The 72,089-nt window shown below is 38.7% G+C and overlaps 2 protein-coding genes across 2 annotated transcripts in view; both read left to right on the top strand.

Annotated features, from left to right (window-relative positions):
- DSG4 (desmoglein 4) overlaps positions 1 to 3,256 on the top strand; it is a 45,198-nt gene extending 41,942 nt beyond the window's left edge. Inside the window, exons 15-16 of the mRNA XM_008073391.1 lie at positions 516 to 715; positions 2,489 to 3,256. Of these exons, the coding sequence (XP_008071582.1) occupies positions 516 to 715; positions 2,489 to 3,256 (968 nt within the window). The remainder of the gene's footprint in view (positions 1 to 515; positions 716 to 2,488) is intronic.
- A 35,097-nt stretch (positions 3,257 to 38,353) lies between these two features.
- DSG3 (desmoglein 3) lies at positions 38,354 to 71,407 on the top strand. The gene is made up of 16 exons (XM_008073388.1): positions 38,354 to 38,503; positions 46,568 to 46,603; positions 47,123 to 47,254; positions 48,108 to 48,263; positions 49,015 to 49,159; positions 50,121 to 50,287; positions 50,962 to 51,090; positions 51,345 to 51,530; positions 54,737 to 55,008; positions 56,339 to 56,478; positions 57,552 to 57,779; positions 60,344 to 60,604; positions 65,761 to 65,894; positions 66,242 to 66,305; positions 67,960 to 68,243; positions 70,622 to 71,407. Exons 1-16 carry the CDS (start codon positions 38,456 to 38,458, stop codon positions 71,213 to 71,215), a joined length of 2,976 nt encoding a protein of 991 aa, XP_008071579.1. The 5' UTR covers positions 38,354 to 38,455; the 3' UTR covers positions 71,216 to 71,407.
- The last annotated feature ends 682 nt before the right edge of the window (positions 71,408 to 72,089 follow it).

The raw sequence follows: 72,089 nt of genomic DNA, 5'->3' as shown, positions 1-72,089 counted from the left end.
TAGAGAGGTGCCCCAATTCTGGAGGAGACATGAGCTTTCTCAGTGATGGTTCCTTAGTATCTCAAGCCTAACCATTTTTATGCTAAGACCTTTAGGAGGCTGATCATCCCTGTGAAAGCCAAGGTGAAGGAGGACTGTGAGCTTCGGTTTCTGCAGACACTTTGCTGGCCTTGTTCTAGAGGATTTCTCAAGTGGCTCAAGCCCCCTAGGAACTGGCATTTGCTCAGAGGCACAGCTGCTTTTGGCAAACTCTATACCTTTAAGCCCGGGACAAAGTTTATGCAAATGGAAAAAAGTCACATCTGATTGCTGACTCTCTCTATATCGTTAACTTTTATTTTGTCAACAAGCCTGAAGATTATGTGTATAATTCATACTGCTCCTTGCCCAACTTTCCAGAACCTACTCTTTGTGGGTGGTGGTGGTGGTACAGCAGATAGCGCCTGACAATGTTTTAGATGGATAAGAAATACAGGTACCAAAGGCACTATTGCAGGAACACCCTCTCTTTTCAGAAATCTACACCAACACCTATGCAGCAGGAGGCACAGTGGAAGGGGGCATATCAGGAGTGGAACTCAACACAGGGCTTGGGACAGCTGCTGGCCTTGTGGCTACAGGAGCCTCCAGGAAGAGGAGTTCAACTATGGGAACCCTGCGGGAATATGCTGACACCGGTGTCAACATGGCTTTCCTGGACAATTACTTCTTAGAGGTAGTACTCTTACAGTTACACACAAAATAGTCTTGAGACTGAATAATAATAATAACAATGGGAGCAGGCCTCTTCTGAAATATACTCCATTATTTTTAACCCTACCTCAACCCTGAATAAAAAATATCTCACTTCTCCTTAAAACACTTCAAGCCAATCTGCAGCAGTATTTCACATTTAGTTGTCATAAAACATCTGAATACTGTGAAAAAAGTCAACAGCCTTCATCATTCTCCTCTTCCTTTTGCCATGTTTCTGTCCTGTTTCCTTCTGATTTCTCGCTTTGTTTCTCGCTGGCAACAGTAAGGGAGGAGAATGCTCAAGACAAAAAAAAAAAAAATGAGCCTTTACGACCTCTCTTTTCCATGTCTTTCATGTTCTCCAGATGCCTCTAATAAGAGAAAATAAAAGACAAGATTAGGAAAAAAGGGTGTCAAAAGTCTGGAACACAGCATCACCACAACTTGTGCTAGATCAGGACCTAGAAGATAGATCTCTTGTTCCCATCATGGTATCTGTCTATGACAATCAAGGGAATATGTGTATACCTGCTGAATTAGCCAACACACACAATGTCAGTATGCTCCTATTCTCAGTCCAGTGCCTTCTCCTGTAAGTGTCCCTCTCTAAGAAAAGGGACCCAGCAATCGCCCTGCTGAGTATACATTCAAAACAGTGGAAATCAGTATATTACAGAGATATTTGCACACCCATGTTTACTGCAGCACTATTCACAAAAGCCAAGATATGAAATCAATCTAAGTGTTCATCAATGGATGAGTGGATGAAGAAAATGTGGTATATACACAATGGAATATTATTCAGCCATATAAAAGAATGAAACCTAGCCATCTGCAACAACATGGATGGACCAGGAGGACATTATGTTAAGTGAAATAAATCAGGCACAAAAAGAAAAATATCATATGTTCTTACTCGTATGTAAGAGCTTAAAGGGGAAAAAAAATGAACTCATAGAGACAGAGAGTAGAATACCAGAGGCTGGGAAAGGTGGTGAGGAGGGAATATAAAGTAGGGAAGGTTGATGGGTGCAAAAATATAGTTGGATAGAATGAATGAGATCTAGTACTTGGTGGCACAATAGGGTGATTATCGTTAGCAATAACTTATGATACATTTTAAAATAAATGAAACAGTGGAATTGGAATGGTCCTAACACAAAGAAATGATAAATACTTGAGGTGATGGATACCCCAAGTTCCCTGATTGATCATTACACATTGTATATCTGTATCAAATCACATGTGTCCCATACATATGAACAACTACTATGTACCCATAAAAAAAAGAAAAAGAATCATCTGTCTAGAAGTACTGAAAAAAAGACAAATAAACATACAAACAGAAATCATAGACATTGAGTTGGTCTGATAGGGTAGCAGAAAGAGTAAATAAATTTTCTTGTGAATTCCTATTTAGTAAGTTTACTTTGCTTAAAAGCAATTCATATTATCTCATATTCCAGTTAGTCTATTTTATTTCCCATATGACAATACATGAATTTCACCACTGTTCATCACAAAAAACTGCCAAAGATGGTCTTGCAACTGTAAAACTATATCTTAAGACTGGTGGTTACAAAAATATTCATAGAATGTGCGTACGCAGTGTTAATTATTTAAATGAGTGATTGACACCGCTGAGTTCATTCCAGAAAACCTTACATCGGAAGTCTCTGAAACATTGTTGTTATTCCTCCTTGATTACTTCACAGCGAAAGAGATCTCTAATTCTGTTTTTTCCTAATTGTAGAAAGCATATGCTTATGCAGATGAGGATGAAGGCCGCCCAGCCAACGACTGCTTGCTCATTTACGACCACGAGGGAGTAGGGTCTCCCGTGGGCTCTATTGGTTGTTGCAGTTGGATTGTAGATGATTTAGATGAAAGCTGCATGGAAACTTTAGATCCAAAATTTAGGACTCTTGCTGAAATCTGCTTAGACACAGAAATCGAACCATTTCCTTCACACCAGGCCTGCATACCAATCAGTACCGACCTCCCCTTGCTCGGACCCAATTACTTTGTGAATGAATCTTCAGGAATGACTCCCACAGAAGCTGAATTCCAAGAAGAGATGGCACTATCTGAACCCATGATGCCTGGAGATATCATAGTGACTGAGACTTACACCACCTCTGATCAATGCGTGCAACCCACTACTATTATTTTTGATCCTCAGCTTGCACCCAATGTTGTTGTAACGGAAACAGTAATGACACCTGTCTATGATATTCAAGGGAATCTTTGTGTGCCTGCTGAGTTAGCCAACACACACAATGTCATCTATGCTGAGAGAGTCCTGGCCAGTCCTGGTGTGCCTGACATGAGCAGTTCCAGCATGGCTGATGGTTGTATGGGACCTGTGATGAGTGGTAGTATTTTGGTAGGGCCAGAAATTCAAGTGATGCAAATGATGACTCCAGACATTCCCATAAGCCAAACCGGCGACTGCACATCCCCAGTGACATCGCGACACAGAGTAACACGATACAGTAACATACATTACTCACAACACTAAGTGCTTTGTGGTCAATATCCGATATGGTGACCTGACACTTGTAGTTACCAATATATCCACCAAAGACAGGTATTTGGAATTAGAAAAATTCATTTGAAAAAGTGAATGAAGTGTACTTTCTGAAATGTACTATATTTATCATTTTAACAGTCAACAAATATTTGAATATTCTAAGTTCAGTGTCACTCTTTGATTATATATTCTTGAGGATAAATATGGCTAAGCACTTTAGAAAAGCCATCTTTAATTCTTCCTGATTTTAAGTAATGGACCAAAAAACTTGAAGAAAATGTATTGCATCCTTTGATATTGTTTAATAAATAGCACACAACTCATAATTTGAATCCTACAGGTCTTGAGACTGATGGAATCAGTCTTATAAACCAAGATGCTCTTGTTCTTGGAAGTTACAAAAGAATTCTTGTCTACAACCATCAGCCATATCTTTCTTTTCTTTTCTTTTTTTTAAGTCTGAGTCTTACTCTATCACCCAGGCTGGAGTGTAGTGGCCCAATCACAGCTCACCACAGTCTCGACTTCCCAGGCTCAGGCATTCCTTCTGCCTCAGCCTCATGAGTAGCTGAGACTACAGACACACACCACCACACCCAGATAATTCTTTTGTTTTTTGTTGTTGTGGTTTTTGTTTTTTGTTTTTAGTCCAGGTCTCACTATATTGCCCAGGCTGGTCTTGAACTCCTAGGCTCAAGCAAACCTCTTGCCAGAGCCCTCCAAAGTGCTAGGATTACAGAAATGAGTCACTGCACTCAACCTTAGCCATATTTTTTTATAGAAAAAAATTTATACTAAACAATTTTAATTTAAGCTAATGAAATGAATGAAATGTACTTTCTGAAAGGAAATTGAAAAGGAAGATGGAGTATCTTTTGATAGATATCTGAAGTCATTTGTCTCTTCAAATGATTTTTTTAAAGATATGTACTATTAAGCAATAGTTGCTTAATATAATAAGAAAAGAGTTTGCCAATTAAATGTATCACTGGAAATGGTTCATCAAAAGTAAATATATATATAAATTTTATTGCACTTTATTGATGTATATTATTAACTATACTGAATTTAGAATAGCGAAGCATATATAGATAACAACCCTACATTAGAAACAGTTATTAGGGAAAGCGTTTGCGTTTTCCCTTCTTACAAAGAAATTTTCCTTACTCTTCCTCATTATGTCAGAAAAATATATGAAATATTGTTTAATCAATTTAATTGGCCTGAATCATAGAACTTTCATTTGACAACCAGATAGTCTCCAAAAGTAACTCTGTAATTACTTATATATTCAGCAATATTTACTTAGAAGCTTCTAGTTGTTGAGTGCTAGTCTGGGCTGTGTGAATATATAGGTGAAAAAAACAGATATTGTATCTGCCTTGTAATCCATTTCTTGACTTAAAATAAAACTTGGGATATGGCTTTAGGTTTTACCAAGAATAATTAACAAAATAGTCCATTACCAAGTTGTGTTTCCGTTTCTAACACTATTTGTATTGAATAAATGAAGTGGAAATACACACATAGATTGCTTACTTTTAGTAGGCACAAAGCCGGCTTGAAAAAAAACTTTAGCAAGTTAGTATGATTTAATACTGTAAAATATGTATAGAGCAATAACTATAATGTGACTGAGATAATGTAAATGAAATAAACTTATTTTCAGGGCTTAATCCTTTTGAAGTTTATAGTGCTTCTTGTTTATTTTTTTTCCTTTATGAATAAAGCTATCATAGAATTTGAGGAATCTCACATAATCTCTTGCCCAATTCTCTCATTTTATAGACAAAAAAATCTAGAAATAAGTTAAATGTTCACAACCAGCTAGTTGTGTTATAAAATCTTGAATCTGGCCGGGCTCGGTGACTCAACCTGTAATCCCAGCACTTTGGGAGGCTGAGGCGAGTGGATTTGCCTTAGCCCACAGGTTCGAGACCAGCCCAGGGAACTTGGCAAGACCTCGTCTCTACAATAAATCAAAAATTAGCCAGGTGTGGTAGCACATGCCTGTAGTTCTAGCTACTTAGAAGGCTGAGGTGGAAGGATTGCCAGAGCCCAGTAGGTTGATCCTGGGGTAGGTGTGTACATGCCACTGCACTCCAGCCTGGGCGAAGGAGTGAGACTCCAACTCAAAAAAATAAAATAAAATAAATTAAAAAAAAATAAAACCTTGAATCCATTGTTTGGATACCCTTGTCAGTCTGCTTTTCAATACTATACCTTCATTAGATATGAAGAGGACCCAATTTTGCCTATTGCATGATCTTTTCTATGTCCTAATTGGAATAAAAGTATGCCTCAAAAAAATTATGACATTTAAGTGAAGAATTGCTAAAACACTGTTATAGGACAAGATTATTTACATATTTTCCAATATTTTTCAAATTGTGTGTACTTCTGGGTGTTATAGCCATCTCTTACTTTATGCATCAAATATTCTGCTAAATTTTACTACTCTATAATTGATGAAATCCATGGGGTAACTAAGAATCATTGATTGGTTCCATGACTCAAGCAACAACCAGCCACATAGCATCTGAAATACACTCAGTTCTGAGGCAAATCCTGAAATGGACATTTCTGTCTGAAAGTTTGTGATCTATTAAGACAATAATTCTAAGACTCATGAAACATTAGTTGATGATTAAATGTAAAGTGCTAGTAGTGTTAAAACTGAAAACATCTGATATTTAAGAAATGAAGAATAAACAGCACTAGTAAATTAAAATTTTAAAAGGGAGTGAAACCACTTGTGAGAAGGGTAAGAAAATGTTCTTGTAAACTTTTTCTTTGATCTCTGTGTTGACACACAAAGACTTAAAGGTGCTTCCAACAGAGAATATCTACCCCTAGCAAATGCCTTCCTCCACACTGTCTGTGGAAACAAGATCAGAATTATTTTTCATTTCCTCTCAACATTAACTCTTCCACCATGACAAGATGGTGAGTTTCATTCATATGACTTGAGCTTCTGAAATAGTCATATTTTTAAAAAAATCATCTCAAGCAAAAATGGAAAACATAAGCCAGAATTCTTAAGTGAACTGTATAAGAGTTAAGATGTTGATTTGTCTAAGAAGTAAGGATGATAGTATGTTTATGTTAAAGTTTAAAAATGAACCCAGAAGCCCAGGAAATGAGATTTAACAAATAAATGTAATAGCATATAGTTGGAGTCATACTTGAGGGGTAGCAATATTAAATGAATAAATGGGTTATCTTGAGAAGGTTTTATCAGGTGAAGGGAAAGGGAAACATTAAGAACATAGCGAGGCCGGACACGGTGGTTCACACCTGTAATCCCAACACTTTGGGAGGCCAAGGCAAGAGTATTTCCTGAGCCCAGGAGTTCAAGACCAGCCTTGGTAACTTGGTGAGACTTCATCTCTACCATAAATAAAAAAATTAGCTGGATATGTTGGCTCGCGCTTGTAGTTCCAGCTACTCAGAAGGCTGTGGTGGAAGAATCACCTGAGCCCAGCAGGACGAGACTGCAGTAGCCATGAGGGTGTCACTGCACTCCAGTCTGGGCAACTCCAACTCAAACACACGCACACGCACATGCGCACGCACACACACACAGTGTTTGTTCAAGACAAAGGTCATTTTTTTTAAAGAAATTTCCTCTTTTGGACAAGATATTTCTGATTGTAATATACTAAATGCAATAATGTTTTATATATTTCTCCAATAAAAAATATGTGATAAGAAAAAGTTTCCTTTTCTCTTTGGTACATGTGGTATTTCACATGTAAACCCAGACACACACAGCCATAAAATAGAATGAAATCGGGTCCTTTGCAGCAACATGGATGGAGCTGGAGATTATCCTCCCAGAGACAGAAGACCAAGCACCACCACATGTTCTCACTCATATGTGGGAGCAAAGCAGTCACAAAGATGGAAATAATAGACACTGGGGACACCAATAAAGGGGGGAGGGGAGAGGGGGACTAGGGATCAGAAACTACCTACAGGACACCATGTTCACTCTCTGGGGAATGGGCCACCTGAGACCCAATCCCCACCACTACACAATATGTCTAAGTAGCAAATATGCATGTGAACCCCCCAAATCTAAAATTTTAAAAATAAAATGAAATAAAAAATAATAGCTCCAGGCCATATTACTAGGATATGACTCAACCTCCTTAAAATGCCAGCATGAGAAAACTCAAGACAGTCACAAGAATTTAATGTTTGTTCCAGTCAACACCTGAAGATACAGCCCTGTCTCCCTGTTTCTGTGGTCAGATGGGAGTCAGACTTCAATAAGCACCAGTTGGCAAACCCAGATGGGTTCTTCATGGACCAACCCTTCCTTCCCACTTTTTGTAATTTTTCATATCCCCAACTGTACTGAGCATCCCTCCCCACCGTCTCCTTCATTCCACCTTTAAAGCGCCCAGTTGCCAATGTACAAATAACAGTTGAATTCAGTTCATGCTCTTTTTCCTATTGCAATAGCTATTACTGACTAAAAACTGTCCTTACCAAAAAATAAATAAATAAAAGAAAGAAACATGCACACAGACACACGTTCAGAAAATATTTTCTCATCATGTTTCTAGGTAATTATCATCCTTATTCTGTGCACAATACAGGGGCATGAATTCATTTGTAGATTGAAATTCAGAACACATTTGGTTATTCATGGTAGAATGTATCAAGGGAGTCATTAATTTATTAGTAAATGTTCACTATAAAATAACAAATCAATTAAATAAACTCCAGGGATTGTTCTAGATATTGTAATTATAGAATTAAATATCATCTCTTGTCACTGGATTTAACTTCAACAAAATTATTACTATTGTTCTGCACCAGAAATACCAATTTCTGTGGATTTGAGGAAAGAATAATTTCAATCAGAAGAATTGAAGAAGGTCCCTTGAAGCTGGCGAAATCTGGGCTAGGCCAAGTAGAATTGTGTCTCACATAAATGACAAAGGAATAAAAGACAAAACACAGGATATATCAAAGACTAGTAAGTAGTCAAATTAAATTTGATTTTAAATTGTCTGAAGAAAAACAGGAATTATAAAATTATCATATAATCAAGCATTTTAAAATAATGCTTACCGTACTAATTACTCAAAATAGACTATCCTATTGAAATCTCAAAATAACACTATGAGGTATGATATGAGATATCCATGTAATAGATGAAGACACTAAAGAAATTATTTTTATGAGCTTAAGGGAGTAACAAAAATAAAATTAGAACCCAAGACTACCTAACTCCAACGATTATTCTCACTCACCAAATTCCATCGATTTAATGCTGGAAGGATATGCTAGTGATAGATGGTAGAGGATTTTAAATTCCATTAGGAGGTTGGATTTAACTTGGTAGTAACTGGAGAACTAAAGAAATTTTAAAAAAAATAAAGGAAAGAAAAAAGAAATTTTTTGTGCTGTGCAGTGGCCAAGTTGAATTTTGTGAGTTGACCCTGGAACAACTCTCAGGAATACTCATGGTAGTTGGTGTGCTGTAGATCACTGGGGCAGAGTCTAATGTTAGTTTCTGTGGCATCTAGAATCTTCTTTTTTTTTTTTAATTTTAATGTAAAGATGTGGGATACAATTCAGGGTTAGGTATACAAACATTGATCGTGCAGGTATCCCTGTTAATGAGGTATGCCCCTCCCTGCCCCAGCAGTTTCCCTCTACTGCCAATCCCCCCGCCCCCAACAGTTTCCCATTACTGCCAATCGCTTTCTTATAGCATTATAATTGTTCAGGGTCCTCTTATGAGTGAGAACATATGGAACTCTGTTCTTTGTTTCTGTGATAAATCACTGAGTATGATCGACTCCAAATCCATCCAGGTCGCTGCAAAGTCCATATATTTGTCTTTCTTTATGGCTGCATAATATTCCATTGTGTATATGTACCACATTTTTTTATCCAGTCCAACTTCAGCGGGCAACATGGTTGGTTCCATGTTTTTGCTCTATTCACAATAGGATCTTCTGATAAGCCAAGATTCCAAGTTTAGAAGATTCTTTAGATCACCGCTGAGGTGAGCAGGTCCATAGCAGGTTATCTAAAGAGACTGCAATTAATCATTCTAGGTGTTAGTCAAAGTATTTGCACACTGAATGCCCTTGCCCTTTTTATCACTTTAAGTGAGATGTATGGACTATTTGTAGTTCCTAGAACAGGGCATGCTTTCTCATACCCTTGTCACTCTGCCCCACCCTAGTTTCTTAATCTGGAACTCTCTCCACTCCCTTCATCTGTTTAGCTTTTCTTTACTCACTGACCTCAAGCATTGCCACGTCCGGAAAGCATTTCTTGATATCTCTTCCACCACCCTAACCTGCATGCCTAGCTGGCCTTCCTTCCTTATTCCCTCCAGAAATGAACACACTATTTTCCCTGTGACTGCTGGCCTGTGAACTCCTTGAGAACAAGGACGTTGTTGTTCTCCAGCCGTATATCCAGTGTGAGTAGAATGTTTAGTACGTAGCATGCTCTCGTTTATTTTAGAAGTGAAAAATAGTCTCACTATCCCAAGCACCTAAAAGCAAGTGTCTGCGGTTCAAAGGTGTGGCCTCTAGACAGCAACTTTTTGGATGATCTTTGAAAAACTTATGTAAATGCCATCCTTAACAAGAAGATACAAGTATGTAACTCATGATGACAATTACATTTCAGGAGAAATCGATCTTTTGTGGAAATAATACCAGAATAAAATTATGGGAAATAATCTTACGTGCTTTTTGAAAGAAATTGTGATATAGATGAATAAAAATAAATTCTAAAAATATTATAGAGAAAGTTAATCTGGGAAATGTGGTTCCTCAAAGGCCTTAAAGTGGGTGATGGTGACGCAAAATTGACAATTAGCAATTTAGCACAAAGAGATATCTAAAACAGCCAGTATTTAAAGCAGTGACAGAAGATTTACTTTTCCTAGAGTCCACCTAAACAAAAGTATTAGATGCCAAGAGTTTACAAATTTAGCATCAAGATTTTTGTCACTGAATTTTTTCTGTTATACTTTTCTGTAACTTGATTTTCTCACACTATCATGAACATCATTCTGTATCTTCTTTCCAAAAGCTGCATAATATCTATAAAATTGCACCACACATTTTTAGCCATTCTCTTATTAACAGAAAAATAGGCAGATTCCAATTTTGCTATTATAGACACTACTACAAAAAACATTTACATATATATTATTAGGCATAATATCTATGTACGTACATACACACACACAGAAGTTGAAGTATTTAGGGTAGACTCTTAAAAGGATAAGGCCATATCAAGAATACGTGCAAATAATTTTTACAGCTTTCCCAAATTTCCCTTTCAACAAGAATGTCAATTTACACTTCTGTCAACCGTTCTTGGCTTAATAATAATTGATATTATCAATTTTTAATGTTTAATAACCTAGTAAAGATTATGATTACTTGATACTACCCATCATTACCCATCATTGCACCCATCAGAATATGGCACTCAGTAAATATTAGCTGACTCAATGAAAGGAAAGATCATTAAATGAATACTACAAATTGCCATATATGCTCAAATACACTTCTAGTCTCTTTTCTATTATACTGACGAGTTATTAGGTAGGCTGATCATTCTGACCATTGTTGCAGCTGTACTGTACTGTTTTCAGTATGTTTTGATATCTGACAGGTACAATCCCCACCCACCACATTTAAAAAAAATTATTTGGGCACTTCTAATGCATTCAAGTCAAAAAAAAAAAATAGATTGGAAGAATATGATAAGAATTAACTAAAGTTAAACTGAATCTATAGATTAGTAACTTTGAGACCTTCAAAACTCCAGCATTAATCTGTATCTGCCTTTTCCAGTATGGTGTTTTACACAAGGCAAATACTTTAGAAGAATGTTAAAACTTTTGGAAATTTGCAAATCAATGAAAGAAGCTGCTGATGATAAGATTGCTTTCATTACAGCCACTCGTTGACTGATAGTTTTTATTTTCTTTCAAAATTATTTCTTACGTGTAAATTCATTAACAACAACAACAAGAATCTTAAACAGCAGCAGGCAAAGTAGAGTTCCCAATATTAAGAATAAGATAAAGGTTTTTTTACTTTTAATCATTATATATTTCCCAAAGCAATCATGAAAGCCAAATAAATGAACCGAAAACATTAGACTTACATGGAAAAATCCCATTTTCAGAAAGCCAACTTATTATCACTACATGTAGTATAATTTAAACTTTTATCCTGAATGTTAAAATATGCAAATGATTCCTGCAATATTTTAAACATAGACTAAATTTTACATAGAGACTAAACATTAAATACTGATAATGAAATTTAATTTGCTAAGAAAACTTTAAATTCTATTTTGACTTACAGGCAAAGTGGAGACCAAAGGGCAGCCCAAACTTTACCTGTATGATGTCCACTTGTATACCTAATACTGAATTGTCCCACATCTTTAAAATAAAATAATAATTTTTAAAAACTAAAACAAATTCTTTTTTAGCTTACTTGAAACAAAAGTAGACTGAAGAAACAGAACTTATACTGAGAAAGAATCCATGGTGGCAATTTGGCCAATGCTTTTATGGATTAAGAAAGCAAATAAAAGATTATGACATATCTTATCGTTTTAAAAAATAATAAGTCAAAAGGCAGTAAAACTATTCAAACAATTCTACAAATAAATTCTGTTTTCCAGATAACAATGGCTATTATCCTGAAGTCTTGGCAGGCAGGCAGGCAGAGTGTTCTAGCACAAAGTGTTTGTTCACGAATACATACGCAGGCTGAACCGTGCCTAGAAAGGTAACGCCAGGTGCCTGCCAATATATAAAATAGATAAAGCGAGTTGAATGAAAGGGGAACAAATGATGGAAGCCTACCTGTATTTATTGTTATTGGCATACAAGATGGACTCTAAGCATTGAAAAAGATTTTCTCCAAAAGAGGATCACACTGGCTAGAAATCCACAGAGCTAAGCTTCTCAGTGATTAGTAAGATGACTGAGCTAAAGGTAAGAGAGACTAAATGTGCGTTTGATCGGGAGGCAGTGAGTATGTGTGGTGAGTGATGGTGAGGTGTTGGAACAAAAGTCACCGTGCATGCATGTGAACGGAATAAATATTGATTGACTGGGAAGACTTCATTATGTATTTAACAAGGAGTCACTGACTGGGTGAGGACATTGGTATCAGTGAGGCATGAGCCATCAGGTGTGGGGAGCATGAAACTAGACAGGGATTATAAAAAGTAAAAAGTAAAAAAAAAAAATTCATTATTATGTGTCTAGCAGTAGGATAATCGCTTCTCAAAATTTTTTCTCTTTGAATGCACCTTATGATCTTCCTTTAGCAGATGAAGGAAATTGAGAATAACTATATGGAAATCACTGTGACCCAGTTCCAGTGCACTTTCACGAAATGTTTTGTGAGCTAAGGGTTAAGGGTAAAAAGCGAACTAGGGTCTTTACCATCAGGGACCTCATTGTCAGATGTAGGAAAAATCTAAAGACTGAAATACAGTATGGTAAGGGTTCTACACAGGGTATGAATGAGGGTGCTACGTGAGACGTGAAGGGGCACCTGGCCTGGTGGAGTCAGGAGAGACTTCTTATAAGAAATTACCTTTGAGCTAGTCTGGAAGGAACCATAGGAAACACAGCCAGACGAAGAAATAAGAAGGCCTTTCCTGGCCAATAGGACAGAATGGGAGAGAAGGAGTGCAACAGGGAAGGTGGAGAAAGATTGGCTCCTCTGAAAACTAGAAGTAGCGGAGAAGACTGAAAAATGAAGGAAGACAGTCACATAAAGAGTTAGAAGCCTGGATATACATGATATGCTAAGGAATTTCTACTCCACTCTGAAAGTTAAGGCAAAGCATTGAAATATCTAAGGAGGACAGTGAACTTGAAATCACTTGTGAAGTTTGCCCTGGAGGAGGAGCGAGGACCAGCGAGGAAGTAGTTTCCGTGAACCAAGGCAGTGAGGAAATGAGTCAACATCCATCTACGCATCTTAATCCTTGGGATAACTGAATAATTAACTACTCACACCACAAAATTCTACTGTGATGGTACATTTCACATCAGCAGCCAAGGATGGTAACCAGTGATGCCAGCGATATCCCAAAGGTGGCGATGTAACCCGGGAAACTGTCGGACGCTCTCTGGAGGACTAAGCCCTAAATGGACGGAGCGTGGAGGCTCAGACCTCACCCCCATGCCAGGAATAATGTGCTTTCTACACTTACAGGGAATAGAAATCAAACCAAAAGCAAACTGTGTTAAGCTGTCAAACTCTTGTTTTGTTCTTAGTGCAGTACTGATGATTCTCCTAGTATAACATTAATATGTACTTATTATGGAAAATGTAGAAAGGATAAAAAGCAAGACACTATGTTCAATGACCCAGAGACAATGACTGCTAACACGTTCATAGTGTTCCTCAGCCAACACACAGTTCTACCCTTGACAGGTAGTGCCTAAGAAGCCCAAATTGGTGACTATGATTTAGTCTTTCTCTGACACCCTTATTCATTGTATATGCTATTTTTAAACTGAGATTATTAAAGTGTGTGCCTGTTTTTTACATTTAATATCCTTTGTAAAAAGTGTGTGAGGGATATTTCATGGAAACTGGAGTTTTTCTCACCCCTTTTACATTGTAAATAATGATGTGATTAATATCTTTGTGCATAGAGCTTCAACATGAACTTGACAATATTTTCATTGGAATTGAAAGTTCAGGGTCAAAGATCCCACATATTTAAAAATCTGTATATTACAACACATTATTAAGATAGTCATTGGTGTTAGTGAAAACACCTTATACACCTTAACAATCATAGCTATAAACTTTTTCTCAATCTCTGGAGTTCCAGTTTTTCTTCCTGTTCTGAGTTTGTGAATCTGATAGAAGAAGCTTATGTATGTTTGTTTATGAAGCTTATGTTTGTTTATAAGGATGTCAGCATTATGGAGGAATATTAAATAGATAGGCCCTGCTATCAAGGCTTAGGGTGTCCCAGGCTGTTTTTGATGGCCATACAACTTAGTTTTGGGACTGAAGACAGTTCTGGCTCTGCTGTCTACAATGTGTCCAGCCCCTGTCTTCATATAGCATAACCCTAGAATCAAAATTAAGGGATATAATTTTGTAAGTACCAAACTGTGTCTAACAATTTGAATCCTGAAAAAATACATATCTCCTTCAAAAGAAGGCATGAGGAAACCTAAACCATAATGCCACACCAGCATCTCCCTAGTACCACCTGTGGGCTGATTGATAGGATGGGATAGACAGCTATCAGGAGGAAGCTTTAGTTTCAAACAGGTGTTTTAGAGGGAAATATATATATATTCTCAGCAATGATAGGACATGATCTGACATGACACTAGTATATCTCATCCTGAGATGGCACTTATTACTTATCTTTATTTTTAATTTCAAAAAATTGGAGATTCTTATACTATTCAGAATACATTACACAATGGCTAATCTTTCACAATTTGCAGATTTCATGTACCAGCCTGTTCTCTGTTATTTTCTATTTTCATAATTTCCATTTCCACTCCTCTCTTTGCCTCTCTTAATTTAGGGAATTTACATCATCTGTCTCACCTACATTTCGAAGTTGGCAAGAAAAAAGATATTGTGACAAGTGACATAGATAAACTAGGATAAAATGTTTGTTTTATCCCGTGAACAGACAGGATAGAAGACTTGGGTATGTGAGGGAACATCCAGCTTATATAGTAATCACTTTCATAACAGTTACACTCTGGGGTGCAGGCTCCCCAAACAAATATCACAAGATAATAAGATTCATTAAATGTTTCTGATGGCTGTTATCTATACCAATTTACTCTTCACAGCATGGTCAGAATCCTTCTTTACCAAAGACTCAAGATGTTTCCACCAACCACTAAAATCTAGCAGTACTTGGGGACAAGTCACACAGCAAGCACTATAAAAAGCTACCTGAAATCTTATCACTTTTTCTCCCACTCCAGTTTCATAAAACATATCAGTTTTTAAAACCAGCTAATTATTTAAAGAAATGAAAAGTAGAGAAAAATTATTTATCACATAGGTAACCTGGTATCCACTAGGTAACCTGACCCAGCTTCATTTAAGAAGCTAGTGTCTTCCTACCGCCATCTTCAGGTTTTCTGGTGGGAGGCTCAGGTGACTTGTTTTTTGCAGGGGGAAAGCGAGCATGAGAATCTGAGAAAGGGAGCAATTCTCTAGCAGAATTAGAGGGAACAGGACACCTACCCTCTGTCAACTCCAGCCTCTCCCAGTCTCTCTCCAAGGCATCATCAGCTCCTTTCTGCCCTGCACTGCAGGCTAATTCCAGAAACAAAGTCCAGAGGATCAAGAGGGCTCTACCCTTCCCAGGTTTCTCCCTCCACATTCTTTCCTTCCCTAGAGGGCAAAAGGAGGGGAAAGGGAGAAAAAAAATCACAAAACAATTCCACAGGTTATGAATTATGGTTTCCATAGAATAGAAAGGGGTGTTCTTTCCCTTCAGATCAGGGTGTGTTCTGTTCCCTACATGTTTTGACAAAGTACTTGTCAAGCACCCTCAGTTAAGACAGAAAAGCATGTAGCTTAACAAGAAAAAGGCTGAGAAATGAAATCTGAATTTGAAACCACTAAGCTCCATGATGCACAGACAGATTAGCAGTGAATAGTTGAAAGAGAAACCATCAATTGACCGACTAGAAAATCCGGTCAAAATAAGGAAATGCTTTCTAATGAGTTTTGAAACTTGAAACAACCGGTGATTCTTAGGTTTGGGTGGATAGTCATAACCATACTTCCTGAATTTCCAAGACAGGTTCATAATAATTATCACCACTCCTCTCAGTCTTAAAGTCATCTTCCTGCTGCCCCCAATGTACTCTAATTCTAGTTAGATTGAGCTTTAGATATACAGTCACCATAATGGGCATTCATTAAATATTTTTCAATTTCACATGACCAATCAATCATGTATAATTCTTCACAGCATAAATTGAATTAATCCCTTTCTTTCCATGCACATGGACACACCTGATCCAAGATTACACCAAGATCTCATTGGTCTTTGTATCTGTCAGTCCAGACTGTGTCTAGCACATGCCTGTGAAATAATAATTCGTTGGTTGAATTATCCTTCTTCAGTCATTTCTTTTTTTTTTTGTTTTTTTAGAGTCAGGTCTCACTCTGTCGTCCAGGCTGAAGTGCAGTGGCATACTCACGGCCACCGCAGCCTCAACCTGCTGGGCTCAGGCGACCCTCCTGCATCAGCCTTCCAATTAGCTACCACACCCAGCTAATTTTTTTGATTTTTTGTAGAGATGAGGTCTCACTATGTTGCCCAGGCTGGTCTCAAACTCCTAGGGACAAACAATCCTTCTACCTTGGCCTCCTGAAGTGTTGGGATTACAGGTGTGAACCACTGCACCGGCCCATAAAAAGATATTGTTAACCCTTCAGGAGAAAAAAAGATTAGATGCTCCAGCTTCTATCTACTAAGGCTTGCAGCTTAGCATGACTGAATTGAGAATTATATTCATATTTGTGTCCAATTCTTGGATAAGTCACTTAAAATTTGTTCTTTTTTCCTGCTTATTTGTAAAATTTGACTATATCGGTGTTTTTCAAACTGTTTTGGTCACATCCCCAAAATGGGTCATGAAGTCAATTTGGTATGTTTATCTAGACAAACATTTTTGATGAAATCCAGTAGAAAAGAATAGAATGAGCTGGGCTCAGTGGCTCAGCCTGTAATCCCGCGCTTTTGGGAACTGAGGTGAGTGGATTGCCTGAGCCCCCGGGTTCGAGACCCACCTGGGCAACTTGACGAGACCTCATCTCTACAATAAATCGAAAAAATTAGCCCGGTGTGGTAGCGCGTGCCTGTAGTTCCAGTTACTTGGAAGGCTGAGGCGGAAGGATTGCCGGAGCCCAGCAGGTTGAGGCTGCGGTGGCCGGGAGAGGCCACTGCACTCCAGTCTGGGCGACTGAGTGAGATTCCAACTCAAAAAAAAAAAAAAAAATAGAATATAGCACACAAAGTAAGAGTAAGTATTAACTTGCAAAACGTTTCTTTCATATACAATTTGTGTCTGTGTGTATAGGATGGTGACATAAACTATGTTTTTGACTATGAGTTGTGTTTAAAAGAAAATTGTAAACCACCAGGCTAGTTTATCTGATGTTTCCTTGGGTTCTCAAAAGCTTGAGTTCTGTTCGTAAACTGAAAGAGAGAGAGGTAGGAAAGGTTTTAGTACTAGGAACAGGAAAGCTAGAACAATAGATAACACTCTCTGGAGAAGACCAAATGCTGTGCACATGAGAGAGAAGTCAGAGCTCTTGATATTATCACATCACACAAAGATAAGCACTGAGTAGGTCTTTTATACAGAATACCTCTTCCTGAAAAAGCACTAGGAAGACAAGAAAGTCATCTAGTCCCTGGAATGTAAGAGATGAGTTTGTAAAAATGAGTCCCTTACCTACCATAAATGAATCCTCACCTACCATAGGGCTATTGTAATTATTACTAAAGCAAGACAGTTCACCTTACACAGAGAAAGGGCAGTGGGTTATAGGTGCATCTTATTTCTTCATTTGTTAAAATTAAACCTAGCAAACCCTACTTTTCACTCTTTTTGCTTTGACCTTCAACTTTTGGAATAAAAACCACAAAAATTCTTGTAGATGTTGGCAAATGTGCCCATTATCAAGTGTCACTTTGGCAACCCTTACCTCTCTGGGCTTCACAGGCATCACCTTCAAAAAGCAAATTTTGGCCGGACTCAGTGGCTCAGCCAGTAACCTCAGCACTTTGGGAGGCCGAGGCAAGTGGATTGCCTGAGTCCACGGGTTCAAGACCAGCCCAAGCAACTTGGCAAGACCTCATCTCTACAATAAATCAAAAAGTAGGCAGGTGTGTTAACACGCATCTATAGTTCCAGCTACTTGGAAGGCTGAGGTGGAAGGATCGCTAGAGCCCTGCAGGTCGACACTGGGGAGGCCACGAGTGTGCCACTGCACTCCAGCCTAGGTGACAGAGTGAGACTGCACCTCAAAAAAAAAAAAGTGAATTTCTTGGGAGACATGGTCTCTGGGTGTAAAATTGCCCAGTTCTCCTCGATTCCTGTTTAACAAAATCCTATTGGACACCAATTCTTCCCTAAAATAAGAGTGACTTGAAGCATTCCAGGCAATTTGTTCAAGAAGAAACCAACTTTGAAGGATCCTCTTCAGGAGTGAAACCACAGACATGCATTCTCCCCAGATGTTTTACGGTCAGTTGAGAAATTTGAGAATATAACCTCTTGGAGAGCAATGAACAATTATCCCATGAGGGATCACTTTTTTGCAAGAGTCTCCAGAATTCCTTGGGATTTTGTGTTACCTTCACTACTTTCCCTGTGCCACCCTTCTTGATGGACTGAGAGAGAAGAAACCAGAACTCCAGTGCTCCCACTTTTACTTATTGAGCTCAGGTTTGGGGCACCCATTCCCCCCCCCACACACACACACAGTACCTTGCTTTTCTTCAAGCTCTTGCACAGTGGGTTTTAATTCAATCTAAATTATTATCAAAAAGGTACTTCGGGGCACTGATTTTTTTCAAATGAAAATACTAAACATAAAATTTCCTCTGATAGACTGATAAGAACTTCAGATCTACATTCTGCCCTGAGGAAATGAGGAACAAGGAAAAGATAAGGGGGAAAATTATAAAAAGAAAAACATAGGAAGAGAAGACTGAATGGGTAGGGGCAGGGGAAACTGAAGCAGCAGGAAGGAAAAGAGAGGGCGGAAGACTGGGCTGGATGCATGGAGAGTAGCTGGATCCAGCGAGACAGGTGGAAGGGCACACCCAGAAAGGTGACTAGGCTCCGGTTCCTCCCGCCCTAGGCCTGCCCAAGGCAGAACAGAGGGAGAGTCCCTTCCAGAACAGTCATTTCCTGGTTTGAAGTTGGGCGAGCGAAATAGGTGCCTCTTCTTTTTATAAAAATTTTATTTTTAGATTCAAAGGGCACATGTATCCCCAAAAATGGGCAAAGAACATGAATAAACACTTCTCAAAGGGAGACACACAAGTAGCCAACAAACATGAAAAAATGTTCCACATCGCTAATCCACAATGAGATACCATCTCTCACCAGTCAGAATGGATTTTATTAAAAAGTCAAAAAACAACAGATGCTGGCAAGATAGCTGCTTCTTCGGATTCCCAAAGTTCCAGATTTGTACTCCATGCCTGTTTTTTGCTTTATGTTTTGGTTTCTGGTTTTTTCTCAAGCCAGTCCTGAACTCCAAACTCTACTCTTATTCTGACTGCATTTCTCCTTATACCTGACTTGAACTTAAGAATTCTAACTTTTGCCAGGTGCAGTGGCTCAAGGCTGTAATCCTAGCATTCTGGGAGGCTGAGGCGAGAAGATTGCTTGAGCTCAGGGGTTTGAGACCAGCCTGGGCAACTTGCTGAGACCTCGTCTCTTCAATAAATCAAAAAATTAGCCTGTGGTTCTAGTTACTTGGAAGGCTGAGGTGGAAAGATCACCTGAGCCCAGAAGGTCGAGGCTGTGATGGCCGTGAGTGTGCCACTGCACTCCAGCCTGGGCAACAGAGTGAGAGACTCCAACTCAAAAAAAAAAAAGAATTCTAACTTAACAAAAACCTTTTCAAGCACTGATACCTGCTTACATCCTACCATCTGATCAGATATCTCTGACACTTATCTTAGATTTTCTTCCAAGTCCTGTTCTTCAATGTAACCCTCAGAGGAATGACTCCTAGCCCGCATTTTGCTCAGACTTTAATGTATTGAGCTCACTTCAATCAACAAACACTTATGGAGTATCTGCTATGAGCAAGCTAGGCACTGGAAATATAAACGAACGCCACCCTTGGAGATATTACAGACTAATAAGAGAGATTAACTCTTAAGCAAACATTTCACTGCAACCTTTAAGAAAGCTCTACCCAGGTGCTATAGACACAGACCACAGGCTAGTCTGGGAGATCGGAGATGGGAACTCTGAGAGGAGGAGCCTTGAATTTAGAGAAGCAGCTAATAAAGAGAGATAGAAAAGTGCTGTTCCAGGGAGTGAGGATGGGGCAAACCACTTGCAGTCTGGAATGACATACCCATAAGGAATATAAGGTACATGCCAGGGAAGGGCAGGAAATGAGACTGGAAATGACATTGAACGAAACATTGGAAAACCATGCATCCACTCTAAATAGTTGGAAGTTTATCTTATAGCAATCAGGGAGACATTGAAGAGAATTAAGCAAAGAAAATACATGTTCAGATTTGTATTTCAGATGTGTCCTTTCAGTGCCTCTACAGCGTTGAACTTGTGGAGGATAATTTTAGATAAAGGAAGGAAATTGGGCAGATACTTTTTTTTTCCCTTTTGAGTTGGAGTCTCGCTCCATCACCCAGGCTAGAGTGCAGTGGCACGCTCCCAGCCACCCCAGTGTTGACCTGCTGGGCTCCGGCGATCCTTCCGCCTCAGCCTTCCAAGTAGCCAAAACTACAGGTGCGCTACCATGCCTGGCTACTTTTTTGATTCATTGTAGAGACGAGGTCTCGCCAATTTGCCCGGGCTGGGCAGCTTTCAGTTCTACATCTCCCAGTCCATCTGAACCTGTGACAGTTCATGACCTATTGGACACACTGAAGGCAGGTTCACAGACATGCTTTGTCTTTTAATCTTGAAGGGTACTGTTAACCAGCTAGTTTCCTATCTGATGTATTCTTGCAACTTTAGGCAACAACAGTTTAAATATTTTGGAACTTGTTTCACAGGTTAAATAGATCATCACTTCAGATCACTAGATTCTTCCTCAGAGTCTTCATTCCCATTTTAACCTGGCTAATCAGCAGCTTTAAAGCAAAAACAGAGAGGCAAGTGGGTCAGTCATATATTATTATGACTTCTGATGAGATGCAATAGGAATATATGGAATGCATTCTGGGCAAATATGTTTGATTTGAATCTGACACACTTTTTAGATATAAGAAAAACACAAGAGATTAGAAACGCCAAGATAGAAAGGCAAGTTAAACAGTACTCAAGACCCATAAAAACTGGGACACAGCCGGGCTCGGTGGCTCAGCCTGTAATCCCGCACCTTTGGGAGGCTGAGGTGAGTGGATTGCCTGAGCCCGCGGGTTCGAGACCCGCCTGGGCAGTGAGACCTCATCTCTACAATAAATCAAAAAATCAGCTGGGCGTGGTAGCGCATGCCTGTAATTCCGGCTACTTGGAAGGCTGAGGCGGAAGGATCGCCAGAACCCAGCAGGTCCAGGCTGCGGTGGCTGGAAGCGGCCACTGCACTCCAGTCTGGGCGACAGAGTGAGACTCCAACTCAAAAAAAAAAAAAAAAAAGCTGGGACATGTCATTGTATAACTAGCTCAGTCTTTTCAACAAGTCGATGGCATTAAAAATCATAATTAAATAAAAGTACATTGCTAAAGAAAAAGAAATGTAAAGAGGCACTGGGTTCCTGAATCAGATCTTGATTTGAACAAATGAGCTGTTAAAGTCATTTTTGGCTTCTCTGAGGCAATTTGAATATGGACTTAGTATTACAAAAGATTAATATTTCTTGTCATGAAAAGATAGATATCATTCAACAAAAAAAGCAAGTAATAAAGTAGCATGTACAGTAGAATCTTATTTTGGTATAAAAAATGTATGTGAACAGAAAAGCAACTGAGATATTTTCAAGCAGAAAAAGAAACTAATATTTATTAAGTACCATGCATTTAAATGTGATGGTATTTTCTTAATCACGTGTTTAATTATTTAATTCTTCCAAACACTTGCAAAAAGGATGTAATTAACCCCCTTATACAGACAAAACCTGTACTTTAAGGTTTTAACAGAAGTAATCTGTGGGTGATCATAATTTGGTGACTTTATTATTATTATTTTGCTTGTTTGCATTTTCTAATTTTATGCAGTGCAGGCTTATTGCTTTTGTAATAATAAAAAGCTGTTTCTTTTTTTAATTAAGAAGACACTTCTAAACAATATATGGGTTAAAGAAGAAATCTTAAGCGATTTTAAACCTGTATGGGTTCACTGATAAATTCTATCAAATGTTTAAGGAAGAGCTGATATCAAATATCTACAATCTCTATCAGAAGATAGAAGCTAGCCGGGCTCGGTGGCTCAGCCTGTAATCCCGCACCTTGGGAGGCTGAGGTGAGTGGACTGCCTGAGCCCGCGGGTTCGAGACCCGCCTGGGCAACTTGGCGACACCTCATCTCTACAATAAATCAAAAAATTAGCCGGGCGTGGCAGCGCGCGTCTGTAGTTCCAGCTACTCAAAAGGCTGAGGTGGAAGGATCACCGGAGCCCAGCAGGTCGAAGCTGCGGTGGCCGGGAGTAGCCACTGCACTCCAGTCCGAGCGACGGAGTGAGACTCCAACTCAAAAAAAAAAGAAGATAGAAGCTGAAAGAATACTTCCTAACTCATTCTATGAAGCCAGTATTACCTTACTTTATGTCATAGATGCAAAACTCCTCAGTAAAATGTAAGCCAAATCCAACAATGTACAAAAATAAGTATACATCAGAACCAAGTGGGATTTATCCCAGTATGCAAAACTGATTCAACATTCAGAAGTCAATTAATGTAGTTCATTACATCAATGAACAAAAAAGAAAAATTTAACACATTTTCATAAGAACTCTCAGTTAACAAGGAATAAAGAAGAACGTCCTCAATTGAATAAAGAATATCTATTTTTAGCCGGGCTCGGTGGCTCAGCCTGTAATCCTGAGCTTTTGGAGACTGAGGTGAGTGGATTGACTTAGCCCGCGGGTTCGAGACCCACCTGGGCAACTTGGCGAGACCTCATCTCTACAATAAATCAAAAAATCAGCCGGGCGTGGTAGCACGCGCCTGTAGTTCCGGCTACTCGGAAGGCTGAGGCGGAAGGATCGCTGGAGCCCAGCGGGTCGAGGCTGCGGTGACCAGGAGTGGCCACTGCACTCCAGCCAGGGTGACAGAGTGAGACTCCAACTCAAAAAAAAAAAAAAAAAAAAGAATATCTATTTTTGAAAACCTACGACTAACATTATACTTAATGAAAACTCTTCCACTAAGATCAGGAATAAGGCAAGATTACTTTTGGCTGGGCTCAGTGGCTCAACCTGTAATCCCAGCACTCTGGGAGGCCGAGGCGAGTGGATTGCCTGAGCCCGCAGGTTAGAGACCCGCCTGGGCAACTTGGCAAGACCTTGTATCTACAATAAATCAAAACTTAGCTGAACGTGGTAGCGCACACCTGTAGTTCCGGCTACTCGGAAGGATCGCAGGAGCCCAGCAGGTCGAGGCAGTGGTGGCCGGGAGCGTGCCACCGCACTCCAGTCTGGGCGACAGAGTGAGACTCCAACTCAAAAAAAAAAAGATTACTTTCACCACTACTTTTCAACCCCAGACTGGAAGTTCTAGCTAATGCAATAAGACAAAAAAGTGAAATAAAAGAGCTATTTATCGGAAAGAAATAAATAAAACTGTCTGTTTACAGATGATATAATTGTCTATGTAGAAAAGAATCAACAACAACAACAACAACAAATCTTCTGGAATTAATAAGCAATTATAGAAATATTTCAGGATACTAAGGCAATATACAAAACTCAATCAGTTTTCAATATACCAGCAATGAACAAGTAGATTATGGAATTTAAAACACAATACTGTTTATATTAGCATCCCCCACAATTAAGAACTTAGGTATAAATCTCACAAAATATATGCAAGATCTGTATGAGAAAACTGGAAAACTTTGGAAGAAATCAAGGAACTAAATAAGTAGAAAGATGTTTCATGTTCATGGATAGAAAGATTTGATATTGTCAAGATGTCATTTCTTCCCAGCATGATCTAAAGAATAAATAAAATCCCAATCAAAATCCCAGAAAGTTATGTTGTTGATATTGACAAACTGATTCTAAAGTTGAGGTGGTGAGGCAAAAGATCCAGAACAGCCAACACAATATTAAAAGCTGAGAACAAAGTCGGAGGACCGACACTACCTGACTTCAAGACATTTACCCCAACTCCTAGCCCCTAAAAAAAAAAAAAAGAGACAATTTTTATAAACAAACCTTTAGTAATCAAGACATAATGCTATTGGCAAAAGAATAGACAAATAGATCTACAGAATAAAATAAGGAGCCCAGAAATAGACTCATATACATAAACTGATCTTTGACAAAGGAGCAAAGGCAATACAATGGAGAAATGACAGTGTTTTCAATAAATGGTGCTGGAACAACTGGACATTCACATGCAGAAAAGAGAATATAGACCAAAACCTTTCACAAAATTACTCAAAAGGGATCGTAGCCATAAATATAAAATGCAAAACTAAGAAACTCCTAGGAGATAACATAGAAGAAAACATACATGACTTTGGGTGTGGTGTTGGTTTGTTAGAACACAGAAGGCATAATCCATGAAAGGAATAATTTGTAAGCTAGATTTCATTAAAATTTAAAATGTCTGTTCTACAATGACAATTTTAAGAGACTGAAAAGGCAAGCCACAGCCTGAAGGACTATGTGCAAAAGACAAACCTGACTCAAGGTTGTCATCTAAAATAAAGAACTCTTAAAATTCAGCAAGAAGAAAACAAGCAACCTGGTTTTAAAATGGGCCAAAGACCTTAACAGGCACCTTATCAATGGCAAATCAAAGCATATGAAAATATGCTTCACATGATATGTCAACAGGGAAATGCAAATTATAATAAGATGAGATAATATTATGCATCATTTAAAATAGCAAAATGCTAACAACACCAAACACTGGCAACAATGTGGAGCAACAGAAACTTTCATTGATTTCAAATGAAAATGAAAAGTGGTACAACTTTCTTGGAAGACCATTGGCAGTTTCTTACAAAACTAAACATACTTACCACATGGTCCAGTAATCGCTCTCCTGAGTAGCCACTCAAAAGAGCTGAAAACTTATTGCCATACAAAAACCTGCCCACAGATGTTTACAGCAGTTTTATTCGTAATGGCCAAAACTTGGAAGCAACCAAGATGTTCTTCAGTAGGTGAATGATAAACTGTGGTACAACCAGACAATGGAATATTATTCTGCACTAAAAATAAATGAACTTATCAGCCATAAAAAGACATGGAAGAAGCATAAATGCATATTACTAAATGAATGAAGCCAATGTGAAGAAACTACATTCGGTATGATTTCAACTATACAACATTATGGAAAAAGCAAAACTATGGAGACATTTAAGATCAGGGCTGCTAGAGGTTGGGAAGGGAGAAGGCGCAGAGGATTTTTAAGGCAGTGAAAAAACTCAGTATGATACTATAATGGTAGTGACAATCACATATTTGTCCAAACCCACCAAGTATACAACACCAAGAGTGAATCCTGATAGAAACTAGAGACCATGGTGATTATGACGTGTCAGTATAAGGTTTCTCAGCTGTAACGAATTTACCACGTTGTTGGGGGATGTTGATAATAGGGCAGGCTGTGTATGTTGGGGGATAGGGGATATTAGGGAAATCTTCTGTGCCTTCCTCTCACTTTTGCTGTGAATCTAAAAACATTTCTTAAACAACTAGGTCTTGGGCCAGGTACAGTGGCTCATGCCTATAATTTCAGCACTCTGGGAGGCCAAGATGGAGGATTGCTTGAACCCAGGAGTTCGAGGACAGCCTAGGTAACATCACAAGACCTCGATCTCTACAAAAAAAAAAAAAAAAAAAAAAAAAAAATCAAAAAATTAGCCAGGCATGGTGGTGTGCGCCTGTAGTCCCAGCTACTCAGGCAGCTGAAGCAGAAGGATCACTTCAGCCCAGAAGGTCAAGGCTGCACAGTGAGCTTTCATCATGCCACTGCTCTCCAAACTGGACAACAAGTGAGACCCGGTTCAAAAAAAAAAAAAAATTAAGTCTTTAAATTTTTTTTGAGAAAAAAACAAGCAATTCATGGCTAAATATCAAGCTATTTTAATTAACTGAATACTTCCTTTAATACAACTTCAAAATTAAGAACTAAAACAATTTAAGAAGATAGTGAACTCAAGATAGGCAAGAATGGTATTTTCAGCTTTAATGAACCCACATCCTCTTTTGATAAACATGCAAATCTGTAGCCTTTTGAATTCAATAAATACCATGATTTTTTTAAAGCCAAAATAATGGTGCCTAAGGCTGTTTTGTTTTCAGTCTACAAATAAATGGACTTGCAGACTAAAAACCCACTCCCTGCCAAATTATGAAAGGTTCCCTCACTTGATTATGTACCTCCTTTTAGTGTCATTGGTGTTGTAGGAAGAATGAACACTTTGAAGCCAGACAGATCTGGTTCAAATACCCAGCAAAACCGCTTACAGGCCGGGATCGGTGGCTCAGCCTGTAGTCCCAGCACTTTGGGAGGCTGAGGCGAGTGGATTGCCTAGCCCGTGCATTCGAGACCCACCCGGGTAAATTGGCGAGACCTCGTCTCTACACTACATCAAAAACTAGCCAGACGTGGAAGCACGCACCTGTAGTTCCAGCTACTTGGAAGACTGAGGCGGAAGGATCACCAGAGCCGAGCAGGTCAAGGCTGCGGTGGCCGGGAGCATGCCACTGCACTCCAATCTGGGCAACAGAGTGAGACTCCAACTCAAAAAAACAAAAAACCGCTTACCCATATGGCGATTTTGAATAAATTACTGTATTCACAATTTCTGAGTCTTGGTTGTCTTGTCTGTAAAATTAGTTAATAACATTTTCCTCGCAGAATGTTTGAAGAAATTAAATAAATAATAAATAATGAGAAAAAATACTTAGCAATTAAGTACAATTAAGTACACAAAGGGAACTCAGTAAATATCAGCTCCCTTATCTCTCTGAACTAAACGTGTTTAGGTGTTCAAGGATTTTTAGGCTATAGCCTCAAGGGGATGAGGGACCCCTATCAGGGCCTCTGAGCCACCACTGGCTCCTAGGTTTTGTTTTGTTTTCTTTTGTTTGAGTCAGAGTTTCACTTTGTCACCCAGGCTGCTGTAGCACAATCACAGCTACTCCAGCTTCCACCTGCTGGGCTCAGGCGATCCTTCCACCTCAGCATCCCTAGTAGCTGGGACTACAGGTGCATGCCACCACACCCAGCTAATTTTTTTATTTGATTATAGAGGTGAGGTCTTGCCATGTTGCCCAGGCTGGTCTTGAACTCCTAGGTTCAGGCAATCTTCTCATCTCAGCCTACCAAAGTGCTGGGATTACAGGTAAGAGCCACCACGCTGGACTGGCTCCCAGCTTTTAATTGACTTTGACTTTCTTCCCTATCTGAAACACAGCTAAGAATCACAGTTCTGTTTCCTTCATCCCAACCCCCTCATCCAATGATTCATCCACCCACTTATTTACTCAAGTAGCTATTGAGAACCAAGTAAGGGACCCCCTTGAGAAGCGGCAAATGGGAGACTTGATCCCGACCTCTCAAGACTGGTCTAGTCCTTCTGAAGGAGACCACCTGTCTTAGGCTGCAGGTTGTCTCCTGCATTGCCTAATTCAGGATTGCCTCGGCTTCAATGCAGCCACACACCTGAAAGAAGCCACTGCCTAGAGACTCCACCGCCTGACCTAGTTGGCCTCTTGGATTAGAGACATTGGATAGAGACACTGGCCCACAGTTGTCTAGCCTCCCCAAGAGGACTTGGACTTGGCAATGAGGACAATTGACTCCCATACTCACCTGCTGAAAGCTACCCACCTGCTATAGGCCAGGCTCTCTGCTGGTACAGCTGAGATCATTTTTTGAAACCTTTTGTGCTCCTAGAAACTGTTAGTGAATCCCAGTGTGTCTAGTAATAACACTTTTTTATTAACACTCATTGCCAGGACAGTAATTCTCTTTTTATTTTCAACAATAAGAATGTTATTTCCAAAATAATGAAAGATGCTCTTGGGAGGTTTCATTTTAAACTGCTAGTAAAACCAGTTATTTTTGACTCTGTCTCTCCCAATTCAAGGGCATTTCTCCACCAGTCATATGAGAACTACATGATCACAATTGATCACTCTGCCAACACCTCCAGTAGCACGTGCATAGCTGATTCATGTGTTTTCAGACCACACTGTTCTTATTTAGAGCAAAACACATGACTCAAAGGTATTCAGTAGTTAAGTACTTTAATGCTATTTTTGTTACTAGACAAAATCCTACAATAATGATTATATATACATTGTCATGGTTTTCATCTTTTGCCAAATGAGGTTTTGAAACTCAAATAGTAAAATTCATTTTATCTCAATAGTTAATACTTTAAAAGGAAAAATATGAAACATAATCAAAATATTATTTTTAATTTTAAAGTTCTATACATATATTTAAGTTGATAGAGAGGAATAAATGTGATGTTAGAATACTTACTGGCATCGATGCGATGGCTCATGCCTGTAATCCCAGCATTTTGGGAGGCAAGGCAAAAGGACTGCCTGAGTCCAGGGGTTTGAGACCAGCCTGGGCAACATGGCGAGACCTCATCCCTACAATAAATCAAAAAATTAGCCAGGCATGGTGGTGCGCACCTGTAGTTCCAGCTACTTGGAGAATTGAGGCGGAAGGATCGCTAAGCCTAGCAGGCAGGCTGTGCTGAGCCATGATTGCACCACTGCACCCCAGCTCGGGCAACAGAGAGGGACTCCCACTCAAAACAAACAAACTAACCAACTAACTGACTAACTTTTTTTTTTTAAAGAATTCTTACTGGTAAGCATTTTCAGTGAAGTCTTTTTCCTTTTTGTTCCATTTCCTTTTTAGCTTAATGACCTCTCCCATCTCCTGAACACATAGCAGTTCATGTTCACTTGCATAAAAATCCATTCTAACAACCTGTGTTGATTATTTATATGTTTTTCTATGTTCAAATAATCATTTGCAATCATATGACATATATACATACAAGTAACAATATTATATACACTACTGTTCATCTTGTTTTTATGATTTAACAGTACTCTGCATATGCCTCTAAATCAACTGGTATATTTCTAATTAAGTATTTCTATTGTCTGCATGATATCCTACTTTATATATTCTATTATTAGAATGATAACATATTAGAAAACCAACCTTTTTCCCTTTCTCATATTGGAAGTAATTGAGAAATGAGGTAGAGGAAACAGACACAAAACTAGAAGCTTCATTATTTGTAACACCCTACATGTAGATGACATGGTGAGATGAGCAGCCATGATGACCATCATAATACTCATCTCAGCATTGAGCTCATTCTCACCGTCACAGACAACCCCCACGACCACAACCAAAGGATGGGCCATGCCTCTGTGAGCTTACAGCAAGAAGAAGCACAAGATGTGTTTTGTCAACAGGCTGGCTCCAGGAGAGAGAAAACCCTAGATGTGGACTCATGGGAGCAAGGGGACAGCGGGCTGCAAACCAGCAAGTTTAGTTTCTCCTCCCAAGCTCACCAATAAGATGATTTCTTCCTGCATCCATAGATAGGAGCAAAGGAGAGATGGGGAGCAAAGTCAGCCTGTAGCTGAAGCCCCCCACATAGAAACTTGAGTTCAGAAACAACAGTTATATGTTACAGTTGCTATTTGAATAACTGTATCCTCATAGTAAATGTTAATATCTGGTAAGACAAGACCTTTCAATATTCTTCATAATTACTATTTCATTAGCATTTAGGAACTTTTTTCCACATAAATTTGTCGATTTTTAAAAAATTCTCCATCTCCCACTTAGACTATGAGTCAAGTCTGAGAATTAAGCTTTTTTTTTTTTTAGGAATTGATATTTTATTATAGTAATTATTTTCATACAGAAACCTAATAATGTCTTTCTCTTTGATCTTTTTTTATACCTCTCAAAATAGTCTTCTGTGCATCTTAAGAAAGTTACTTCCACCCGGGCTCTGTGTCTCAGCCTATAATCCCATGCCTTTGGGAGGCTGAGGTGAGTGGATTGTCCGAGCCCGCGGGTTCGAGATCCACCTGGGCAGGCAAGACCTCATCTCTACAATAAAATCAAAAAATCAGCCGGGCGTGGTAGCGCGCGCCTGTAATTCCGGCTACTCGGAAGGCTGAGGCAGAAGGATCACCAGAGCCCAGCAGGCGAGGCTGCGGTGACCGGGAGCGGCCACTGCACTCCAGTCTGGGCGATAGAGTGAGACTCCAACTCAAAAAAAAAAAAGAAAGTTACTTCCAGATAATTTTATAATTTTTCACTGAGATTTTGAATGGATTCTTTTTCTCAGTTCACTCTCTAGATCTTTATTACTCAAATAAAGTTACTAATTTTTACATTTATTCTGTAAAAATCTTCCTTAAAATTTCTAAGAAAAGTGCTATATACAGCATGTGATAATAAATTTGAAAACACTAGAAGATATAAATAATTTCCTCACTATATATATATATGTAGAGAGAGAGAGTCAGGGTTCACTCTGTCCCCCAGGCTGGAGTACAGTGGCATGATCACAGCTCACCACAGCCTCGACCTTCTGGGCTTAGGCAATCCTTCCACCTCAGCCTCTTGAGTAACTGGGACTACAGGCAGGTGCCATCACATCTGGCTGAATTTTTTTTTTTTTTTTTTTGGTAGAGATTAGATATCTCTATGTTGCCCAGGCTGGACAAAATACAAATTAACAAAACATAGGGAAAAAAAGAGAAAACCTTCATAGATCAATTAAATATTAAGGAGCTTCCATATAGTAAAACTTAGTAACTGGAAATAACATTTCATAAGCTCATAGCATTTCCTGCAAATGAAGGCTGGCCAACCCAATTTAGCATAAATTGCATCACTTCAAAGTCTAAAGAAATAAAAAGGTGTTGTGAGAATCTATCAATTCTGACTTCAAGCTGGAGAACTGAAGATTAATATTGTCACCATGTTGCACAAGCCGAGGACAAGCACACACATCCATAAAAGTGGCCTCGTGTCTAAGGCATCAAAAATGAAGCCTAAACTGACTCATAGACATGCTGCTTCATTAGAGGGAACAGAGGTGGAGTTTTCTCTACCTTTAATCTCTCTGTAGGTCTACCTTTCAGAAAAAGGCCATATATATTGCAGCTGTGCCAGCCTTGGTTCAAAAACATGAATTCATGCTGCAAAGATTGCACTTTCAGAAACACATCTTGAGTTCAGACCAAATGAATCAAGAGGAATTTTGAGAAGTTTCTATAAAGAAAAGTAAATCGAAATGGAGTTCAAAAAAATGTCAATGTGAAAAAAGAAAGAAAAGATCTATAGGCTAAAAATCATTTTCCTACAAGACAGATTTGTTAACAGTTCAGGTCAGGCACAGCATTTCGGCAGGCTGAGGCAGAAGGATTGCTTGAGCCCAGGAGTTTGAGACCAGCCTGGGCAACATAGTGAGACCTCATTTCTAAAATAAATAAATAAATAAGCAAACAAAATAATTCAGGTAGATAATGGATTCTAATCCTTTTCTTAATGTCAGTGAATATAATAATGGTATTAATTCAAAGGAAGTCCACTTAGACATATCAAAAATGACAGGGAAAAAAAAAAATGATCATGTGTCTAAAATAAGAGTTCAGTGCTTTCCTAAGCACTGCAGATCCACATGAGATGGAAATGTTCTTCTTTACCCGGAAAATAGTAGCAACAAAACACACTTGGAATTTCTATTCTAATTAATTTTTTCAGGAGGTTTTGCAGTTCCTCATGGAAAGAGCAGTACTAAAACATGGAGTACAGTAAGTTGTGCAAGTTTTACAGGTTTGACAAACTTGCTTGGAACTTACTAATCACAAAAGTATCAGCGTGTGACGCCTCACAGGCAAAAAGCTAGTAATACATGAGTCTTTGGTAGAAAAATGCACTGACCCTGAAGAATAAAGAATGACAGTCTCCTCTTTGAGAAGTATGTCCCTTCCTCACCATGCTAGAGTTGGTGGTTCTCAACTACTACAGTCCTTCCTAAAATCCTTGGAGGTCATTTTTTTTCTTAATGTTCCATTCTACTTTCTGACTGCATTCTTCCAGAGATTGGCATCCGTGACATAGCAGGGAGAACAGATGCCTCTTCATACATTCTCACTGGCAGCCTAGACTTGTACCATGTGGTGTCAGAAGCCGGTGGGACAGCCCACTTGTTATTTCTTCCTACGGGTGGAGAGGTGAGTTGAGATCTAAATAAACAATTATAAAAAAGAAAATCTCCCTTCTCAGGAATTACCAATAGTAAGACTGGTACAATGTGGTTACTAGAAAAACAGGTCTCTCTCCCACGATACTTAAAAATAAGTGACGACTTTTGTGCTCTTCATCATCACAGGGAAGATTTAAAATGTACAAATGAAGAAGACATAACATCACCGGACAGTGTAGTAGTTAATATTTGACTTTGTATAGCTGGTTCTCACATGTTGTCATGTCATATCATCATATCATATGAGATGATGGAAAGATGAGGATGATATTAGGCACAGGAGGGAGGCCAGGTCCCCTGGATCTAGCCAAGATCCAGAACCTGCTTAGTTCTGGGTCTAGTGACTTAGATTGATATAGTCAGAATCTTAATGTTATTCTAATTTCTTATAGTCTAATAAATTATTTGCATTTAAATAACATTTAACCGGGCTCGGTGGCTCAGCCTGTAATCCCGCACCTTTGGGAGGCTGAGGTGAGTGGATTAGCTGAGCCCGCGGGTTCGAGACCCGCCTGGACAGCGAGACCTCATCTCTACAATAAATCAAAAAATCAGCTGGGCGTGGTAGCGCATGTCTGTAATTCCGGCTACTTGGAAGGCTGAGGTGGAAGGATCGCCGGAGCCCAGCAGGTCGAGGCTGTGGTGGCCGGGAGCGGCCACTGCACTCCAGTCTGAGCGACAGAGTGAGACTCCAACTCAAAAAATAAAAATAAAATAAAATAAAATAAAAATAACAGTTAATCTCTTAATAGAACCAAAATATATTTTTTTCATAAGAGTACAATTTTCTCATGAAATAACTAGGAAAAAATACTTATAACAAACTTTATGGGACAGAAAGGAACAGGAAGGAGGGACAGGAATTATGTTATCAATTGGAATGTAAATTGGTAGAGACTTTTGGATGACAATCTATTAAAAAACTGAACTATTTATTTCCTTTGATCCAACAGATAACACTTGTACGGATTTTTTTTTTTACACATATTATCATGTATTCACCCTGCTAAGTTCTGGGAATGTTCTAATAAATAGAATGGACATGATCTCTCTCTGATAGAACTCACAGTTAAGTGAACTAATAAATTACCCTGTGTGAACTAAGTACTACACAAGAAATAAATTGGGATAAATGGTGAAATAAGAATAATGATGATGATGATAGCAATAACAATAATAATGGGATGAAGATGCCCAAGCATTGGGAGACCTCTCTGAGAAGATTTTATTAACTGCCATCTAATTAGGGGAGGGGTACCAGGGGAGTGAAGCATTGAGGCAAAAAGAACTTGGGGTTTTGAAAGAACAAAAGAAGGTGTGTGCAAGAGAGAGTGTGGGATGTGGCTGGAGAGGGAAATGGATTGGGCAGTTCCCTAAAACCCATGACAGGCAGTTTCTATACGGTTCTAAGTACACCGGAAGCCATGATCTTCTGAAAACCAGTACTCGGACCGCCGAGTGAGGGCGAGTAATCTGGACAAGAGGCAAGAAAGAAGCAAGAGCTCAGCTATCAGCCCATGGCCCAGGCTGTGCGAGAGATGTTAGGAAAATTTCATTAAGGAGGGTGCTCAGAGAGGGAGAGAACTAAATGGTTCAAAATGCATTTTGTTAGTAGATACAACCTTGCCAGTTTTACCCCTCACAAACAAGAGCCAAAGAAAAGCTTTTCCTAAAAGAAATATTTTGTGAAAGCAAGCATAGGCTTCCTCTGGAAAATTCCTCATTCATACTTTTATGACATTACAAAAATATTCCCACAAGTAAGCAATTACCCAATCAGACTAAATCAGAGCAAAAAGAGGTTGACCCTGGCCTACAGCAGAAGTTGCATTCATTCAAATTTACCCTTCTGCAGTCTGGGTATGAATCAGTACATGATAACAATTACGCAAATCTTTCCAAAGAAATAATTCCAGGTATAACAGAAGCATCATGAACCTTGTTACATAAATTTGAAAGGAACTTGGGTCAATAACTCTGCTTACTAATTACTGAAGTACAGACTGTTCTCTGCAGATGCACAATTATTGCATTTTCTGACATTCATGGATGCCTTCGGGTGATGGTTCTGATGGAAGAGGTGTATAATTTCCATTACCTTGAATAACAAAAAGTGATGGATCACCACTTTTGCAGAACATTTCAAGATGTATGTATAATTTTGTTAACACATGATTTGTGAAACGAACTATCTCAATTCATGAATTTGAGGCTGCGCAAGAACAATTAAGTATCAAAAAGTAGTGATGTTTGATATATAAGATAGATTACGTACATGTTTCCAGTCAAAACAAACTAAAGCGGGTGAAGGCGAAGCGTAATTAACATTCTCTACTTAATGAACAATAGAACTTCTGTAGATAAGGAGCTTAGAAACATTATAGAAGCCTCTCAAGACACTGCCCACTTGAATAAATATTCATTTGTATTGCTTCCCTCTTTATGCTACAGGAAAACGTGGTTCAATTTCCAGCAAAGAGGAAAATTGTTTCTTTAGTTTTTTTAAACTTGTGTTATAGTGTGCACTTTCCAACTCTCATATTTTCAATGTGGCCATGAATTGAAGCACAATAGACATATACGGTGGCATCCCTTTTAATGATTATGATTATTATTGTTAAAATTCTTATTTTTATTTCAGCCTCCTGAATAAGAGCCATTTTCAAGCTGGACTTATGTTTCCAAAACCACCATCAGGAGAGTAATAGCATAACCACTCACCAGAAAGCTTGGAAAATTCCCCCTTTTTTCATTTTCCCAAACACAAATGAAAAGGTAAGTGAAACACTGTTTAGTCCAGAAGGCACCACGCAAATGCACCCCCAGCAGGAGTAACCCTTCCTACCACCAAGTAATGGTGGCTCGCATAGGAAGATGCCTTATTACCTTACTGAGGTCTCCAATCTTCCAAAGCAGAGGAAGTGTTGGCTTAAAACATTGTCAAGGGCACATAGAAAGAAGACTAGAGGGCCTGGTCTGACTAGAAAACACAACGGGAATTATTGCTTTCTACAATTCCTCTTTGTGGATGGAGTTAAACTGCATCAGGCCAAGTACACTAAATGACTCTCCTATCAAGGGTGTCTGTGTCCTTTACATACTGCCCTGCCAAGAATTCTTAGATGGTATTTCAAAATTCAGAAGTGAAATGCAGTATCAGAGACATCCTTCACCTGTGCTCAGGTCAGGAAAAAGTGGAATGATAATCACCGTTTTAAAGCCCTAATTACTTAAAATTGTCACCAAACTGGAGTCTTAGGAAAGGCAAATCAAAACAAACGGAGCCTCATCTAGAATTTGGTGCATAATGCGAGTTAACAGGTGTGCTTACAAATATCATAATTCGCTGCTATCATTTCTTAATATCTACTTTGTCTTTAGCACCATAATAATCTAAAGAATTTTGCTGTATATTAGATGACAGGGAAGGAAAAGAAATTGAGAGTTTATTAAGTTTATCTCTTCTTCCTGCCCCCAAGTTGAGAATGTTATTCATAAAGAGACTAGCTTTTCTCAAGTTGCTTTTTTAAAATAACTTTTTTTTTCGTCTGAGTCTCACTCTGTTGACCACACTGGAGTGCAGTGGCATGCTCACGGCCACTGCAGCCTTGACGGAACCACAGGCGTGTACCACCATGCCCAGCTAATTTTTTGACTTATTTTAGAGACGAGGTCTTATCAAGTTGCCCAGGCTGATCTCGAACCCGTGGTCTCGGGAAATCCTCTCGCCTCCGCTTCCCAAAGTGCTGGGATTACAGGCTTGAACCACGGCACCTGGCTCATTTTTCTCATTACAAAAACAAAATCAGAAACTATGTAAAGGTGAAAATGAAGAAAATAATATACATCTACTATAATCCCCTCATTCAAAAAATAAGTTCCAGTACATTATGGTGGTCCCTTCTAGTCTTTACCTATGTTTACAGATTTTCTCTCACAATGCCGTAAGAAAAAAGCGCCCATATACATACATATAAACCCCAAACTCTCACCACTGTAACCAAATTCAAATGCTAAATTCAGAAAATTAACCTACATTTTGGTCACTGCCTTCTGCACTATATAAATCATTAACAAATTTATTAATACTCTCTTCAGCTTCTGTCCACTCTTATTTTCTAACTAGTCTAGTCAGAGAAACCATCTCCTAATTCAGAAAAGACTATGTCCTACATTGAGTCTTTTCATGTTGGAAAGGATTCTAATCAAAATGGTAACATTCAGTGTTATATATTTTACCACAATTTAAAAGAAACAAAGGCAAAGTTTTACATACAAGGTGCTTCTCCTAACTCCTACACTACACAACTGTCATCTTAAAATACATTATCATTAAGTAGTTTCCCTAAAACTAAAAAGCTTCTAAAACTTGATGCAAAAATTATCTTTCTTCTTTTTTATATTTTTATTATAACGTTTAGAAAAATGAGAACAATATAAAACTAGTTGGAAACTTTACCTTATTTTTGTAAAACTAATCTATCAGTGTCTGACATAAATACTTCTAAAGATAAAATTGCCAGTCTGGGCAACATAGCAAGACCATTGCTACAAAAAAAATTTTTTTTTTTTTAATGTTAACCAGGATCAGTGACACTTACCTGTAGTTCCAGCTACTCAGGAGGCTGAGGTGGGAGAATCACTTGAGCTCAGGAGTTTGAGGTTACAGTGAGCTATGGTTAGGTCAATGTGCTTCAGCCTGGGAAACAGAGCAAGACCCTACCTCTAAAAAAATATTAGTAAAAAGAAATCATATTGCTCTTCTAACAAACTTTTCCTTGAATATCCTAGACCTTTTGAAAGTGTGTTTAATGTTATAAGCAATTTAACTGAAATGGTGTTGGTAGTTTTTCCCCTCTCATCTAACTTGGGTTACAGTCCAAATGTTTAGGCATATCCAAGTATGTGGCATCGTGCAGACAGACAGCAATGGGGGAAATACCTTGAGTAATCAAAAGGGCACAAAGATAACCCAACTTATTAGGCAGATTATTTTTTTTAAAAAAAGTTATAAATGTGGCTGTCTCACACCTGTAATCCCACTTTGGGAGGAGAAGGCCCAAGGATTGCCTCAGTCTAGAGGTTCGAGATCAGTCTGGGCAAATTGGCGAGTCCTCTTCTCTACAGTCAATCAAAAAATTAGCCGGACTTGGTGGTGTGAACCTGTAGTTCTGGCTACTTGGAAGGCTGAGCGGAAGGATCGCCTGAGGTGACAATGAGACTCCGACTCAATAAATAAATAAATACCTAAATAAAAATACTGAAAAGATGTTATCGGAATACTGTCAGAGATCTAATTTTGTAATGCATTATTTATATATTTCAACTATCCAAGACACCATGTGTCTATTCCATTTGATTTCTAGTTGTTTTTATTCAAAACCTGCATTAGTAGTTTCTTAATGGGATGCTGTTGCTGTTTGTGTTTGTACTTAATTTCAATAAAATGTAATATTGCTAATACCTACATTTCACTTACGTTTAAATCTACTCATATCCTGAAGCTGAAGATAAACGCTCTTCTACAAGTTAAATCTGGGGGTATTTTGCATGTTTTGCTTTGCTTTTCAGTTTTTATTGTAACCGTCAGAAGCCAACTAGATTCTTTTTCAGTGTGGTCAGGGCTAGCTTCTGCACTTCCACATCGTGATTAATTTATTATTCATCTGGCACCATCCTATTAAACTTTGTCTTTAGCCTGTGAACTTTTCTTTCTGCTTCCAACAAAGGATTTCATTGCTTTAGGAATTGAGGTGTGTCTAAGTTTTTACCTGGGAGCCAAAGTGATGTAAGCGTTTCTGGTGAGACCAACCCTTGGCTTAGGGTGGGGAGGGACCGCATAACAGGCCATCTGTAGACTCCTGTGGAAGGCAGTGGAGACCCTGCTGAGGGCTCTTCTGGACATCATATGCAGACTGCTGGCAAGGGAGAAGCAGGGACTTCCTTGGATTTCTTCACCAAGGAAATCAGACACAATGGTGGGGATTTTTCCCAGAATCACAGAAGCTCTGGTCATCTTAATGGTAAGTCTTGTATTTTCCTAATAATTGCAAACTTTCCTTGTTCTTTGTTTGTGAGAGGATATTCTATTTGATTGCTGAATCCCTATTATACATTCTAAAAAGAGTGCAGTGGAAATAAACACTATAAAATGAAACTGTAAAGATCACTAATTTCTTTTGTTCTTTTTTGAATGGTGTATTTTACATAGAAAAAATAAAACAGAAAGAAATGAATTTAAAAGTAACCATGTAGTAGTTCTATTTAGTTAACAAATTGCATAATCCTAATCTCAGGTTATATTTTTCACAACATCTTCATTTTCTTCCAAATTTTGCTATTTTTTCAAAAAATACATAAAAGGGAGCCACTCTGTTTTGCAAGATTCCCTGTCTCTTAAAGATATGGCTAAGAACTCTACATGCCTGGTCTTGACACCTGACATGTTTTTAAAGTCAAAAACTGCTGAATTAAAATCAAGCAGCGTTTGACTCTAGAGAAGTAAGGAGGATTACTAAGAAAAGCATTTATGTTTAGCCATTATATGCCAACCAAAAAGAAACTAAATTCAGCTTTGGAGGGGGAAAAAAAAACCATACAATATCTTTAAGCCATTTTTTCAGAAGAGAATGCTTCTGTTGATTGGGAAAGTCTGCATAGTTATTATCTAAAAGAGAAATAGAATATTAGTATGGATGTTACAGCCTAGTTTATTCCTTAGCTGTAATGTTGTAGCTATATATATGTATATATAATATATATAATATAATATATTTATATAATAATTATATATTATATAATAATGTAATATTTATATACGTTATAACTATATATACGTATGTACATATACATACAAACACACATATGCCACAATATTATCAGTTACATAAAGATATCAAAATAGTTAAATATACCTTAAATGAATATGCTAATTCCTGTTCCTCATAATGTGTTAGGTTGACCTAGCCATCTGTTTACCTCATTTCTTCATCTAAAAAAAGTGAGATAAATGGACTCCCAGAGGTTACAGGGAGACAGATCTCAAGAAAGAACTGTCTAAAAATTTAAAATTGTTTCACATAGGGCTGCTTTCTGAGCTAGGATTTCCCAGTCTTTCCTCTCAAGACAATGTACAAGCAGAAAATGAGTCTCAGCTTTTCCTAAGATTCTGTTTCTATTAAAACAATATAACTGTGTTGGGTGCCTCAGGGATTTCTTAGAAACAAGAATGTTGCTAAAGAGAAATGTGACCATTGTATGGCTTTCTTACCTTACCAGATGGGAAGTTTCTGGGCTGAACTGCAGGTAGCCTGATAACCCAAACATCCAAGCCAATGGCCAAGCTCAGGAAGTGAGCAACCATGTAGCACGGAGTATCAGAATAGCATTACCTCAAGGACACAGAAGTGGGCCCAAACAAGCTAAGGGGAGCTCTTTCCCTGCTTTGACAGAGAGACTACTCTTAACTACGACTCTGATTCTGGGATAACTGTGAAATCCTTATACTGAAATTATTTTTTATCTTTGTATACCCAATGCCTACTATATCTGTCTTACAGTGGACACATGATTATTTGAAGAAGGTATAAATGAATGCTTGAAAGAACCCTATCTGAACTGTAACCCCCCCCACAGTGCCCCTATAATTCTAATCATGGAAGACATTATGAAATGTCATATATTTTATTCCACTTAGCAAAATTTTATACACACACAAGCTATTTAAACAATATAACTGCATATGTAATTGTTCAACTGAGTGGTCTAGACCCACTCTGTCCGGTACGGTAGCCACTAGCCACAGGCAATATTTAACCCTTGAAATGTGGTTGGTCTGAATTGAATTTTAAAAGTGTCAAATATACATCATAGTTTGAAAATTTTGACACAAAACAATGTAAAATGTTATTAATAGCTTTTATGTTGTTTATATGTTGAAATTATAGTATTTGGGAAATATTAGGTTAAATTAAATTTATTGTTAAAATGAATTTCACCTTTTAAAAACTTTTATTATATGATAGTCAAAATTTTTAAATAATATATGTGTCTGGCATTTGTGGTTCTTATTTTATTTCTATTGGACTGTGCTGGTCTACTATGAATGCTATTGGTAGAAGGCGGTGTCAGTCAGGAGTGAGGGAATCAAGTCTCCATGGATTCAGTGAGCTTTGAGCTGTATTGTGATTGTTATAGATGGGCCAAAGATGGGTCATCAGAACAATTATACATGAAGGCAGGCACAATTATGGCATTTGCCAGGGGGAAATGAACACACTGGTTTGGCTGGATTGACAGTTTGGTTTGGAGAATTTGGACATGAGTTGGAAAGGCAGATGAGGGTCAGAATGAAAAGTACATTCTGTGATGGTTAATGGAATCCTTTTAGAAATGGGGAGCCACCCAGAGTTTTGAAATAGTGTGGTTATGGGGTGGGGGGGGAAGAAATGTTTTTGAAAGCATTGTCCAGTGGGAATGCACATCTTTTGTTGTTGAAGGGTGGTGTCTGAAACTTGGAAGACATGTATGAAGGCTTTGAAATAAGTCTGCCATCCATGCAAGGGTTGCCTAGAGAAATAACAAAGTCATTCACTTGAGTCTCTGGCTACACCATTGACTCACTCCAGGTTTCCTCAACTGTCAAGTAAGAATAATCATACACCACTCCCTGCCTAATAAAAGTGGTCATAGTGAGAATTAAACAGCAATGTGTGCAAAAGTACTTTGAGAAATATAAATTGCTTTGCAAGCCCTCCAATTTTTATCACTTGTACTATTTTAATAATAGTGATGAATTCTCAACAACTTCTGAATATTATGTCTTACTATTTTTAAATAACCACCAACACCAATTTTAATAAGTCAAGGAAGGATCTACATTTTTCTTGAGTTAAAGAGCTCATCAAAAACAGTTATGAGATTAATTTTTTTAAAACTGACAAGAAAAAATAAAAGTTAGATCTTAAATGAATATAATGTTGGGTGGGAAATAATGTGTTTTCAGACATGGAGAATTCCTCAGAATTTCAACTGTTCAGTCATATACATTAATGATTAGGGAGGAAAAGGCATAGGGAACACCTGTCTACTAATGCAGAAAAACTAATATCAGTTTCTTGTGCTCGTTTGATGCATTTATATAACATAAAACAGACATTTTGAGGAAAAGATTTTGTGGTTGAAAATGCTTATCTTCAGAGATTTAATTTTTTGAAGAAATTTTGTCTTCAAATTTGTCTTAGACTTAGTCTACTCAATCTAAATTAATTTGTCATCCAACATTCTTATAAGCATCTGGACAGCGAGTAATATAATTTTATGCTACTATGTTATGTAAAACTTTTAATAGAAATGTTTGGGATCTAAAGATATTTAAAGTGTAATTTTTAAAAGGAATTGGTGGTGTAGGGAAAAAAAAGAGAAAAGTATTTTAAATACCGAGTTCCAAATTCAGCACATTGTAAATATAGCGAAAATATCTTCAACCCCCGTTTTCTATAGAACATCCAAGAAGTAAATTCTTAGGAAAAGAATTTAGGCTACATGACTCAAGCTCTTAACTTAAGAAACATCTTCGAAGTATCTTTTCTTTTCTTGATGAATCCAGTATCCAGTACTAATAAATATATAAAGATAAATTTCCAGCTGAAACTCTCCATAAGTTAAGATGTTAAAACCGCAATAATCCTGCCAAGTGATTCCTATCAGTCCTGCCTACTTGGGAAGAAGTCAGGAAAGAGGTAATTACTTCTACCAATTAGCACTCCCGCTTGCTTAATACTCGAAACTGGTTTTCATCTGGTGCTAGAACGGTTAGTGCCCATGTGACTTCTCATAAACCTCTTAGCCTTTGGCTCTTCCTTTCCAATTGAGTCAATCTAATAGCCTAAGGTGAGGGCTTGCTTTGGGTAGCTCATCACAAGAAAATTATATAGGTAATCGGTTGCTACCTGTAATTATAAGATGAAGAATTGAATCTGTCTAATATACATATCTTTCTTGCAAGGCCACTGTGCAGCTGGCCAGGTTGTGTACTGCACAACTCCGGGAGGTACATTTACATAAACTACAATGTGAACACTGCCTCCTGGAGTTGTTCAAGGAGCAACCGACACAATTGTTCAGTGGAACACTGTTTACTTTTCTCTTTCTGATTGTCAAGAAAAAGTTCTTATGTGCCTTGACAGTAAATAATAGTAACAGGTCTCTTTAATTCAGTCAGTTGGTTCTTTTATGCCTTTTTCTAAGTTTGTCAATTAAACTTACTGTGGGCTAGGGCTCATCTATGTGCTTTACAACTATTCACTTATTTTATCCACACAGCAAAATTATAAGGTAAATAAAATTATTATCCCTGTCTCACAGATGAAAAAACTTGAAAGACTAAGTAATGTTCCTGTACATGGTGGGGCTGGAATTTAAACTCAGGGATTTAGGATCCAGTGTCCAATGTTATATTACTACCCTTGACTGAGCCTACACAGCACTGACAATAAGCATTTAAGGATATCCAAGGATATTTGTTATTCTTAGCGTCTCTATTATGATACAAGGCCTTAACTTTCTAAATTAATTAATTGAATTGAATTGTCCAAAATTAAGTAATAATTTTCAAGTAATTAGACATATATCATTTTTGTTCAAGGAAGGAATTTGCCTTGATAAATACAAAACTTATTACAGCGTGTTGGGGATTGTGAGTTTTAAATATGAAAGCTCAATATGCAGAGAAAGCTACAAAATATTATGAAAAGAAATCACTCATTTCTTCTGAACTTTACCCCAGTTATGTGCATACATTATACATCAAACATGTATTGAATGACCTCTATAATCGGATACATTCACAATCATTGTGTCTTACCAATTACAGGAATTATATCACCAACCTGTATATATTTCATGACACCTTTTCCCAAAAAAACTAATTAATATAAAATCATGTTTAAAACTTGTAATGTTTTCTTTGAATTATCCACTTCGTTCTACAAATTTCCCAGAGGAAAGTCCTCGTTCTAGAGATGAGAAGAGTGATCATACTCCAGACCCAGTGGGTCAAGCTATCTGCATCTTAATCCATAATCAAATGAACTGTCCCTCCCCAAACTAAAGTTTGAGGTAACAAAAACAAAACCTTGGCCAAATTAAGTTAAATAGCAGGTATCATTACAAATGGTTTTTAAAAATCTACCCACCCATGCTCTCAAATTATATTTTTTGTGTACCTACCATATTCAATAGGAAACTTAACGATAAAACTATATACATTTTTATAGCAAATAGGGTATATGAGCATTAAATTACTTTATTCATATACTTTTTAAATGTAATAATCACATTTGCTTTTAATTAAATATTTCTAATTCTTAACTGCCCCAAAGCATTTAGGCTATATCAGTGCTTTACAAGTCATACAATTAAAATTTTAAAAATAACCAGAAAACAAGAGAAAGAAAGAAAAGTACAGAAATTCTCAAGATAAGGGATGTTTTCTGCACACTGGTATTTCCAATCCAGGCCACCAAAAGAGAAACTTAGTTGATGTAAATTGTCAGAAAACCATTTAAATATTTATTAGCTTGATTTAGCCATTCTGCAATGTACACATATCTCAAAACATGTTGTATATGATAAATATATGCAGTTTTTATTGCCATTCAAATAAATAACACTCTTTTTAAAATATGCAAAATAACTATATTAGCAAATTAGCTAAAACAAGTAGCCATTATATAAGTATTAATTAACTGAAATATCTTACATTTAAAAACTGCTATTCTAGATCATGTAAGGCTGTGATTATGTTTCCAAATATCTAAAGAGTATTACAATATTTAGAAATTTTTCTTATCAGCTACTGCATATTTCTAGATGTACCAAAACACACACACACACACACACACACACACACACACACACACACACACAACCCACACACACACAACACACACACATTTCCACAATGTTTCCTAAAATTGGGAATGTTCTTGGTGGTCTGTCTTTAAAAGGAAGGACAGAAAAGAGTGAAGATTTAGACTAATGTCTGGAAGTCTATGAAAAGATTAAAGAAATAAGAAACAACTGTGACAGTATTCTTCTCAAAGTTCAGGAGAAGAGTTCTTCTTCCTATGCTTCCCAGGAAAACAGGAATCATAGCTTAATGTCTCTTAGAAGAATCCTCCTCTGTGTGACAAGTACAAACATGATTCATATTTTCTGGATGACTCCTTCCAGGTTTCCTGTAAAGAGGATCGTGCCTGGCCCATCCCTCCCCTCACGAGTGGCTGAATCGTTCTTGTGAACTGAGAAAGGAGTTGTACAAATCATTGCTTTACTCTGGTCTTTTCTCCCAAGTAGCTCATGGCATTGCTTAATAAACAGCAGCAATGCTGTAAAATCATTTTTGACATGTTGTAATCACATGCAATTGTTCTTGTTCACAACAATTTGAACACCTGCTCTTTGAAATCAGAGTTTAGAAATGGAAGGGTCCTGACATCCTATGTCTGACATACTTACTCCTTTGGTTCAGACTTGGACTGGTCTATTCATTACAACCCTAGAAAATAAACAATGTAACAAATCTACATTGTTTCAGGAGGGACCACAGACTTTAGTCAGATAGAAATCTAAATTGTCATATAACTTTCTTACTACCACTAGTTTTTTTCTACTAATTTATGTCTACTTTGGTTTGAATCTAGTGCCGGAGTGATTACATGCTGTAGAGTCAAGCTACTGGGGTGAAAATCCTACAAGAGGTTTTAGCTAGGACAAAGTATTCATTATCTCATGTCTCCTTTTCTTCTTCATATAATGAGTCTATGACAGTAGAATATCCTCCAGATGGCTGCTAAAAGTGTAAAATGAGATAATAAGTATAAAACTTTAGAAATAGCAACTGACACAGAAATCACATAATAAACATTAGCTACTATTAATATTCTTCTAATTTTTTTCTTCTGATTTATTTTCCACTGTCATTTTCCTACCAGATTCAGGTCAGATAATTAGTGGCTTGGCAAACAGTTATTAAAGGCCTGCTGAGGGACAGGTATTGTGAGAGTTGCAAGAAAATAAAATAAAATAAAAGCACTGATTTGGAAAGTTCACAATTCTTGGCTTAGCACATAAATTCTTTTATGCACATCAAACAATAAGAAATAGTAAACTATCATGGGTTAAATTACATGGCACGGAATATGTTTTGTACAAACTCAGAAATGGAAACATCAGTAAAGACAGTTTCATGGAAGTTGTTTAAACTTGAATGCATCTTAAAGGATGAGTAATGTTTAAGTGGGTGGAGGAGAAGAGGAATGCAATCCAGGTGGAAAGCAAGGTGGAAGATGACACAGAGGAAGGCGCTATGCACTCTCGAGAAAGGGAAGCCCCTAGCCTGCCTGACTTCATTTTACCCTCACTTAATTTTTTGTGTCAGTGCAACAATTTAAGTTCCATATTTAAATTGAAGTAATAGGTCAAATATTAACAGATCCATGTCTCACAGAGAACAGTATTTGTGATTAGAACAGCATATTCCCATCTTTTATGTTCCATTTTCTAACCCAAACTAGCTCCATTCCATTCTCTCTACTTTTGTATAATTAAAGAAAATGCCCGGTAGTTGCAGATAACTAATACAGGATTGCCTACAAGTCAGTTGGGTGAGGGATGGCTTTTAATAATCTGCTATGGCCATTTTCTGAAGCTTATCACAATGATGCTTACCATTGTCTCTCAAGCAATGACTTCCATAGTTTCTGGGAACTGTTTAGGGAAGAGCCAGGTAAGAATTGTCTAGTTGGTACAACTGGCTATTAGGCATAGTTTTGAATAACCCAATAAATTATTCTTTAAATTATTAAAATTCTGTAGTCAAAGGAAAGAACTGAACTTGTTTATATTGAGAACAACAATTCTCTTCCTAGTAGAGATTTGACCACTGCTTCTCCAAACCTGCTTCTTTTGAAATAGAAACAAATGACAATAAGAACAACAGAATGCAATAATCAGGATTATTAGTTTTATGTAATTACTTATTTGAAGAATTCATACTTAATTTAACTTTATTTAAATGCCTACAGGTGGTCATGCTGGTTCATGGAGAATTGCGAATCGAGGTAAAGTATAAAAAAGTCTTTTGTATTTAAAATAACAGTCTAGTTTAAATAACTAAAATGTGTTTAGGAAAAATATATAAATGGTTATGTGTAAAATTATTTGATAATTTAATAGTGAAAATGTATAAAATTGAAATTCTAGCAACTAACCTAACAATACTTAAAAAATCAGTCCTTTATAAATGTCACTACTATAATTTATTTCATACATTATTTCTTTTTATCTTAAACAAATCAACTGGTCAAATCCCATGTGCCCAGACAGTTAGATACTGTGGAGTATATAATGGAAATATAAAATATGATTAAATGCTAGTATTAAAAACCATATAGCATTGTACTTTAATTATTTAACATTTCTTACTTGCTTGACAAAGCATCAGGTAAAGCAAATTAGACATCTAATAGTCTTACGTATCTTGAAACATAGGCATTCCTCAACCTGGGTGTCTATATTCAGTATTCAAAGTACAAATTTCCATGAATGTGCATAATAAATAGAACCTCTTTTTGCATAAGACAAAAGGACAACACAAAGAAGATGAGACGGCAGTTCAGCAAGCCAAAAGAAGGTATAAACGTGAATGGGTGAAATTTGCAAGACCCTGCAGAGAACGAGAAGACAACTCAAAAAGAAACCCAATTGCTAAGGTAAGTTCTAGCGACAGGGATAGTGTGAGTTTTTAGAATAAATGTACAAGATATACATTAAAATAATTTGACAATTCCAATTAGCACCATACCAACTTGGAGTCCACCGAACAAATGAACTGATGTCTTCAACAAAATAGTATAATAATAATAATAGAGAGAGAAATGGAGGCAACTTCTAGAGTTATAAAAAGAATTGAGACATATGGACCAATTTTAACATAGAAGACTTACTTGGATACAGATTCTAGCAAACAAACAGAAAAAATATATATGGATAAGACAATTAGAGAAATGGTTGGGAGAAAACATTGGATTGGCCATGTCTTGACAGTTGTTGAAGCTGGGTGATGAGATGTATCAGACTCATTATACTATCCTAATTTACATATATTTGAAATTTTCCTTGTTAAAAAACTTAAAATTACAATAATAAAAATAGTTCATGTTGATGCATCCTAACACCTACTGTACAATCCTTTTCCCTTTTTTCTTTCCATTTTCCCCTATTTAAACTAAATAAATGGTATCAGGTAAGGCGAGAGTCTTTAGGAATGGCCTTGTCAATATCAAATGCCCTTGATTTTCCCTCATTTTATCATCACACATGGCCACAGTCTGAGCAAATATCCTAAAGCCAAAATGATTAACATGCATTGGTCCATGCTTGTAGGCAAAAGCAACAATTTGATTTTGTTTAGTATTCTTAGTATTATCAAGGCAAAAAGTAAATGGCATGGTGTCAAAAAGAGTGAAACAAAAGTACATGTGACTTTATACTATGGAGGTCAGGGTGAGGAAGAAAAAGTCTGAGTGACGTTCACCTCAACATTTTGGGTATTTTTGACTACAGATTACTTCAGATTACCAAGCAAACCAGAAAATTACCTACAAAATTTCTGGAGTGGGCATTGATCAGCCACCTTTTGGAATCTTTGTTGTTGACCCAAACTCTGGAGATATTAACATAACAGCCATAGTGGATCGAGAGGAAACCCCAAGCTTCCTGGTAAGTTTGTGTCCTCAACACTGGGGCACCCTTCTCCTTGTGTACCAGAGTTCTGGAAAATGACACTCCTCTACTGGTGAGTTTAGAGGAAAGTAATGCTCCTCTACTGGTGAATTTACAGGCCCAGTGGCTCAAGCCTATAATTCCAGCACTTGAGAGGCAGAGTGTAGAGGATTGCCTGAGCCCAGGGGCTTGAGACCAGCCTGGGCAAATTGGTGAGACCTCGTCTCTACAATAAATAAAAAAAATTAGCTGGGTGTAGTAGTTCGCACCTATAGTCCCAGCTCCTTGGAAGGCTGAGGAGGAAGGATCACCTGAACCCCACAGGTCAAGGCTATGATGGCTATGATAATGCCACTGCACTCCAGACTGGGTGACAGAGTGAGACTCCAACTAAAAAAAAAAAAAAAAAGGATGGATCAGTAAATGAATCAATCCACCACCACCACCATTAGTCCCTCTACCAAAAGCCTCCATTTGCAGTTCACAATCCTGAAGGAACACACCAGGAGGGAGCATGAGGGAGACTGAAATCCTGCATGCAACTTGTCCAGTGTTCACCTCAACATGAGATAGCATCCGCTGGTCTGCCCAGAATGGGCACCTTTTCCTACTTATCTACCTTTGGGGAATTATTTTTCTTTTCTGCACAAAATTCACGTACATGCCCGCAGAGGCCTTCTTTCTACAAGTCTTAATAGTATACAAAGTAAGTGTGTAGAGTAATAATTCACATTTCTTCTGTTTCCAGATCACGTGTCGGGCTCTAAATGCCCTAGGACAAGATATAGAGAAGCCCCTTATACTAACGGTCAAAATTTTGGATGTTAATGATAATGCTCCAGTGTTTTCACAAAGCATATTCACGGGTGAAATAGAAGAAAATAGTGCTGCAAGTAAGTCTTTTATAGCAACTACTTCTTCCAGTGTATCTATTTTCAAATATAAGTATCACTATAAGACATCATTCTTATAAACTAATTTATTCTCTTGGTTTGATCAGTAGTTTTGGAAAATGAAATTCATTAAGATGATCTGGGTCTTCCTTCCTAAAATGTGTAGTTGACCTGATTATCAACTACCATTGCTTTTCTAGGTCATAGTCCTGTTATCAAGTCAATAGTATCTTTTTCCATATATATAATTTACATGAGTTTCAGGTAGTCAAAAAGCTAAAGAGGCAGCATTATGTGGCTGGATGCATCAGCCAGGTTCTTTTAAGATATAAGGAACAAGCCAGGCTCGGTGGCTCAGACTGTAATCCCGCGCCTTTGGGAGGCTGAGGTGAGTGGATTGCCTGAGCCCGCGGGTTCGAGACCCGCCTGGGCAGCAAGACCTCATCTCTACAATAAATCAAAAAATCAGCCGGGCGTGGTAGCGCATGCCTGTAATTCCGACTACTTGGAAGGCTGAGGCGGAAGGATCGTCGGAGCCCAGCAGGTGGAGGCTGCGGTGGCCGGGAGCAGCCACTGCACTCCAGTCTGGGCGACAGAATGAGACTCCAACTCAAAAAAAAAAAGATATAAGGAAGAGAGATATATTCATATTACTTGAATAACTTGGGGAAAAGGAAGAATTATATGACTATCAAGAGAAAAAATAAAGATAGAAAACACTCTCAGTCTTCACAAAGCCAAGACAGAGAGAATTGGAAGATTTTTATGAAAGGCAGTACAGTTCTGGTTAGGAGAGACAGAAAGAGACATCACAAAGTGGCATGCAATACTTTTTCAAGTATGTAGATAGTTTTACGATATTAAAAGTACAAGGATAAATGTGAAATTGTGCTGAAGATTTAATGTGAACATAATGTCAATTCTACCATATTCTCTAATGAACATTTTCTTGTGTTCCTAGACTCACTGGTGATGATCCTAAATGCCACAGATGCAGATGAACCAAACCATCAGAACTCTAAAATTGCCTTCAAAATAGTTTCTCAGGAACCTGCAGGCATACCCATGTTCCTCCTAAGCAGAAACACCGGGGAAGTCCATACTTTGACCAATTCTCTTGACCGAGAGGTACAGCAAGGCACTTGGGGAACATTCACAGATGAAGGGTTTGACTGTGGGAAAAGTAACTTCTTTTCACCTGAGAATAAAAGAACCAAAAGGAAAAGAAGTTTCCAATACTCAATTGGGCCAATCTAGGGAAACTGCATTCCGGAGTGTGATTCCGGTGGGGTGGGATGTATGCCTGGCATCTGAACAATCAACTGTAGCTTAAACATACCCGTGGAAGTTACAGTGGGGGGGTGGAGTAGGCGTTGGCATACATGGACAAAGACTCAGCTGTGACTAATACCTCATATAAGGGGGAAAAGAAAATTTCTTAGATGAAGGGAGAAATTTCTAGCTGGAATAAAGTCCTCTTTGATGTCACACTTCTCCTGACTCCTCCTTTTCATTTACTTCTGCTTCTGGAACACTAACGAATCTCCTTCCTCTCTTCTCTCCATACCTGCCACCACCTTCTGTCTCCATCACTATGGGCTACACTGCCAAACTCCATATTACTCCATATTATGAAACTCACCAAAGAGAAAACTTGCTGTAGCCCCCTAAAGACCTCCACCATCAGAGTCCCACGTGCCCCTATATATGAACTAGAATATTTTCACCTCCTTACCCATAGGAAGCAAATAGCTTCCATTCATATTCTTGGAGATTAATTTTTTTTTTTCCTCCACATGTAGCAAGTTAGCAGCTATCACCTGGTTGTGAGCGGTGCTGACAGAGATGGAGAAGGACTTTCAAGTCAATGCGAGTGCAGTATTAAAGTGAAAGACGTCAACGATAACTTCCCAATGCTTAAGGACTCTCAGGTACACCACTGCTCCTGTGTCATTTTTATATATACTTAATATTTGCCATTCCCATTCAGTATTTACCTGTCTGTTAGCTTTTCCTTAAGTTCTCTGAAAAAAAAAAAAAACTTTTTTGAAATGTAAGAATCCAGAAACCAGCAAGAAGACATTACATACTTTGAGAAATAATAATTAATGCCATTCAGAAGAAATATAATTCCTTTAGGTAGAACCTGGCATTGAGTCTTAAATTCTACTTCTTTCTTTTTCAGTATTCAGCACGTATTGAGGAAAACACTTTAAGTTCTGAATTACTTCGATTTCAAGTAATAGACTGGGATGAAGAGTACACAGATAATTGGCTTGCTGTGTATTTCTTTACCTCTGGGAATGAAGGCAATTGGTTTGAAATACAAACTGATCCTAGAACTAATGAAGGCATCCTCAAAGTGGTTAAGGTAAGGTCTGATGGCTCTTCATTAGTTTAAAAAAAATTGATATTAACCAAAACTATTATTTTTACAAATAAAATTTATTTACTTATTAATAATAATATCACTTCATTATAGAAAACTTAGAAAACATAAAAATAAGCGGGGCTCGGTGGCTCAGCCTGTAATCCCAGCACTTTGGGAGGCTGAGGCGAGTGGATTGCCTGAACCCACAGGTTCGAGACCCGCCGGGGCAACTTGGCAACTCTACAATAAATCAAAAATTAGCTGGGCATGGTAGCGCGCGCCTGTAGTTCCAGGTACTTGGAAGGCTGAGGCGGAAGGATCTCCTGCCCCACAGGTCAAGACTATGGTGGCCATGAGCGTGCTACTGCACTCCAGCCTAGGTGACAGAGTGAGACTCCAACTCAAAAAAACATGTTGGTGTATTATTTTTCCAATCTACTGTACTTTCTATAGTAAACAAAAACACACTAATATACCACGAGTGTGCATACTTTAAGTACATACTAACATATCATTGGGTGTGCATGGTTTAAGCACGAGAAAGCAGGGCACATTCCTTGACTTAATCTCATTCACTATCTATAATTGGATTGAAGTTAGAATAAGATAATACATGGAACTGTGCCTTGCAAACTTGTCAACCTGTTTTATATGGATTACCTACCATCAACAGAGGAAAAGAATTACAACTTGTCCTATAAAATGGGAATATATGAACAAAATCTGCTAAATAAAAAAGTAAATAATTGAGTAAAGCTTCCATGTAACATGTTTGACTACCACAGGCTTTATATCTGGAAATATATGACGATATTTCTGCCTGAGTACGGTATAGACTGGAAGAAATACCACTTTTAGGAAACATTCCTTGGCAAAGTACTTTGGATTCTATGGGAGCCTCTTTAATTTCTTGAGTCCAGTGGAGTGATAGACTCATAAAATTCCTATAACGAGAGGTCTGCTGAAGCTGTGCATACAATTCCTGGTTCTTCCACTTTTCACAGCACTATAGCCATCCCTACTGCAAGGGTTTTGTTATGAACTCCCAGCAATGCCTGGGAATGAGCTATTCTCTCTCTCGTGTACTGACAGCATTCGCTCTCCCAAACTAGAAACCTGGATCTTGCCCTTGAATCGTGGCATTTCCGCACAGCATATAGCCAGTCATTGAATTCTGCCCTAGAAATTGTCTGTGAAGTCTGACCCTCCTGTCCCTTCTTGCTGCCTGTGTTCTAGCCCGGCTTGGCCTCTTCTCTCCTAGATGATCACAATACCTCCGAACAAATGTCCCTACCTCTTATCTCTATCAACCTTGTCCTCCTCACTCTCGCAAGTTCACTACCATATTTTTCTTCAAGCAATGTCAATCACCTATGCTTCTCCTCAACACCGTCTCCGGTTCTCCATTGTCCGTGAAAGTGGCCCCCCAAACCTAATTGCCAACGCAAGTCACCTGCAACTTTTCCTAGACAGTGGAGATGTGAGGACTATGGGTTTAACTGGCCTGTGGAGAAGCCAGCAGCAGCGGGACTTCAAGACCCCTCAGAAGGCTCTCATATGTAGCCAGGTTTGCTGATTCCCCGCTGACCTCTCAGATGAAGTTCTTTGTCCTCACAACTGCACACAAAGCCCACTCTGCAGTCAGCCTACTCCCTATCACCTTCTGTAACTCAGTATTTGCAAGTACTCTCACCTATGCTTGAATGAGTTCTCAGCATCCTTCACCACTTAGCTCATCCTTCCCTAACTCTCTCAAGTAGAATTAGCCCCTCACTTCCACACACAGACCCTATAATCTCTTTTGTCTCTGACCCCTTGTATTATGGTTACCGGTTTCGACATCTGTCTCTTCCACTCCTCTGGGAAATGCTGGAGCACACAAAGCCAATCATGCATGGCAAAGTTGCAACTTAAATCCAAATCTCTCACCTGAAGTATTTTTAGTGACATATAAATGTAACGAAAAAGAACATTTCTTTATCTCATCATCCTGAAAATAATTGCTACTAGTGAATGAAAAAAAGCTATTCTGGTTTTCCTCAGGCCTTGAGGTGGGCCACCTCAATAAGAGGGTTAAGCCCAAATAGTTATCATGCAAAACCTTCTGATAATCATTCACAAAGAGTCAGTGGGCCATCCATGCACTGCTTTGGAGAGGCCTACTTGTCAACCAAGATTATTAAGATGATTTGTCTTTGCCACGTATGAGTTTTTAAAGTTAGAAGAGACATTACTGCACATGAACCTGATGAATATTCTGTGAATGACCAAGGCTGCCAGTTATAGGAGCTAGGTCAACTTTGTATCTCTGTTCTTGGCAGGTGGTAATCTATGTATCATGTTGTGATAGTTTATAGCTTAAAACTACATCAAGAAATAAGATATTGGGCTGGGTATAGTGGCTCAAGCCTGTAATCCCAGCTCTTTGGGAAGCCTTAATTTGTTCAGTTCTCATTACACTTTGGTGAGGTAAGGTTTTTGTTTTTGTTTTTTCAGAAATGAATAGTTGAGGATCAGAGAAATTGAATGTTGTGCCCTGAGTCACACAGTTATTAAATAGTAGAACCAGGATTCAAACCATGTTACCATAGCAAACTTGGGTGGGGTTTTTTTGTTTGTTTGTTTTCTTTTTTTTTTTGAGTCAGAGTATCAGTGTCACCCAGGCTGGAGTGCAGTGGCACACTCACGGCCACTGCAGCCGCAATCTGCTGGGCTCAGGCGATCCTTCCACCTCAGCCTTTCAAGTAGCTGGAACCACAGGCACACACCACCACACTCGGCTAATTTTTTTTATTTTATTGTAGAGGCGAGGTCTCACCAAGTTGCCCAGCCTTGTCTCGAACCCCTGGCCTCAGGCAATCATCTCACCTCCACCTCCCAAAGTGCTGGGATTGCAAACATGAGCCACCTCACCTGGCTGAGATTTTTTTTTTAACTGCACCTCATAACCTAAAGAGTCTATAATAATATTTTGCTGTTCTAAAAAGAGATCCCCTGCTTTGTAAATATCAGTTACCAAATTGAGGTCTCATTAGTTAAGAATCCTAAAGCTTTCTCTATCTCAAAATTATAATGATTTCTAAAACTGTTTTTGCTATATGAAAACAAGAGAATCCTGTCCATAGAGTTCTCCTCTACTCTACTGGTTTTGTGGGATTGTATATTTTGTGACACTTCCTTCCTTCTAATTTTATTTTTTGCTCCAGCCTCTAGATTATGAACAACTGCAAAACATACAACTTGGCATTGCTGTCAAAAACAAAGCTGAATTTCACCAATCAATAATCTCTCAATATCGAGTTCAGTCAACCCCAGTCACAATTCAGGTAATAAATGTAAAAGAAGGAATTGCATTCCGTCCAGCTTCCAAGACATTTACTGTGCAAAAAGGCATAAGTAGTAAAAAATTGGTGGATTATGTTGTGGGAACATATCAAGCCATCGATGAAGAGACTGGCAAAGCTGCCTCATATGTCAAGTAAGACTTTTTATGATACCTTATTTCTTTTTTTATTTTTCTGTAGAGACAGGGTCTCACAATGTTGCCCAAGCTGGTCTCGAATTCTTGGCCTCAAGTAATCCTCCCCACTTGGCCTCCCAAAGTGCTGGCGTGAATCACTGGGCCAGGCTTGATATGTTATTTATTGATATAGTTTTAGTCTATAAACTATTACAACATAACACATAGACTATTATGTGCCAAAGATAGAGACACAAAGTTGACAAAAACAAGAAACTGGGTAACTCAAGAAGTGACACTTAACTAAATCATTAGAATCTACTGTTATGAGCAAAGACAGCATAAATATAAGTTAAGATAGAATGACTTAGCCTATCAAGAAGATCAGGTAAAAGGTTTGTGGAAACTTCCAACTGAGTCTTACAAAAGAGTAGAAGTGCACCAGTGAATCATATGAAATAGCACATACAAAGCTACATGAGGGCAGACCCCAAAACAAGGAATTTATTTTTTTAACAGTGTGTTTATTCCTACATGTTTAAACTTCAGTCACCTTCAAAGTACTCTCTGTTTGATGCAATACACCTGTAGAGATGCTTTTCCCACTGCTCAGAACAGTTTTTGAACTCGTCAGTTTGGATGCCTTTTAGTGCTTTGGCCATTTCTTGTTTCACCTCTTCCACATCAGCAAAATGTTTCTCTCTGAGGACTTTTTTCATTCAGGAAAACAAAAAACAAAAGTCTCTTAGGGCATGATCAGGTGAATAGGGAGGGTGAGACACATGGCTCATGCTGTTCTTGGTCAAAAATTACTGAACATTCAGTGAGGTGTGAGCAGATTGTTCATGTAAATCACCCATCATGAAATGGGTAAAGCATTGAAAGAATCTCAAAAAAAAAAAAAAAAAATTCACTGAAGTCAAACGCAGCATCTCACAACAATGATAGTTTGTACACTGATGCTGATGGGTTTCTAGAACACTTACCTAGCCAGGGAAGCCTGTACTACACGAGGACTGTCCTCCAAAAAATAATTCCAGGTTTTGGGTCCCCTCTCATATATGCCTAAAATATCAGCACCCCATGCAAAATAATTACTATATTGTAAAGACCAGAGACACAGCATTTTATTTTATTGTGCAGAGTAGAACTGAAAAGCCAGACTAATATACACTAAAGGATTATGATACATTGTTCATCCATGCTATGATAATTTTCTGTTACTTTTGTAAACGCATATTTAAATTTCTTTTATAAGTATAAATAAGTATAAAATGAGTCATTTTCATTAAATATGCAATATTCCATATTCGAAAGGAAACTATTAATTTTTTCTGTTATAAAACAGATACATTATGGGACGTAACAATGGTGGTTTCCTAACGATTGATTCAAAAACTGCTGAAATCAAATTTGTCAAAAACATGGATCGAGATTCTACTTTCATAGTTAACAAAACAATCACAGCTGAGATTCTGGCCATAGATGGTAAGAAAAACATTTTAATCATTTTTAGAGAAATGTTATTCCAACTGGCATTTCTTCATGCATAGAAGCTTATAATTGTTTGACGTATTATCTTTATCATTAAAGATAATTATCTTAGGAGGTTTGGGTCTCAAGTCTGAAGCAACTGAGTCGCGGAGAGAAGACTGAGAGTTCCAACTTCTAAGTGGAGTTTATAGTACCAGTGAATTCTGTGTTCAGTCCCTATGACTTGCTATAGTTGAGGAAGAAATTGTTTGGCCTATGGGAATTCCTGGGTTTGAGAGGATGGGTAAACATTCATAGAGAAAGTCTACCAGGGAAGCTCAGCTCAAATGTGAGGTGTTTTTGTGAGATACCTACAAAGACCTCATGTACTTAGGGTTAGGGTTAGGGTTAGGGTACTTATATCATTGAACAATAAAATTTTTTCTTCTGAAATATTTTAAAATAATATTCACTGAGTGTGTGTTTGCCAGGTAGAATATTAACTTATGTTTAAGGCAATAAACAAACACACCTAAAAAACATAGGGGAAAAAAAGTTAACATTTGGGAAAACAGAAAAATAAAGGTAACAACAGAAATGACTCATTATTCCACCATAGAAAGACTTTTATTTTATTGTTTTTGATTGTCAGAATTTAAAATTTTTCTTCAATACACTTTTATATCTTGGGTAATAAAAATATATAATTGTTTATTCTAAACACTTTGTCTCACACATTAGAAGCAAAACTGTTTTGCACATTGATTTCAATTAAAATCAACACATTTAAAAGAGCTATTAATTTTGTGTTGATTTCACTTGTAATCAGTGAATTCAACACCTTATAGAACTTGGTTTTAAGCATATTAGATTAATAGCCAGTGCTACTAACTAGAGACACCGGCCAACTTGGTAATTTATATTTGTTTTTCAGAAGATGTAGAAATAGAATGACTTTTTTTTAACTTCTGAGAATAATATAATTTCTCATGAGAAGACACACTAACCTAGCTATATAAAAGAAATATGAGTCTCCTTTTTTTGTACAACTTTGATCTTTCTTTAACTCTGGAATGTTATTCTTACAGGAAACACAGGCAGAACTTCTACAGGCACCATATATGTTGAAGTACCCAGTTTTAATGAAAATTGTCCAACGATTGTCCTTGAAAAGGAAATCATTTGCAGTTCATCGCCTTCCGTGGTGGTTTCCGTCAGAACACTGGATAGAGGGAAATATACCGGCCCCTACACATTTTCCCTGGAGAAGCAACCTCTAAAGTTGCCAGTTGTGTGGAGTATCACAACACTCAATGGTGAGCAGTAGTAAATTGCTTCTATAAATGCAAATTGCTCCTTCTGTACATGTCCAGAAAGGTAATAGAGCTCATCAAAGAACAGGTCCTTCCCAAGGGTAATTAAGAAAATTATGTGCAATGAAGATGTGGTTGCAGCCTTGTGGATTTTTTCTGTCTTCATGAGAGATATGAATGATAAGACATAGGGTTATTACCTTGTATATTTTCTGTTTTTAATATTTTGGGCTTTCGTTTAATATTTTAAGTATGTTTATTTCTACCTCCATAGTGCACACACAAAAAGATTACAGTCAGGCATCTATTTTATCACAGAGCTGTTAGATTTCTAAATACATAAACTTCTCCTAACTGTGCAGTCTGTAAGCAGACACAAAGCATGGAAAAGTCCTGCTCAATGATCATAGGAAGTACCACTTAAATTGTTACTAGTCCAGAACCTTGAGAGCATGGTGGACTGAAATTTGCAAACCAATTAGTCCACAGGGAAGAACTAATCCATCCTGGCCTATTTTAATACTTATTTTATACTGCCTGTTTTTCATAAGTCTCATAGAAATAGACATTAGACTTAATACAAATCTCCATCCTTTCTGGATTTTATAGTGACCCTCAGACCACTTTAAATTATTTTTAAACTAACTCACTTCTCCTGACTCTTTTCTGAAGTAACCTTGCTTCCTTGCATGCTCTTTTTTTTTCAAGTTGGAATCTCACTCTGTCCGTCCAGGCTGGAGTACAGTGGCACGCTACCACCACCCCAGTGTCAAACTGCTGGGCTCTGGCGATCCTTCCACCTCAGCCATCCAAGTAGTCAGAACTACAGGCACACACTACCAGGCCCGGCTAATATTTTGATTTATTGTAGAGATGAGTTCTCACCAAGTTTCCCAGGTTTTTCTTGACCCGTGGGCGCAGGCAATCCCCTTACCTTGGCTTCCCAAATTGCTGAGATTACAGGCCACCGCCCCCGGCCATGAATGTTCTTCATGGTACCCTTCCGTCCTTAGTATCAGACATTGCCAGAGTTACCAAAGGGATCTTATTCTCCATGGCCATCTTCCCTTGGACCTTTCTGATCCTGGTGTAAAGATCTAGCTCCAAACTATGCACCAGATAACGGCCAATGAAGAGGCTGCTAAAGAAAGATCAGAGAGGGTGAGGACATGGCACTAGACATACGTGGCCCAGGTGAGGCTGAGCAGGGGAACAATGGTTGGACTAAGTGGGTAAGGCAATATGTCAAAGGACATGGCGGAATCAAAAATGACTCAAGCCACACAACATTAATATTTCTCAGAGCTACTGTGGGAGCCCACACAGAAAAAGCCAACGTAGTAATAGAGAATGGAGAACAATCTATGCTCAAGATTCAGATATGCAACAGGCTGTCACCACAAGGGACTCCCATACAATAGGCCTTCAGTTTATGGAATGAGAACTTACAGAAGAAGTTGAGGCGGCAGCAGCCAAAGCTGAAACTCAGTCTTGATAAGTCAGACACAAGAACAGAGAGTCGAGGGAAGACATACACTCAGAGGGCCATACAAGCCTAAAGACTGGTGCAGACTACAAGAGAGTGGTTAAGCCCCAGACGTGGGGGGTCCTGACATTCAAATGATACCTGCCTCCCATTCTCTTTAGTGAGAAAAGCAGAGTAGAACTAATTTTCAGGGGGGAGAATAAGAGGCCCACCTGGGGAAGAGAAAGAGACAAGCAAGGTGATAGGTATAGACAGATTTACCCACTTGAACCCCTTATAGCCCTCATCACAGCTCAGACCTCACTCTACTATCAGCCCTGCTATTTGTGACAACCCTAGCGGTGCTAACAAAAATAAGTAGCTTTAAGAGTACGAGACACTGCTGTAGTTTGAAAGCATCCCCCAAAGTTCATGTGTTGAAAACGTAATCCCCAATGTGACAACATTAAGAGGTGGGACGTGTAAGAGGTGATTAGGTCATGAGGGCTCTGCCCTTATGAATGGATGTATGTCATTACCACCGAAGTGGGTTCATTCTCCTGAGAGTGGGTTGTTATGAAGACAAGGTCAGCCCCCACTTGCTCTCTTGTGCCCTCCCACCTTCCACCATGGGATAATGACATTCAAGGGCCTTTGTCAGATTCTGGCACCTTGACATTGGACTTCCCAGCCTCCAGAACCATGAAAAATAAACTTTTTTTTTTTTGAGTTGGAGTCTCACTCTGTCGCCCAGACAAGCGCAGTGGCCGCTCCCGGCCACCGCAGCCGACCTGCTGGGCTCTGGCTATCCTTCCGCCTCAGCCTTCTGAGTAGCCGGAATTACAGGCATGCGCTGCTACGCCCGGCTGATTTTTTGATTTATTGTAGAGATGAGGTCTCGCTGCCCAGGTAGGTCTCGAACCCACGGGCTCAGGCAATCCACTCACCTCAGCCTCCCAAAGGTGCAGGATTACAGGCTGAGCCACCAAGCCCGGTTCAAAAATAAACTTCTTTATAAATTATCCAGTCCATGGTATTCTGTGATAGCAATATAAAGCAGACACCTTGCCCTACTCTAGTTTGTATGACTGTTTCTCTACAGCTACCTCGGCACTCTTGAGAGCCCAACAAGAGATATCTCCTGGAGTGTACCGAGTCTCCTTGGTGGTTACGGACAATCAGAACAATATCTGTGAAATGCCAGAGAGTTTGACTCTGGAAGTCTGCCAGTGTGACAACAGGGGTATCTGCAGAAGTTATAAGCCAAACAGGGACCCTGAGATCAAGTATGGGAAGCCACCCTCGGGGAGGCTGGGACCTGCTGCCATTGGCCTGCTGCTCCTCGGTCTTCTACTGTTGCTGTGTGAGTATGCCAGTGCTTCATTCTCTGTTGGATGGGGTGTCCTCATTTGCAAAGGACTCGCTGCTGCCCTACTCATCTGTGCAATGTGGGAAGAACCATTCTCTGTGGTTTTATAGGTAAAACTAAGGCGAAGCGGCATTTTCAGGAAGAATCTGAAATGTTTAACTTGTTACTTGCTAACAATATATACATATTTTGAGATGGGGGTCTCACTTTATAGCCTAGGCTGGAGTGCAGTGGCACAATCATGCTCACTGCAGCCTTGAACTCCTGGACTCAGGTGATCCTTCCACCTCAGCCTCCCGAGTAGCTAGGACTACAGGTGTACATCACCACCCCGGTTAGTTTTTTTGATTTTTTGTAGAGAAGAGGTTTGTTTATACCTGGGCTCAAGCAATCCTCCTGCCTTGGCCTTCCAAAGTGCTGGGACTACAGGTATGAGCCACTGAACCCAGCCAACAATCTATAATAATACAGCAAAGCAAGTCATATATATATCAGAAACCTAGAAATAGCACAAGATAATCAAGAGGGAAAAGAATAAATCATGAAGACCCTTTATATGTTGCCAGTAATTCTTATGGTCAAAATTATGGCCTCATCCATGACTATGGCACTTTCTTTGATGTTTTCTCCATATTCAATTTTCCTGAGATTCTAAGATTCCCAGATAAACAGAAAAATATGTAAAGGATATCATAATACACATTAATGTAGTGTAGGCCTTGAGAAGTTATTGTATAATTCAATATTTTCTCAAAATAGGTGACTACCTGAATATGCTTCCTCTTTAAGACCTTCACATTTAATATGATTAAGTTTATTGAACACATTTAGGAAAACCAAACATAAGCATTATTTTTTGAAAAAAGTAAAATTTATTTTATTCAATAGATAGATTTCTGAAAAGTTGCATTTGAAACAAAATCTTGTGAATCAAGTAGCATTTTAAATGTAAGAGGTCTCTTTTTAAAATAGCTTCCTGGAGAATTCTTGTATAAATAGGAGAAATCCTTGCTAACTTCACAGTCACTTCTCTCATTTATTATAAAATCATAGACTTTTAGAGTTAAATTAATTTTTTGAATGATCAAAAGATCAAACTCTTTATTCAATTTTTTTAATTTATGAAAATGTTAAAACCACAAAAAGTTGAGAACATGACAAGTACACATATAACTATCACTTAAATTTAATGAATATTAATGGTTTGTCATTTTTTTTTTTTTTTAAGATGTGGGATACAGTTCAGGATTAGGTATACAAATGGTCATTACTCAGGTACCCTTGTTGATGAGGTGTGCCCCCACTCCCAACTCTGGAAGTTTCCCACTATATTTTTTTAAAGTTTTTTCTTAAAGTTCTCTTTTTTAAAAAGAGAGAAACAAATTGTTATAGACACATCTAGTGGCCTCCCCCACCACCCAATACTTTTCCCTTTCTCCTTCCCCTAAAATATTTGCAATTCTTCTTTTTATTTAAGCTGGGCTTGGTGGCTCAGCCTGTAATCCCGCGCCTTTGGGAGGCTGAGGTGAGTGGATTGCCTGAGCCCGCGGGTTCGAGACCTGCCTGGGCAATTTGGCGAGACCTCATCTCTACAATAAATCAAAAATTAGCCGGGCGTGGTAGCGCACGCCTGTAGTTCCAGCTACTTGGAAGGCTGAGGCGGAAAGATCACCAGAGCCCAGCAGGTCAAGGCTGCGGTGGCCAGCAGTGGCCACTGCACTCCAGTCTGGGCGACAGAGCGAGACTCCAACTCAAAAAAAAAAAAAAAAATTTGTATCATATTAGTCAACTTCAACCACAAAGATTTTTCAAGCACCTCTATGTAAGTCTCTATGCTGGCCTTCAGCTGAAAAGGAAACTTGAATCTGGTTTTCATACAGTTCACAGACCTATGTATGTCCAACTCTATGGAAAAAAGATCATATAGATACGAAAAGTTTGTGATAGCGTTATATTAAAATTTTCCATGATAAAGTTATGCAAGAAATGACTACATAGGGGTATTGCAGAAAGCTTCACAGAATAGGGGAATCCTTCAGTTGAGCCTTGGAGGATGAGTAAGATGTAAGAAGCATAAAAACAGAAAAAGGTATGTCCAAAAAGTAGCAACAAGAGCCAAAGCCAGAAAACACTTAGCATGTTTTAGGAATCACACAGCCTTGGACACCTAAAGCATGGGAAAACTTTGGAAAGGGAAGGTGATACGGAGAATGTGTTGGACTTAATTTGAAAGGCTTGCTGAGGCTTGTGTACTTTCATCTATAAGAAAGGAGAGTTACTGAAAGTGTTTGAATAAAAGATTAACATGATCGCCAGGCATGGTGGCTCACAACTGTAATCTCAGCACTTTGGGAGGCAGATGCGAGAGGATTGCCTGAGCCCAGAGGTCCAAGAGCAGCCTGGGCAACTTGGCGAGACCTTGTCTCTACAATAAACCAAAAAAGTTAGCCAGGCGTGGTGGTGTGTGCCTGTGGTTCCAGCACTTGGAAGGCCGAGGCAGAAGGATCACCTGAGCCCAGTAGGTCAAGGCTGTGGTGGACATGGGCATGCCACTGCACTCCAGCCTGGGCAACAGTGAGACTCTGACTCAAAAAAAAAAAAAAAATTAACATGATCATATCTGTATTTTAGAAAGACAACTCTGGCAACAGTGTGTACTGTAAATTAGAAAGGAAAGAGCACGTGAGAGTTTATTTTAATAGTTCCAAGAGAGGAGATGGAGATCAGATTTAGAGTCATGATGTGAGACTGGAAAGGAAAAGATAGCTTTGTGAGACATTACTGGGGCACCTGTTCAAGATTTGGAGACTAACTGCTATGATCTGAACGTGTGTGTCTCCCCAGAATTCTTATGTGAAAACTTAAACCCCAACACAATAGTATTGAACAGTAGGGCCTTTCGGAGGTGATCAGATTGTGAGGGCTCTGCCCACATGAATGAGATCAGTGCACTTTTAAGAGAGGTTTGAAGGGGCCTGTGTGTCCTCTGCCTTGTGAGGACACAAAGAAGGCCCTCATCAGACGCCAAATCTGCTGGTCACTTGATCTTGGACTTCCCATATTCCAGAACTGTGAGTAATAAACTTATAGTGTTTATAAATTACCCAGTCTAAGGTATTTTTGTTATAACAGCCTGAATGGACTAAGTCATGGATAGCAAGAGCAGAAAAGAAGCCCAGATGAAACCCAGAAGTCTATATTTGACAGTCAATGGGTACTGAAGCTATTAAATAAAATAGAAAATATCAGAGGAAACACAGAAGTGTAGGGTGGCAGTAATGAATCTGATTTTGAAATGTGTCATTTTGAAGTGTGAGGTATGTCCTGTAGGCCATTAACACTTGGGATTCTGGCTCAGAATGGCAATCAGAAGGAATATATTGTGCTATTCCCACAATAATATTTGCTTCATGATGATAGTACCATTTGCAAAATGCCACATTTCAAGTTTCACGTGTCATAGAACATATCTTTTTCAGACTATAGAGATACACTCCACAGTTTGAAAAACTTTCTCTGAATATGTATAAAAACCCAAATATGCATTGTACATACAATGATAGGTAAGATTTATAAAAGATTATTATGTCCATCTAAAAATACTGACCACTCAGGTTTATGTTCATCACCTTCCAAACTATTTTGTCAGCTCATCATGTTCAAGCTTTCTCACAAAGTCATAGAATTAAAGATGGTAATAGAGAAAATCTTTAGCAGTATCATTTATATGAGCATTATATTAAAGTTTGAAAAACCATATTCATTATATTCAACTATTTTATACACTTGTTCTAATTTTTTCATATTATATATAAGACTGACCTATTTTGCATAACTAATATACCCCATCCTAACAATACTACTAGCAAATACTCATGGCACCCATTACTGTCTGTTACCAATGTTAACTCATTTAATCCTCACAATAACCTATAATGCAGATACTATTTATTCCGCCATTCTATGGGCTGATTAACTGAACAAATAAAGATGACATAACTGCCCAGTGTCACATAGCTGGTTATGGAGGAGCCAAAATTCAAACCCTAGAAATCTGACTCTGACAGCTGTGCTCTTAAACCCCTTGCTAAGCTCCCTCTAAATGAACATAGTTCAAACATAAAGTTTGAGGAGGCCTTGGCAGGCCAGAGGTGATCATGAAATCACTAACAGTAGAGTGTGTAAGATACCTGTTTTCAAGACTGAGTATCTCTTTTGGTTCATTAACATGAGAATGACATTGCTCTTTATTGCCAAACATACGCACAGAAAAAGGACATTTACACTAGCAGGAAAGCCCCCTCCAATCTCAAGTCTCAATTAAGGGATTCTTTAGTCACAATTAAGAGTGAACTGACCAGGTTTGGCGGCTCAAGCCTGTAATCCCAGCACTTTGGGAGGCTAAGCAAGAGGACTGCCTGAGCTCGGGGTTCGAGACTAGCCTGGGCAACTTGGAGAGACCTCGTCTCTAAAATAAAAAATAAAAAAATAAGCTGGGCATGGTAGCGCGTGCCTGTAATTCCAGCTACTTGGAAGGCTGAGGTGGAAGGATTACCTGAGCCCAGCAGGTCGAGGCTGCCGTGGCTGTGAGCATGCCACCGCACTCCAGCCTGGGCGACAGAGTGAGACTCTGACTCAAAAAAAAAAATGAACTGATAGCCATGTATTAGGTTATCACTCTAGTTACTGGGTTTGCTGATTAATTACTGCTTGCTAAGAGCTAATTAGAGATCAGATGACTCAAATATTAACATGCCCATCTAAAATCTTGAGCATGCAGCTCATATATTCAGCTGTGGGTCCACCTGACAAAATACACAGAGCCCCAACATGAACAAATAAATGCAAAAATCATAAAAAGAATTTTAAGGAAAGGATTGGGGAGCCAAACAATGACCTTTATCAAACACCAAACAGTCCCTATGTCAAGACAACACTATACATACAAGAAACGGTTCAATCTGTCTCCTTCAGTTTCATAATCAAATAAAACTTTAGTGTGCTTGTTTACAAATTTTAATTTGTAGAAACTAATTTTGCTTTTCGTTAGGAGTTTTCCACAAGTATTTGAAATATTGTTATTTTCCTTCTAACATTTCTGACCGTTGTCAAATGGTTTCCAAGTGATTCCAATGTTTGTTTCTCACTAGTGGCTCCCCTTCTGCTGTTGACCTGTGACTGTGGCACGACCGGGGTAGTGCCAGGGCATTTTATCCCAGTTCCTGATGGCTCTGAAGGAACAATTCATCAGTGGGGAATCGAAGGAGCCCATCCTCAAGACAAGGTAAGCACCCAGTTTTTTTTGAGTATTTGTTTGGATTTTGGTTTTTTTGTGGGCACTTAGCATGTTGTTAGAAAAATATTTATTTCATATGTAGAGAAAACATTTCATTGATATTCAGATAGGAATAGGGGAAGAGGGGCATAAAAATAAGAGATTTCTTGATCCTCAGTTTGAGAGTCAGTGCTGAAGTGGGTGGAGGCTTTTAGTATTTTACTTCTTCAAATGTCAAATGATAGAAATGGTTACTTCTGCAAAAATTTGGGCTTCTTATAAAGTTATCGTTTGCAAAAGGCTAAATTTATCTATATTGCTCTGAAATGCATTTATTCTTCAAACATGGTTTGCAGGAAATCACAAATATTTGTGTGCCACCAATAACAACCAATGGAGGCGATTTCATGGAAAGTTCTGGTAAGTGAACATCAAATTTATTTTCGAAAGCAATGGTGATTGTAAGAAATATTCAGACATAAGAAGTGTTCAAAATTATTTTCTTAACAATTTGCACCTGTGTGCACACATCAAGAGTTGTTACCACCAAAATGAAGAAAGGCAGTTTTAATATTTGCATATTAGTCAATTTCATGACATACGTCTGGCTTCAGTGAATCAATGTATCTGCTGATACCACAGTTTTCGATATCTGAAGATTTGTTATACTTTTTCCAAACTTTAATAAACTGAAGTATAACTCTCAGGCAATCAATTACTAATTTTTTTCATTAGAAAAGACAGAAAAATGTAGAAAAATGTAAAGTAAAACACAACAAATATCTACATATCCACCATCCAACTTTGTCTGTTCTTAACATTGGTCACATTTGCAGTTGAAGTCTCTTGTGCACATCCTCAATCCTATTCCCCTTCTCCCTTCCCTAACACTAAGAGTATCCTGATTTGAGATCAGTTATCAATTCTTACACCATAATGGGACATAGTCACTTAAGTTATCACACAGGTGAATTTGTTTATTTCTTTGGTTTTACCAAGTGATTATTTTATTAATATTATCTCAATGCCACAGCTATGCAGTAAACAGAAGGAACAGCTGATGCCTAAAATTAAAATTTTTCCTAATTCCATATTTAGCAGTAGATTATTTTTGTGTCCAGCCTGCAAAATTTGTACGAGAGTTCCCCAAATATATAACTGTCTGCCTTTATCAGCTACTCCAATCTGTACCTGCTTTTCCCATTATAATTGCAAAGCAAGAACTATATTAAAATTCTCTAAAAAAATAAGTTTCCATGAGCACATAATATAAAGGTAACAGGCTAAATAGTCAGGATGCCAAGACACCAAATTAGCATCTGCTCATTTGCACGATTACATTATGTGTTTCCTCCTCGTTTTCATATTGAGCCAACATGACTGCTATTAACTATCATTTTTTTCATGAAAACAAACAAGCATTCATTGCATTAGAAGCATCCTATGGGTGTGTGCTGAATATTCTGTTTTTAATTTTCTATTTCTGGCTGTTGTCACTGAAAATCTATTTCTTTGTGCACTTAATGAGTATGTCATTAGAGCTTTTTCATCCGTTTTTTGTTTTTTTGAGTTGAGATCTCACTCTGTTATCCAGGCTGGAGTGCAGTGGCCTGATCATGGCTCCCCACAGCCTCAACCTCCTGAGCTCAGACAATCTTCCCATCTCAACCTCCCGAGTCGCTGGGACTATAGGCTCACAGATGAAAATAACCACACCTGGCTAACTTTTTGATTTTTTAATAGAGACAGGATCTCACTATGTTGCCAGGTTGGTCTCGAACTCCTGGCCTCAAGCAATCCTCCAGCCTCAGCCTCCCAAACTGCTGGGATTACAGGCATAAGCCACCACGCCCAGTCTTTTTCATCTGTTAATGTTCTCCCCTCTATTACTCTCACATAACACACTATGGAATGTTCTTAACACCTCTAGTCATAGAGTTGTATCTTCTCCCGCTTCCTTGTTTTACATGGTGACTGCTCATGGACTTCAGATACCAGTTTGTGTGTGTGTGTTTTTTTTAAATGCAACAAATAACAGAATAAGATGTCACAGAATTTTCTCCCTTGTTTTTAGAAGTTTGTACAAATATGTATGCTGGAGGGACGGTGGTAGAAGGTGCTTCGGGAATGGAAATGACCACGAAGCTTGGAGCAGCTTCCGGATCTGGAGGTGCTGCAGGCTTTGCAGCAGGAACAGTCTCCAGCGCCGCTGCAGGATTCGGAGCAGCCACTGGACTTGGCATCTGTCCCGCGGGGCAGTCAGGAACCATGAGAACAAGGCATTCCACAGGAGGGACCAATAAAGACTATGGTAATGGGGCAATAAGCATGAGTTTCCTGGAATCCTACTTCTCTCAGGTAATTTGGTAGAAATCTTTGTGGTTTTGTTATTGTCTTTACATTGGAGATCTTTTTACTTGATTACATGCTTCGGTTTGGCAGTTAAATTTTTTTTACTGCTTGTTAAAATGTAAGGGAAAAAAAGAGGTTTCTCATTTGCCGAAATAATAGAGGTGGCTGTCACAATGGGGTCACTGATCAAAAAGAAGATTGTGTCTGCCGGGCGCAGAGGCTCGTGCCTGTAATCTCAGCTACTCCAGAGGCTGAGGTGGAAGGACAGCTTGAAGCCAGGAGTTCAAGACAGCCTGAGCAACAGAGCGAGACATACTTCTCTACAAAAATTTAAAAATTAGTCAGACTTGGTGGTGCATGCCTATAGTCCCAGCCATTGGGAGACTGAAGTGGGAGGCTCACTTAAGCCCAGAAATTCGAGGCTGCAGTGAGCTACGATGGCATCACTACATTCCAGCCTCAGCAATTAAGCAAGACCCCACCTCTAAAAATTAATAATAATGACAATAATGTGGGGATTTTTTTTAAGTGAAAAAGCAGGATTTATTGAGAGGACAGAAAAGCTCCCATAGTGGAAGGGAACCCAAAGGGGTTGCCCCGACAATAATGTTTTTTAAAAAGAATAGACAAGCAGCCACAAAGTGAGAGCCTATAACAAGTAGCACTACATTCCTTCAACTAGAAAAACAACTGAGAGCAAATCTTTTATATTTGAGGATCAGCAGTATCCTCTTTAAGAATACAAAAAAGTTTATTTTGTATTTTGCATCATAAAGGATATGGAAAATCTGTGCATATATGTTCCTGAGAGAGGGTTACAGTATTCTTCACATTTTCAAAGGAGTCGATATCCAAAACATGTTGAAGAACCGTGTAATTAATGACCCAAAAATAAAAGGGGGAAGAAGGGATGGGACGGAGGATCCATGAGACGGGAGGAATGAAGTGTCAGGAAGCATAAAACAGAGAAGGAGCAAGCATGCAAAAACAGAGAAGACTTTGGGAGGCCAATTGTTTGCCTCTAGCTTGATGGCCAGGGATTAGTGGACCGAGAGGCAAGCTTACAATGGATCTCACAAAGAGTTCCGGTATCGAAACGGATAAGTGCCAGGGTCTGACCTAGTATCCAAGCAGATGAAGGCTGACATCGTGTTTGAGGAAAGACAGCAGCAGTGGGGAAAGGGGGTGAGGGGTGAGGCTTGGGGATGAAGATTCTTGGGATATTTCAAGGTGTGATGTGGGCTCTGGTTACAAGTTAGGTTCCCACAGGGTTTTATACAATCTAGGCAAAGGCCCTCTTCAGGGTAAGAGCTGCCTCAAATGGTGCACAAAAGGATTTCTCCCTTACCACCGCCTCATCACAAAGACATGCAGTAGCACAATCACGCATTGAGACCCTTACACTCAGTCCAGTGAATAACCTCCAGATGTCATACACGTTGTCTCTGTAGACCTAAATCCACATTAGTGCCTTCAACATCAAGAACTCAAACATAGCCGGGCTCGTGGCTCAGCCTGTAATCCCGTGCCTTTTGGAGGCTGAGGTGAGTGGATTGCCCGAGCCCGCGGGTTCGAGACCCGCCTGGGCAGCGAGACCTCATCTCTACAATAAATTTAAAAAAAAAAAAAAAATCAGCCGGGCGCGCAGCGCACGCCTGTAATTCCGGCTACTGGGAAGGCTGAGGCGGAAGGATTGCCGGAGCCCAGCAGGTCGAGGCTGCAGTGGCCGCTCCCGGCCACTGCACTCCAATCTGGGTGACAGAGTGAGACTCCAACTCAAAAAAAAAAAAAACTCAAACATAAGCGTAGACTAGACTCAACGTTGAGTTAATGTCAACCAGACTATTGTCCAAGCACCAGATAACTTTTTGAACAAGGTTGTTAGTACAAAGAGTATTTCCTGATAGGTATGGTGACTCACACCTATAATCCTAGAACTTTGGGAGGCTGAGAGGGGAGGATTGTTTGAGGCCAGGAGTTCAAGACTAGCCTGGGCAACAAAATGAAACCCTGTCTCTACAAAAAATAGAAAAATTAGCTGGGCGTGGTGGTGCATACCTATAATCCCAGCTACTCAGGAGGCTGAGGTGGGAAGATCACTTGAGCTCAGGAGTTGGAGGCTGCAGTGAGCAGTGATTGTGCCACCGCACTCCAGCCTGGCAACAGAGTGAGATCCTGTCTCAAAAACCAACAAACAAAAAAGTATGCCTTTTACTTCTAATGGATTACTTAATTCAAGAATTTATAATCAAACCTTGAGTTCTATGAAATGTATTATAGTGTTCAACTGAATCTTTCTTAAAATTTATTTTTTTCTATAAACAGTGTTTTATAATACAACTGAATCTTAAAATCCACTTTTTCCACTCTTTCTCCATCTTTAGAAAGCATTTGCCTGTGCAGAGGAAGACGACAACCAGGAAGCAAATGACTGCTTGCTTATCTATGATAATGAAGGTGTAGATGACTCAGACTCTCCCTTGGGCTCCCTGGGCTGTTGCAGTTTCATTGCTGATGACTTGGATGACAGCTTCTTGGACTCGCTTGGCCCCAAATTTAAAAAACTTGCTGAGATAAGCCTGGGTGTGGATGACGAAGCCACACACGCTCAGCCACGCCCTAAAGACAGCGGTTACGGGACTGAAGCCCCGCAGTCAGGGTCTGTGAGGTGCCAGACTTTGTCAGGAAGTCAAGGCACTTTGGCCCAACAGGGCTCTGGGTCTTTCCAGCCGGCTGTTCCCATCCCTGACCCTCTGCAGCCTGGTAGCTATTTGGTGACAGGGACTTACTCCGCTTCTGGTACCCTCGTGCAACCTTCCACTGCAGTCTTTGATCCACTTCTCACACAAAATGTGACAGTGACAGAAAGGATGATCTGTCCCATTTCCAGTGTCTCTGGCAACCTGGCTGGCCAAACGCAACTACGAGGGTCACGCTCTATGCTCTATCCAGAAGATCCTTGCCCCCGTCCCATATGACCACAGTGAATTAGAATAACATATTGACTCAATCTGAATATTTGAACCAAATTATTTAAAATAGCAAAGCAAAGCTCACTGTATTGGGTGAATGTAAACTCAACATGGTTATATTTAAATGTTCGGGTTCGTACCCTGAAACTTGGCATGTTGTCACTCTTAATTCTCAAATACTATTCGAATTGTAATAAAAAAAACTCTTAAGAGCACATTCTTCTGGAAAATTTCCTAAACATTTTTAAGCTTTCACTTTTCCAGTGCCAAAGGAAAGTATTTGTCATTTTAAAACGCAACGTGTTTTAGTGGATTAAGCTATTGAAGCCAAGAGTTTGATTCTTGACTTTGATTCTCTGACCCCTGCTCTTACATCACTGGTGATGAGTAAGAGTCACAAGGTATTTGCTAAAGCATTTTGAGCTGCTTGGAAAAAGGAAAGACATTTCTTCTGTCTTCTTGGTGCCGGGGGACCATAAATACATCTTTTGCTCAACTAAGGGGTATGGGTTTATGCATTAAACTTCCTCTATGTTCCACAAATTCTCACAAGAAGAAAATTTTGATATAGAAACATCATAGAACATTTATGAAAGTTTAGTACGATATAAATAATATTTTGTGTGTTTTAATCTCCTTGAAAGGACCTATCCAGAGAAAATATTTCACACACTTCTCAGTAGCACATCCTGTATTAGTCTTTGAAAATGGTTCCGAACCGGGCTTGGTGGCTCAGCCTGTAATCCCGCACCTTTGGGAGGCCGAGGTGAGTGGACTGCCTGAGCCCGCGGGTTCGAGACCCGCCTGGGCAGCGAGACCTCATCTCTATCAAAAAATCAGCCGGGCGTGGTAGCGCATGCCTGTAATTCCAGCTACTTGG

This window comes from Carlito syrichta, unplaced genomic scaffold (assembly GCF_000164805.1).
Source record: "Carlito syrichta isolate Samal-C Ts95f unplaced genomic scaffold, Tarsius_syrichta-2.0.1 Scaffold315831, whole genome shotgun sequence".
In the NCBI taxonomy this organism is placed as follows: domain Eukaryota; kingdom Metazoa; phylum Chordata; class Mammalia; order Primates; family Tarsiidae; genus Carlito; species Carlito syrichta.
The sequence above is the reverse complement of the archived record's forward strand: the minus strand, read 5'-3'. Positions and strand labels throughout refer to the sequence as shown.

Coding starts and splice junctions, on each gene's coding strand:
- DSG3 (XM_008073388.1), top strand. CDS start 38,456: ATGGTGGGGATTTTTCCCAGAATCACAGAAGCTCTGGTCATCTTAATG. Junction 46,604..47,122: donor ATGGAGAATTGCGAATCGAG/GTAAAGTATAAA, acceptor TTTTTGCATAAG/ACAAAAGGACAACACAAAGA. Junction 55,009..56,338: donor AAAGCTGCCTCATATGTCAA/GTAAGACTTTTT, acceptor GTTATAAAACAG/ATACATTATGGGACGTAACA.